Here is a 66,721-nt window from a genome sequence, read left to right as displayed (position 1 = left end):
TGGGACTTGGAAGGTTCATTTCTAGCAGTGCATGAGTTCCTCTAAAATATTTCCTAAGCAGTCCAGTGACTTGTGAAGCCCAGCTCTCTTTGGCTCAGGACCTAAACACTCAGAGCTCTACTCCCTCCAGCCCAAACATGTGATATGTGTGGGAAGGGGGATGACAGGCAGCCTTCAGCCAGGGATGTGTAGGTGCTTTGCTGATGTCTGACTTGTAATGCAGATAATAGCACTTTATTTAGCAGACAGCAAATCTTTCCTAAGAGTAGTAGGAGGATATGTATCATTCTACTGGACTTGAGAGATGAGGCATCCTCAGTGTGCTCCCACAGTCTGCTCTAATTTCTGCTTTGGGGCTGGCTCTGCCACCTATACTTGAAGGATAAAATCAGAGCTGAAAATAGGGAAGCTGAGAAATTCTTCTATTATGTCACTTTAAAAAATTCACTGTGCTGCTATATGTAGTTATGAGAGGACTTAGTTATCACCTGAAATAGCAGAGTGTTCCTAACAGACTGTCCATATCATGCTGCCTGTATAACCTATTGTGATATGAATGGAACTGTACCACAAGGGAAGACAACTGATCACACCTTCACTTGAAAAATTATTGCCAAAGGCAGATGGGAAATACCAAACCAGCTTACACCAAAGATGAAATCTTACATACAGGGAAGATAAAGGGAAAATTTACTGTAAAATAGGTGGTTTATGTCCAAAGTGGATATAATGCCAAATTCTTTGCAAATTAAAGGTTTCTTGGAGCTTACAGCTGAGTGCCATTTTTGAAGCCAGGAGCTTAAATCAGATAAATGTTGCCCAACTGGACTCTTGAGACTGAGGGTAAGAAAAGTCCATCCCTCACAGTGGGATAAAAGCTGAATCCAAAGCCCATGCCATGAATCCATTACAGTGTGCACAGATGCCCCAGAATATGTTTATCCCAAAGCCCATCTTCACCCCTCACTGTCAGTGCTGGGAACTGAGGTTCTCGCACTGCAGGGCTGTTTTCTCTCTGGCTCCCAAGCACCAAGCACTGTAAGTCAAACAGTTTCAGATGGTGCTTGTTTTTTGTGCTTAACTGAAATCATTAGGTAAATTATGTACCAGGGTGCACAGGGATTTAGCAGTAGGATTCCCATTAATATGGTCAGACATACATGGCTAAATTCTTGGCACTAAAACTTCCCTAATAATCTTTTTAATTTCAACAGATTGTTCTGTCTATGCAGAGATGCTACAGACAAACTGAAAGTAAACTTTCCCAGATTTTAATCATTCAAATGTCAATATTCTCTTTCTTCAGACTCCTCAAGCAAGAAGAAAACCTGTGATGACAAAAGGACAATGTGTCAAATTAAAAGCACTATAATTATTGAAACCAATTTCTATCATTTAGTTCTCTGGAGGCTGATAGTTCAGCTGCTCTCTAGAAATAAATTTCTACAAATTCCTTAGGAGTCAACACTGATGCAATCACTTATTCATAGTAAAAAGGCTGTGCTGACTCAGTATTCTTCTGCATCTAGTTATGTCAGAAGGTATCAAAATACCAAACTTTAATAAAGGGGGAGATGGAGATTAGAGACATCAGCATTAGCTCATGTGGTGTTAATGATGACAGAATGTTTGTCACCATACCCTAGCTCAAATAAGTACAGGGATGTATAGAAACACAGGCATAAACGCACCACCAGTGAGGGTAGTCAGCTTTAATGGTGAAATTCTTATCTATCATTTTTGTTGTTTAACCATTGAACCCCTTGTAAAACTTATCATTGGTACAGAACAAACCTTGGCTGAATATCAAACAAGTACCTGAGGGTAGAAAGAAGGTTTACAACAGCAACACTCAGCTCCAGAGCCAGTGCAGGAGCCAAGGGGGAATGCTCTGGGGGAAGAACCACAGCAGTTGTTGTGAGGCATGCACAACATGAATCAGAGAATTCTAGAGTGTTACATTTCTGCAAAACCATTAAAAGGAATAAAATTATAAAACTGTGAGGGTTCACCTAGCTAGCAGAGCCTGTCTTAGCTCATTTATGAGCTACACAGAGAAAGGAATAACTGAAATTCTCTGTGTTATCAAAGAGGCAGGCTGGATGCTCCTGTTCCAGCAGGTGTACATTTTTCAGAAGGAAGGAACCTATTCTGACCTTTTCCACATCCAGCTTCAACCTCCCTGTTGCAAATACAAAGCAGAGGCAAAGCATCACCAATTCATGACTACAACACCTACCTGGGGAAACAACTATGTGGGCTGTAGGGCAACCAACCTAGAGCTTAGGGCCTTTATATGTCTGGAAGCTAAGGAAGAAATATTGTACCTTTGCTTGTAAACTGCTTACATTTGGTCTGGACTCAGTGAGAGCAGCTTCCAGCATCCTGGAAGTAACATTTTTACCAAGTCACTTTCCACATCAGAACACAATTTTTAGTGTGTTATTGGGGTTGTAAATGTTTGTCTCAGCATTCTTATCCTGCTAATATCACCAGGAATTAGACAGTACGTTTGCTGAAACTGATCCCTGTTCAGGAGTGTGAGCTTTCAGGCCAGACTTTGTTTCCCAGCCCTGCTCAGAAGTGTTCAGAGCCCTTTAGACCCGAGACAGGCGCTGCTCAGGCTGGATCCTGCATTCTGCCTCCCTCCCTGCAGGAGGACACAGGGGCAGGTGAGGCTGCAGGACAGGGCTGCAAATCCACAGAAAGGAAGAAAGGGGACAGGATAATGTGGATGTTTGAGGATGAAAACAATGTCTCAAAGAGAAACAATAGCTGAAGATCCCAAATGAACCTAAAACGCCTCCTGGTTTCACATGAGGCCATGGCTAATGGAGACAGCATTGTCTGGCAAGGAATTGCTGCAATAAACCCCCAGACATTTTCTTTGTTGGTATCCAGCTGGACACCATGAACAGAAAACCTGACTACATCATGCAAGTGTGTTGTGTTTTTACCTTCCAGGGGAGATTAGTTTCCATTCGATTACAAGTTAATTAACAATAAATGTAGTTTATTGTTATTGCAGTTGTTTCCAATTTGCCAAACATTACTAGCAGAACCATTTCTTTATTTTAAAATGAGATTTTTACCCTTTTATGAAATCTATAATTCTAAACTATTTTGGAGAGCTACACAACAAATTAATTTAGTACACTAAACACTAAAGAATCTGACCATGACTGAATAGAAATCCACTCACAAAGTGACTATCCAGAAAAAATGATTAGTGAACAACAAAGGACAGAATACAAAAGAAATGCTGTTCTATAACAATTTCCAATTTCTATGAAATTAACTTCTATCTAAGTGGTTAAAAAGGAAGAATGTTTTCAGGAGCAAGTACGTTGGATCAAAGATCAATGCACAAGAAAACAAATTGCCTCAGAGTGTGGTAACATTGTTTAATGGAATAATTTTACAGCTAGCAAGCCATATTGTGAAAGAAATGTGATTTGAAAAGATGAACTTGATAAAACTGCCTTTCAGGTTGCCTCACTAGCACTCAATCTTAGGTGACTGAACCAAAACACATGTCCAAAGAATTACAAGCTCTGCATCTTTGGCATCTCTAAGGCAGACCTAGCTGCTATCTACAATGTCATGTGGGAGAAAAATGGGATTCAACACATACACACACATAGATATAAAAGCTAAAGCCAGCCTCTCACTCATAACATGCTACATTAGGCTGGGTACTAAACCAGCACTGAGGCCTGGCCGAGATTAAGGCCCCAGTGTGTCAACTGCTGCATAAATAAACAGCTCCACTGACTTCCAACAAAGGATGGAAAACAAATACTAGGGCTCTGACTCACACACAGATGGCAAATGACTGGAGTGATGCACATTTGAGTCAGCCCTTACCTGCCCCAGCCCCACTGAGCTCGTGGCTGCAGAATGATCACCATCAATAGCCTGAGCAGGGACCAGCCCAGCTGAGGCACCACATACAGAACCCCCCCAACACACCTCTCTGGGGAGGCTGTAAACACAGGAAACAGGCATAGATCTGAATGCCAGTCTCAAATTTCCTCTCTTTTAGAAGTGGGGAGCTGGGTCATAGAGACACCCATGGTTTTCTTGGGAAGGCTGTACATCCAGGCAACAGGCACAGACCTGAATGCAAATCTCAAATTTCCTCTTATTAAGAAGTGGAAAGCTGGGTCATAGGGACACCCATGGTTTTCTTGGGAAGGCTGTACATACAGGCAACAGGCACAGACCTGAATGCAAATCTCAAATTTCCTCTCTTTTAGAAGTGGGGAGCTGGGTCATAGAGACATCCATGGTTTTCTCAAGGACATGTAGGCATAACTAGAAAGTTCCATCCTATTGCCAGAGTCAGCAAATCTTTTGAAGAAGCCCACCCAATAGATGGGGAAACCAAAACTCAGCAGGTTAGAGGGGTCTGCCATGCCACAGGAACACCAAGTTTTACACTGGATATAATGATTTTGTGGTTTCCCACCTTTTGTTGCTAACACAGGGCCCTGCTGAGTGACCCAGCAAGCAACTGAGCTGTGCTCAAGTGAGACAACAGCTCTCAATCCCCTGTGGGCAGCCAGAAAAATTAACTCCCTCTGGAACTGCAGTGGCCATTTATTAGCTCAGGAATATAAAGGAGAGACAAGAAAAGTAAACTAATTAGGTTTCATGGGGGCTTTTTGGATCTGGGTTCGGAGTTACGAAATAGATTGGGAATGGCTGTTTATTGTCAAGCCTCCAAAAGGAGATTGAGGGCAAAGGAGAAAGGAGGATGTTGCTGTTATTTACGTTGCTTGGGCACTGGCCATTGGAAATGCATTTCTCATTGAGTGATTAACAGTTATCCAGCACAAAGAGCAAATAAAAACCTTGTCTAATTCAGTCCCATTCTCTCTGCTCTTACTGCATTAAATCACATGCAACTGGCTGATTTATTTACTGTTGCTTCTTAGTATCATTATTCTGCTGTGATGCCATGTTTCAAAATCAAGAATAATTAAGAAAACATAAGAGATTTTTAACTAAAGTTCTTTGCTCTTGAAAATCGATAACTTTAGGTTTCATTTAGCTCCCTGTGGACAGATTCACATCCCTGCACAGATGAAGTTACCAGAATCAATACAGCTTTGCAGAGGCACAGGGGGTCAGTCTGTGCAGAGCTCCTCTGACTTCATGAGCAAAGCACTCGCTGCTGGGTCCAAGCTCCCATCTGCATTGGGGTTTAAAGAGGTTTCTCAGCTCCAGAATACACTGTGAAAGCCCTTGATTAAGTCATTATGGTGCATAATTCCCTGGCATGCCAAGAATCTAGTCCCAAATTGATACAAAGGCGAGTCTGCTGAGGATGAGTGGGTATTCTGGGGTTTTATTGTGAAAACTCAGGGTTACACGCACTGAACTGCTGGTATGGAGTTTGGTTGCCCTTGCTACCGATAGCCATTAAAATGCCTCACAGATTAAATGCAATCACCCTCACCACTGCCTAATAAAGACTATCACAGCCCCACTCCTGCTGTTATGTGAGGCCAGTGGGGTTTGTGTTGGCTCAGTGCTGAGAGAGTGCTGAGACTCAGAGAGCTGGGGCAGGACACTCCTCCAGGCTTGGACAGGTGAATTCCCACCACAGAACAACCCCTGCTCCCAGCTGAGGTAGTTGGTGTTGCTTACTACCCATAACAGCTGTCAAAAAGTTATTTGGAAGGATCTAAAATACTTCAGCTTTCTTAAAGACAGAGCATTAGGACACTCCTCCAAGCTTGGATGAGTGAATCCCCACCACAGAACAACCCCTGCACCCAGCTGGGGCATTTTGGTGCTGCTTTATTGCCCATAACAGCTGGCAAAAAGTTATTTGGAAGGGTCTAAAAGACTTCAGCTTCCTTAAAGACAGAGCATTTTAGGGCCTGAGCAGGCCCTGGGATCAGTATCACTGCTAAGATGCTTACAGGCTTAATTCCCTCGATGACCCCAGGCTCTGTACACAGCCATGGCAATGGAGATGGACAAATGTCATTCAAAGCACAGAGCACTGTAAAGATCCATCAGTAAATAAAAAATGAGCTCAAAAGCAAATCTCTTTTTATTCTGCTTTGGTTAGAGAATGGCAGCAGGTTTGGATAACTAGTCAGGGTAGCATCAGCTTCCTTCACACTCACTTAACAGGACATCATTTTGCTCAAAAAGATCGAGGGGACGGCGTTACATGCTCAGACAGCCCAGCCATGAATGCGGTATAAATACCTGGGGAGACAGATTAGTTTGCTATTTCTGCTCACAGCCTTCTCCTAGGAGCACAGAAATGCCATCTCAGCATGCTTTTTGGAGGATTAGAAAACGTAATAAACACAAGGATAAAAATATGCCATGGGAGTTACAGCTAATTTCTTGCTCTAATTTGCAGCAATTTACACATAATCATTTGAAAATACTGCAGAGTGCCAGCAGCCGAGTGTCTGCTGCAATGGTGCAAATCAGAAAAATGAGAAATGCAGTTAGGGCTGAAGAACCCTCCAGAAGGGTCATTTGGGACATTAAGTTCACAATCTCTTCCTTGCAGCTGAGTAATGAAGGAGATTTTATTCTGCCACATGGAGCCCAGTTTCTTAGGCTGTAGGTGGATGGAATGACCTTCATAACAAAAGACTTTAGACTTCAGAAAAGTCCTGCCAAGCAGCAATGTAGTCTGTGTCTTTTTCTTGTACATGAAGGGTTTTAAAAAATTTTTATTAAAAAAGGAGGCTGCAAGCAGTAGGCACCAGCACCACATTTTCATGCAAATACATATTTGAAAAGGCAATAAAACTGTAGTAAAATTACTGAATTAGGGTTCAGAAATGTGTTTTAATATCAATATTTATTGTGAACTTATGAAAATTACTTGAAATCCCATTCATTTCCTAATCATAATTTCCATCCAAAGACCTGGATTGATTATAAATGATGAAAATATCTATACGCAATTTGTATTTTTGTCTATTTTATAACTTCAAATATTTCAAAACAATTTGAAAGGGGAATAAAAACAAATGTGCCCCCAGACCAGAACCCTGCATGTAAAACAAACTAAAGATGAGTTATGAACCGCCATGAAGAGGAATTTATAGTAGAAATACCAGTGTTGCTGCAGCCTTCTTTTATAGGATCATCAACAGAGGGATATGGAAAAAGGGGGGTAAAGTGATTTATTAAGAGAATACATTCTCTTCTGAAGGAAAGGTATTTAATCTGTGGATCACAAACACTTGACCCAGGGCAAAGGTTACCAGCAGTACCTTGAGAAGATGCAGCCTTGATTTAAATAATGGAGAAGTGCAGGAGCAGATGCAGGGCTGCTTTAAAAGATGGAGAAGCACAGAGGCAAGCATGCTCCTGGGAGGGCTGATGTAGAGGACTGCAAAGCTCCAAGGCACCCAGGTAACTTGTAATTGGTAAAGTCAGCTTGAATTTTAAAGTGATTTATTTTAAAAACATGAGATACAAGATACTCTTGGAAAATCAAACAGCAAAGAATTTAAAAGCATGCCTATCTTTATACTATTAATAGCTTTAATGAATAGCTGCTTTTTCTTTTTTCCCACAGACACCTGAAGGAACTGGGCACATATATCTTATCCATGCTCAGTGGAAACTCTTTACTTAAATCTCATTCATATTTTGGAGTTGTCATCAAGTGGGACTCTCTGTGTGCTAAGCAAGGCTCAGCTATGTCACTGAAATGCTGCCTCACCCCATTTTGAGTATCACCAGTGTCTGAAATAGGTTTAGGTGTTGAATGCCTGTCTCTCCTGGCAGCATTATGTTGCTGCAAAACACAGATCTGAACTAAAGGTGCTGATCAGTCACAAATGACTCTGCACATGTTCATCTGCCCCAGGAGAATGAACCAACACTCAAGACCGCCCTTGACTTGTGACACTCTTGCCTCTGGGTGCCAGGGACATGCAAAGTTTTGGTTATCATTTTGAGGCATGAGGCTTCTTATTTCATGAATACTCAAAAGCAGATTTTAATTTTTTCCCCTTCAGGGAGCAAATGTTTTCAGCCATGAAGCTGACTCCAGTGTTTCTGCTGGCATCTGCAAGAAGTTGCTAAGGCTCTACCAAGACTTGTTTATGCTCCATTGTCTGGGAAGCTTAGGGACCTTTATGTTTCTGTGGCTCACTGCTGACAAGGATGACTCTGTGTTCAAACTCTCCTAATCCGAGATAAACATTTGGAAGGGCTTGGGAGAATGTAGAGCATGTGTTTGCACACATGCACATGATGACACATGACACATGCACAGTGGAGAAGTATGTTTGGCTGCTCCTTGACTTATGGTGATGACAGAAGCAGGGATTCAGAAGAAAACAGCGTCTGAGTGGAGATGAGTTATCAGGGGAAGTGACGAGGCAGCAGCTGAGTCCCGAGTAACACAGCCAAAGCTGGCCCTTCCTACAGTCCCCTTGGAATGCTACAGAGGTGTCATAAGGGGAGTAGAATGACCACCTTCTCATGTCTGAGCAATGGAGAACCATGGTGCACCCCCATTTGACCCATCCCCTCAGCCTTTCCTGTGTGGTATTTTGGGAGCAGGAGAGAGCCTGTGCCAAATTGTGCAGCCCTCAGTCATTCTAGATGGCACCACAGCTCAGCAGTGAGCTGGAGAAGTTCCTTGCTTTAGTTTATACTGGGGACCATGCTGGCTTTCCAATTAGCCCAGAATACCTCAGCTGGGCCAAGAGGATGCAAAACCAGCTGCATCTTCCCATCCTTTCTGGAGCTTGCCTTCAGAGCATGTCTGACACACAGAATGCAAGCTGGGTCAAAGTCTCTCTTTCAGTTGCCACAGTATTTAGGATCCAGGATCCTGATATTTTGTCTCCATCCTAGAAACATTAGGAGATGGTCTTAAATGTTTTAAAGTTAACTGCTCCCAAAATTAATGGAGTTGACCTTTCCATGCTTTGGACAGGAGGCTTTGGTGCTTCCCACCTGGCAGAATTCATGGAATCAGAGAATCTGAATGGTCTGGGTTGGAAAGAGCCCTAAAGATCACCAAGTCCCAACCTCCCTGATGTTAGCAAGAACACCTTCTACTAGACCAGGCTGCTCAGAGCCCCATCCAACCTGGCCTTGAACACTTCCAGGGATGGGGCACCCACAGCTTCTCTGGACAACTTGTTCCAGCACCTCACCACCATCACAGTAAAGATTTTTTTCCTAACATCTAATCTACACCTAATCTAACCTTTCCATTCAAAGCCACTCCCCTTGTCGTGTCATCCCCTGTAAATAGTGTCCCTCCACTTTTCCTGTAGGCACCCTTCAGGCTCTGCAAGGCTGGAATTAGGTCAGCCTGAAACCTTCCCTTTTCCAGGCTGGACAATCCCGATTATCCCAGCCTTTCCTCACAGGAAAAACAATCCATCCATTTAATCAACTTAGAGGTCTCCTCTGGACCTGATCCAAGATGTCCATGTCCTTCCTGGGCTGGGGACCCCAGAGATGGACACAGCACTGCAGTGATGTCCTGGAGCCGAGAGAGAGAATCCCTGCAGGGATGCAGGAACCCCCAGGGCTTCGGGAAACACAACATCACTTATTAACACGGCTCATGGGCCGACTGCATCCTGGTCTCGCGGGATTCGGATGTTTGCTGCAGAGGGAAACCAAACCCGGGATGTGCTGCAGAGAGAACCCAAACCAGGGATGTGCAGCACAGGGAACCCAAACCCGGGATGTGCAGCACAGGGAACCCAAACCAGGGATGTGCAGCACAGGGAACCCAAACCAGGGATGTGCTGCAGAGGGAACCCAAACCAGGGATGTGCTGCAGAGGGAACCAAACCAGGGATGTGCTGCAGAGGGAACCCAAACCCGGGATGTGCTGCAGAGAGAACCCAAACCCGGGATGTGCTGCAGAGAGAACCCAAACCAGGGATGTGCAGCACAGGGAACCCAAACCAGGGATGTGCAGCACAGGGAACCCAAACCAGGGATGTGCAGCACAGGGAACCCAAACCCGGGATGTGCTGCAGAGGGAACCAAACCAGGGATGTGCTGCAGAGGGAACCAAACCAGGGATGTGCGGCAGAGGGAACCCAAACCAGGGATGTGCGGCAGAGGGAACCCAAACCCGGGCTGTGCAGCGGCGCTGCAGCGCGGCCGGCTGCGGCACTAGGTGTCAGCACTCCACTGGGCAAGGGCCCCGCAGCAGCCCGAGAGCAGCAGCATCCCTGCATCCCTGGCGAGTAAAGGTTATAGAACCGGCCCGGGGCTCCCAGCAGGGATGTGCAGGGCAGCTGCAAAGCTACAAGTGAACCGAGGTGTTCTTTTGCAATGAAATGCAATACCACGCAAAAAAACAAAAAAAACAAAAAAACAAAAAAAAAAAAAAAACAAAACAAAACAAAAAAAAAACCCAAACAAAAAACCAAACAAAAAAACCCCAAAAAACCCCCCAAAAACCCCAAAACAAAGCAACAAAACAAACAAACAAACAAACCACAAAAAACCCCCTAAAACAAACAAAAAAACCCCAAAACACCCAACCCCCCCAAAAAACAACAACAAAAAAACCCCCAACAAAAACAAAACAAAAAAAACCCCAAAACAAAAAAAAACCAAACAAACCAAAACAACAAAAAAACCCCAAACCAAACCAAAAATTAAAAAAAAACCCAAAAAAACCCAAAAAACCCAAACCAAACCTAAACAAAACAAAAAACCCCCAAACAAACAAACAAAAAACCCCAAAACAAAAAAAAGCCAAAAAACCCACAAAACAAAACAAAACAAAAAAACCCCAACCCAAACCAAACAAAAAAACCCAAATAAAAACTAAAAAAAGAAACCCAAAGAAAAACAAAAACCAAAAAACCTCCCAAAACAAACAAAAAATCCCCCAAACAAAAAAAACCAAAAAACCCAAAACAAAACAAAAAAACCCCAACCCAAACCAAACAAAAAAAAAAAAACCAAAAAAACTAAAAAAAATAAACCCCAAACCAAACAAAAAACTGAAAACAAACAAACAAACAAACAAAAAACCTGAAAACAAACAAACAAACAAACAAACCCCCCAAAAACCCCACCCCAGTGCGGACTTCAAAAAGAGAAGAAAAGGAGGGGGAATAAAGATCTTCAATCATTTTCTTAAGGCTTTGGACTGTTCTTCCAGACAAAAAAAAATCACAGTTCCCACAATCACCTGGAACTCTGGCACGGCAGATGCAGCATGGATAGCTCAGCAAAGCTTTTGTTATTTGGCTTGGTTTTGTCTCGAATGTGATGAGATAACATCGTCTATCACAAGTCAGTTTTATGAGGATCTGTCAGCTCAGTCCCCATCTGTTCTGGGAAAATAAACCTTTTCAGGTTAGAGTGGGATGTGCATTCAAATCCACAGGGCACAGGTTTAAATCCAAGTATCTGAAGCCTCTTCCAGTTGCCAAGTAGTGAGGGGAGAGTTTGCATTTGAGCTTCCCTGTCAAGCTGGTTTCTGTTTCAAGCCTTTTATTAAAAATTAACACTTAAAGTATATCCAGCAAAGAGGAAAACAAAGGGAAAGTGCTGTACTGTATGAGAATGCAGTCTATGCAGCACTGGGGAGACAGAGCAGGTAGGAAACAAAGTAGAGTTTCATTAATACAGAGGTATTCACTTACAACTACAAAATGAGAATAAAAGTCTGCTAGAAGCAAGCAAGACATTGTAGAAAATGAGAATCAAAGCATTAGAGTGGCATGATGCAAGAGATCCCAAATCTGATTTCTTAGAGTGTTCAGAGTTGACCATTATCAACTTGTGCGTGCAGATCCACAAACTGGCACTGCTACTGAACATCCAACACTTGGAACTGCACCCTGCACTGCCCACTATTGAAAACTTGGAAGGAGAGAGACCTGGGGCATTTTCAACAGCTCCATCCTGAGCTCTGGTCACCAGTGTCACAGCTGGCTGTTGGAGATCTCTGCTCAGAGCTGCCACCCATTCTGGGAGCTGAGCCCTCAGCTTCACCTCAGAGCCCTTTAAGAAATCAAGAGACTGTAAGTAGCAGCATTTGCACTGAAATTGTCAAGGTATGACATTGATTTCTTTTGTACTCTGCTACTGTCAGAAGAAAACAAAACTGGTCTCCATAGGTATTGTTCACTGTCCTCATATTCAACTATTATATTCTCAGAGAATACCAAAAACTTTTCATTAATCAGTTACTAAGAAATTCAGGAGTGATCTATAATTTCACAGACTGTGCTATATAGGCAGAGTATTCTTGTGATGTCTGCTCTAGTACCTCTCTCAGCCCTGTTTGCAGCAAGCATCTGACAGGAGGGGAGCTGGCTGGTGAGCAATGACTTCCCTCTGCACCAGAAATTCCTGTCCAGTTGGAAAGAGTTAGCGACTGTTACATCCTTTCTTTTTCCCATTTGCATTCCTCATAAAATGATAGCATTTTGCTGAAATCACTGAACATAACAAAGGCAAAGTCAGCCTGACAGCTCTGCCAAAGCAACAGCTGCAGGTACTGGATAGGAAATACGTCTGAACTTTCAAAATGAGCTTTGCTAAGAACATGAGTGTATGAAAGAGGGGAGATCCAGTTTCCCACACCCAGCTCATTCCCAGTCCTGACATCACATCCTTCCCTGGGGGTAACATCTAACACTGGAGTTTTCCAGCTTGCACTGCCCTCTGAAACACATTCTCTCCCAAAAGTGAACACAACACCAACCCCTCTCTCTTTGCTTCCAAGAGAAAATGAGGGAAATAATCCTGAATTGCTGAATGCTGTGCTGGCTCCAGCTCGAGGTTTCAAGCCCTGCTCTGATGGAAGATGACTGTGTCACTCTTGGCCAGACTCACCACGGACAGAAATAACCTCAGCAGGAAGTGGAAACTACCCTGGTCTAGTCAATGGGTTTCTGCAAAAACTGTGATGTCAGAGCAGCTGCACACGCAATTTGGGGGGCTGGCTAGGGTTAGCAGTGTGTGACACCAGAGCTGTTTCACACTCCAGACAGGCTTTCCCCAGTGCAGTTAGGTGCCAGTGCTATCCTGACATCTGAGACTGAAGCTCTGCTCCTCTTCCGTAAGTCTGAGCATCAGGGAGTGCCCAGGACTGGAAACAGGCTCACAGCCACGCCTGGGACAAAGGAAAGGGGTTGGTGTGGGGTGCTGGGAGTGCCTTTTGCTTCCAAAGGAAGAAGAGCAGTGAAAGAAAGGTGGGTAAGAAGTAGAGGGATAAAGAAAGATGGAGAAAGAGAGGGGTCTCCAGACATCAAACTGCTTGCTGCTCTTTGAAGCCTTTGCAATGGGGTGAAATTCTCCATGGACACATCCTGGCCCTTTAGCAAGATCAGATTGCCTCAGGACAAGATGTTTGTAAGGAAAAAGCTGGCTAGATACCCCTCCCTCTTCTCCCAAAAATAACAGCTTGACAGAAAATTTGAATCTAAGAGCAGTTGTAGGTATCATGATACTTCTTTTTTACCTGTCCTGAAAGATTCAGGTGCTATCACACATCACTGGCCCCCTATTCTCCATCCCATGTTCTGACATGCTGCCTGCATTAGCATTGTCTTTCATACTTATAACATCTTATACAGCACAGCTCCCCATGGGGGAAAGAAATCTTTGAAGCTTTCCATTCAAATCTTCAAAGAAGGACCTTGAAGAGCACTCAGAGAGAGTGTGGGAAAGTCTGGAACAGAGATAATGCTATAAAGCTGACTTTCCCCTTGTACCACACCATAATTGTACCACTGTTGTGCTCCCACTTTTTGCACTTCTGTAAAACTCCCTGAGTGCTGAAGAAAGTTTATGCATTCTTCCATCCTGTTGGGAATACATATCAGTTTCTTCACAATGTTGTGACCAGAAATAATCCATAAACCTGCAATACAGATTGCAGCCTTAACCCTGGCAGAAAGGAGATTGGACTGGGGGTGTTGTATGTCTGCATCTCCAGCAGCATGCATGGTGCTGGAGATGCAGACATACATGGCATGTATGTCATGGGCATGTTTTTTCATGCCAAATGCCAAACCTTTGCTAGCACACACCATTCTTGGAATTTTGCAAGCCAAATGCCAAACCTTTGCTAGTGGTATGTAGCAAAAGTCCCTAGAAAATGCCAAGTTATGCTGCTAAGAATGTGGTAAAATCTGGTCGATTTTAGTAGCGGAATCACACCATTTGGAGAAATAAATCACTCAAGACATAAAAGGAGATACTTTTTCTTTCATTTCCCCTATGACATATTCCCCGACGCAGCCATTAAGTCACTACCTTTCACAGGAAATTCTGTGGTAAAACCAGAGAGATTCCATCAAAACCGACGGAACAAAAGCGTGTGCATGTCCTGTGGCTGCTCAGTGCCGAGCCTGACTGCCAGCAGTGAGCTGCTCTCTGCACTCTGGATTGAATGGAAACTGCTGAGTTCTACTATGTTTATTACTTGGCTCAGGACTACCTGCAGTATGTGCTCCAGGAATCACACCTGGGACCAGCCCAGACCAGGGTTGCTCATGTCCTGAGAACCATGGCGTCCTCGCTGCAAGAACAAACCGAGGAGGCTCTCAGGCCACTCCTGGACAGGATTGACATCACCTCTGTAGCTGCTGCCAAGAGAATTTTCAATGGAGTCATGGATGAAAAGTTTGCTGATGGAAATACTAACTGGGGGCGAATTATGACCATATTTACATTTGGAGGTGTCCTCACCAAGAAGCTTCAAGAGCATGGGGTTCAGCTGACTGCGGAGGAGAAGGAGCAGATCTCTTATTTCATCACAGAGTACATCATAAACAACAAAGCCGAATGGATTGATGCGAATGGTGGCTGGGTGAGTTTCTCATTTTTCACCAAAGTCTACATTGGGAGATTTCATTAATTATTGCTGTAGACACTCTCAGAGCCATTTTATTCAGGGTTTCATTTATTGATTTAATATTTGGTGTCTGGAGTGTCTCATTGAGACTTACAGTGAGAGCTTTGCTTCTGCTTTAAACAGAATAGTCATAAAAGACAACTTTATTTTTAAAAGGCACTTGCCAGTTTTGAATGACAGGATCATGCCATAATTCAGGTTGAGAATGACCTTAGAAAATCATTTGGTCCAGCCTCCCACTCAAAGCAGGTTAAACCACACATACCCTGAAATTTCCATTATTAAATCTAAAATTAAGTGACATCCTAAGGTCAGCGCAGCAATTTTGCTTTCATAGAGAAGCTGGTACAAAAATACTTAAGTTCAAGGTAAGGGAAGAATACACAGGTGTGATCCTCACAAATGAAGTCAGCACTTTTGCTGTGGATTTCAACAAAGCCATTATTTAATCCCCCAAATCAGTTTTACTTACAACAAATGTACTGGTAAGTACAACTGGCATTAAATCTTTTCTGTTTGGACTGAGATTATCCTAGAACTTCCATCTGTGAATGGTCAATGCTGAGAAAAATACTTGTTACTAAGTGAACTGTTTTGCCAAGCTGCTGAAATTCCCATGCCAGTGAAGGGAAGGGAAATATCCTTTTGCTCTGCAAAATTTCTTCACACCCATACTTTTTTTTTTGCAGTAGGGGGAAATCTGAGAATCAATGACACCAGTGTCAGTAATTTCCTTGGTACTTTTTCCTTTACTTATATGTAAATGTTACTTTTTCCTTCCACCCCCTCACCCCCTCTCATCCCACTTCTCTCATATTTCCTACTACTTTTTCCCCCTGATTTATTTTCTAGTGTCTTGCTTTTCCTTTTTTTTTTTTTTTCTTTCTGCTTGTTTTAATCCTTCTCTGTCTGTAGCAGCAAAAAAGAAAAAGGTGATAGTGACTCTTGGCCCCTTGATGCACTGGATTTATTATAAAGGCTTATCTTTCCATCTCTTTCAAATACAGTCAATTTCATTTCAGAGAAGTATCAACTCCTGGCAACATTCTGTCATAATAGGAGGCTCATCATAGTGGAATAAGGAAGCTTAAAGGAAGATATTTCTGGGTGTATTACTACAACAGAAACATAGCACTTGTACCTTCCTGGAAGATGTGGGCCCAGCTGATAGAGTTCATGTTTATTTTCTATTTACACAGGGAGGGCATAGCCTTGACTTGGAGATGAAACAAACATTCAGCAAAGTGCAGCTATTTTAAGTGACTACTTTTAAAAAGCTATTCATCTTTAGGAGGCAGAGCTCTGAAAAGCTGTCCCTCACTGCACAGTGCTGACACAGGGAGTGGTGTGGTTTCCCTACATGCTGTTTTTAAGCTGTCCCTAATTGTGTGTGGTTTTTTTCCACAGGAAAATGGCTTCCTAATGAAGTTTGAAAGAAGATCGCTACTGTCCTTCTCCAAAATCACAGCCCTGTTCATAGCTGTCATTTCCTTGTTCAGAGAATACTACTGAAGTAAAAGGATCTGCCGTTCATTGTAATCTAGATATTGCCACAAACTTCACTTCTCAGCCTTCCTCCAAGCAATATCAACAAGAGAATAATTTCCTTCCATAATTTGTTTTTAATTTATTTGTATTTATTTTGACTAACTACAATGTTTAACATGCTGTCCCAATTACCAAATCTGAAGATGAGATCCTTCCAAAGGGGAATCTGCACAACATCTTGCAGCAATTCAAGTCCATCTTTCCAGGCAGGATTGCTTTGAGATCACTTTCCACATCCAGAAAGCTCTTGGAATCTCTCTTGCATCTCCATGAAAGGACTTTGTTTTAGTGAAATACAATCCAATGGGTTAAGAAACAAGTTTTTATGTCATTTGTTTTGTAAATGAAATACTACTGTAATGCATTTTATTGCAACCTCTGAATGAGAAAAGGGGGGGAGGGGGGATTTTTGTGAAGAAGAAAGAAATGGGAACTCCAATATAGAAGTGGGTAGAAGAGTTACTGACACAGACTAAGCAATTTCTATGGGAAGAACTGTTTGTGGAAGCTAGCAACTTAAATATGTGCACTCACTTACTGTTATAGCAATGGTATGTGTTTCTGTGCTGTATTTTTTTAATAGCTCACATCTACAGTGAATGTTCTTTCATATTTGTGTGATGTAGTCATCTGGCTGAACATTTTTTAAACTAGATGTTTAAAAATAGGCAAGTAAAAATATTTCTTACATGAGGAATTTGTGTAAATACACTAATATTTTAAGAAAATACATTAAAATATGTATTTTAAAGCCTTGAGATTGGTCTCATTTTTTTCCAGAAAAATTGGAGCATGGGAAAAGATCTGTCTGATTAAGATAATCTTAGAAGAGTTATCAAAATGCTGCTGGAGAATCCAAGTGGTTTATGGATTTGACCTGAGGTCCATGGACGTCAAGACTTTCATTTTCTGTAGTACTTTTTAGGTACTATCTGGTAGCTTGCATAAGAAACAGATATCTTGTGGCAAAATAAACGAACTGGATCAGCTCTGATGACAGTAATCAGTGTTTTGGAATACATCATAAAACTCAGCAAATTCATAGAACTTCCAGGCTTTTACAGTCTGGGGCAATTCATGTTTTTACTCAAATTCCATGTGCTTTCCAAGGCTAAACAGTAGTTGTTCAAGAATTCATTCTAGAAGGGTTTTCTTCAGCTGTAGTGATTTTCCGTTAGGGAACTTAGGCTGGGTCTAAAAACCCTTCTTCTTTTTTTTATACATGTTGGGAGGTGAACCAAACTGAGCCAGCAGCCGCCTGTGGCACACACCACTGTTCTGAGACAGATCCTCTAGAAAACCCAGCTTTGTGACACTGAGAGAACGAACCAGCCTCTTCTGTAATGGGCTCTCCATCTTTCAGCTCAACATAAGACTCTTTTTTGCAGTAAGAACAATTGTTTTCTGGAAGAACCTGCCCAGGGATGTGGTAGAGCCCCTCTCCCTGGCAGTTTTCAGGGTACAACTAATCAGGCACTAAATAATTTCATCTAGGCTTCCTTTCCCAGGAAAGGTTGGACCACACAAACTTTCAATGTCCCTTCCAGCCTGGGTTGTTCTGTGATTCCATGGTCTAACTTGGTGGGTTTAACCATAGAACACAAACAAATGTTAATGTTTGTTAGAACGTGCATTTCTCTCTCTCCTTCCCCAGTGAAAACAAGAAATATTGTTTAGCATGCAGGCAGGATTTGTAAGGTAAACTTTGTTGCTGTTGAAGAAAAGGTGGCAGTGTTCAAAGGGCAAGGGGCAGCAAGAGGAAAATGCTCACCTCCAGAACACCTATGGCAGCACACCTCCGGAACACCTATGTCAGAAATGACATTTTGGAACATGTAATGACACATGTCTTTATAGGCAGTCTAAGTCTTCATGGTAAGAACAGTAATTCTTACTCAGTTCCTTTTTGAGCGCTGCTGCAAGCCACATACAATAGTGGCTAACACCAATCTATTAATACCACATCCACTTCCTTTACACTGATCTAGTAACCTATTTCATACTCAGAGAAACAATTTTTAAGTTAAATATAAAGGGTAACTGTGTCTTTTCAAAATGTTGGTGATACAATAATTTTAGAACTTGTCCTCGTGGTAAGGGTAGAGTTTAAACAAAAGAAGACTGGATGGATCATTAATGGTCCAGTGGGTTCCAGGTTAACTTCACTGGGAGAAAACCTCTTTTTTTCAGTGCAGAGCAAGAAAAGCAGTGATGAGATGTACCACCCCAATTCTAAGCATAGTAAAGTGTCTGAAAACAGCAGGGCTATTAGCTAAGTTTTATAAAATAGTGTCCATGTAAGTGTCATGAAATTATCCATCCATGACACTGAGCAGTGCCCAGGTCTTAAGCACTGCTGTTTAAGGGATCCTTGGATCTGCCAGGGGAGAACAGTGTGGTGCTTCTAGAGCACAAGGTGAGGCCAAAGAGCTGCCCAGTGGGACAGCTGATGACTTCATCCCTGCACACAGCAGCTGAACTGAGATGTCATCAAAAGCCACACGGAGGAGATTTATGAAAACAGCTGTTCTCCTATAGAAACATCTCTTTCTGTGCTTAAAAACACAGAATCAGTTACGTTGGAAAAAACCTCTGACATCGAGTCTGATCTTTCACTGCTCACCACCTTGTCAACTGGACCACGGCACTAAGTGCCACATCCAGCCATTTCTTGAACACTTCCAGGGATGGTGACTCCACCACCTGCCCGGGCAGTTAAAGGTGTGTCGGACTCAGAGGCGTCCCTTGGGCCGGCACATCTTCCCTGTGGGCACAGCTATGGGCTGGACACCGCTGACCACCACGGGGCCATCCGTCACAGCATGCCCCAGCAGAGCGCACAGCCACAGCCGGCCGCCACAGGGATCTGAAACTGGCACACACGAGGGATACAGCATCCCGCCGAAACGGACTTTCCGTTCCTGCAGCGAAATTACAGAAGGGGGAATTCATTGCGATCTGCGCCAGGGGAGGAAAAAAAACCCCAAAACGAAAACTAAACACCCCCACCACGCTGGTGTTGGCAAGGGCCCTGCCGCACTATGGGGCCGGTGCCACCCGGGCTCGGAGCGGGCGGTCCCGGGCCGCCCCCGCGGCCCTGCCCGGCCCCGCCGGGGCCCGCCCGGCGCACTGGCGCATGGAGCCGGCCGGGGACGGCGGCGCGATGGCGGCGGCGCTGAGGGCGGCCAAGCAGCAGCTGCGGGCGGAGCTGCGGCAGCGCCTGCGGGCGCTCAGCGCGGCCGAGAAGCAGCGCCAGTCTCGGCTGCTCGGGCGCAAGGTGGGTGCGGACACCGGGTACGGCCAGGGCCGGGCCCCGCTCGCCGGGGAGCGCGGCCGGGACTTTCCGGGCCCTGCCGGTGATCGAAACCGTGACTCAGGCGCCCTTCCGCCGGGCGGGGGTGAGCTCCGCCTCGGAGCCTGCCCTCGGCTCTGCCCCGGCAGCGCCGGGCAGCGGGGCTGTGGCGCCGGAGCGACAGCAACTGCTGGCGGCCGAAGCGGGGGTGCTGGGGACACTTCAGCATGGAGCGGTGGTCACACTTCTCAGTGGGTTCTGGGGACACTTCAGCATGGAGCGGTGGTCACACTTCTCAGTGGGTGCTGGGGACACAGCATGGAGCGGTGGTCACACTTCTCAATGGGTGCTGGGGACACTTCACCCTGGAGCGGTGGTCACACTTCACCCTGGGTGCTGGGGACACTTCCGTGGGTGGTCACACATCCCCTGGATGCTGGGGACGCATCACCCTGGAGCGGTGGTCACACATCACCCAGGGTGCTGGGGACACTTCGCTCTGAGTGGTGGTCACACTTCACCCTGGGTGCTGGGGACATTTCTCCCGTGGGTGGCCACATATCAGCCCTGGGTGCTGGGGACGCTTCATTCTGGAGCAGTGGTCATGCATTACCCTGGGTGCTGGGGACACTTCTCCCATGAGTGGTCACACATCAGCTCTGGATGCTGGGGATACCCTGGAGCGGTGGTCACACTTCACCCAGGGGTGCTGGTCCCACTTTTCCCATGCGTGGGTCACACATCACCCCTGGATTTTGGGGACAGTGGGGGCAGACTGCCACACGCCCCAAGCAAGGTTCCTCAGGTGTTTATCTCAGATATTTCACGCCAGCCTGGCTCTGGCCATACACACAAAAACCCAGCCACTGCCTGATTTGGCCTCTTGTTTTATGTTCTGTCATCTCCCTTCTGTATCTTCCAGCAGTGTTTCTTCCACACAATTTTATTTCTAATATAATTTTCACACTCTAAAAGATATCAAGCAGGGTTTGCCTAACTGGTATCCTAGCACAAAGTGATATGGGTATGTACTTTTGAAATGTCCTGTTTGTGTTTGGATTACACAGTTTTTATATAGATGTATTTTATCATTTTAATAAACATAATAAAATTTTATTTTGCAGTCACTGCATGTAATAGAGCACAGTCCTCATTTTTTTTGCAGCACCAGCGGGTACTTCTAGATGATCTACATTTATATGGTTATTTTCCTGCCAGAGACTCTCAAATCATTTTATAGACTTCATTTACTACTAATGTGTAGCCACTTCATGAGTGGGATGTGGCAGCACAGAAACTTTGAAGTTGTAGGAAGTTTTAACTGGAATTTATATAACCCTTTTTTTCCTTGGGAAGGCTTTTTAAAAACATATCTATTTGTAGTGTCCTGGCCTCATGATAATGCTTTTTAGTAATCATACTAATCATCCTAGACTTAAATCTCTTGAATTTTAGCAAATACTGGTATGCATCCCCTTCAAAAATTCAGAGTCCTCAGCCAACTTTTAGGCACCTAGCCCATGGAGTACTGAATTTTTAGGAGCCCTCAGCCTTTGTGTAATTGCTGCTGATAAACACAGCAACACAGCACTCATTTCTTCTAGTGAGAGCACTAAAAGATACAGCCTTTGTTTTGCTTAAAAGAAGGCATCAGGAAACATGACATAAATTGAAATTATCTTGCCCTTTTCTTAATCTGACACAAATTGAAAATCTTGAGCTTGTTTGGGACAGAGTGGCTCTGTGTAAGGGGCAGAAAGTAGAGTTGGCTTCCTCATGGGAAGTAGCTAATACTGCAGGCATGGAGAAATTTTGGAACAGGCTGAGAAAATACTTGTAATTATATAAAGCCAAAAATGTAGCTTTGTAGCATACATCAGTGCTTGTAGCTAATTAAAGCGAGCAGGTTATTTTATAATACCTGAGTAATATTTTTAGTGGAAAAATCTCATTTCAAAATAATCTTTAAATTCAAAATGAAATAGCTTCACAGGCTGACCTAGCCACCAGTATTTAATTAGCTTCTGGGTGATTATTCTTTTTTAATGCTTATGTTCATGATTAAAGTCATGCTATTTGCATGCTCTGATTCTGAAAAAATTGCCATCAGCTGGTGAACAAAGGACAGATAATATTTGTTAAGCGTGGAAATTTTTTCAGTCTTCTCAGAAACTGCTCCGAGTCATAGCAGGAGCATCTACACAATTCTGAGAATATCTGAAATTGTGTCTTCCTGCTCACATGTGGGTTTACATCTTCAACCTCACTTTTGTTCCTTTACAGCCTGATTAATGTGTTACTGGATACATCAGAGCAGATGGGACCTGTGTGGTGCCCAGAGCACACAGCCCTTGTCTGGAAGTCTCAGTGTCTCAGTTTCTCTCCTCACCAAACCCATGAGAGGTTTTGGCTCTGGAGGCCCTCAACATGAGCCACAGCTCTTTTCTGGAGTCTGCAGTTGGATTAAACAGTCTGCTTTTTGCAGCAAAATCTACCATGGAAATTCTGGTCTTTTGAGAGCTTAATCCTGTGGAAAACTCCATGTGTAGGGTTAGGCAGATAGAAAAGGAAATAAAATATGGTTTGGAATGAAGATGTTTTTGTGGCCAAGCAACACATACACCATCATTTAGTCTGGAGTGTTTATTTTTTTTTTCCCTTACAAAACTACGTCTGTCTTCTGAATATTTCACTTGGGTTTTTAACTGCTGTGATGGAAAGAAAATAAAAAAATGCAGTGAGAACCATATATTGACTCAGATGGGGCATTTGTATCTCAAAACAAGGCCAGGGCAAAGGCTAAAGCTCATAAGAGTGAGTTACCCTGCAGTTATACAAACACTGGGCAGGGCATCTGGTGATCTCTGCTCTGTAGACAGTAGAGAGTTTCTCAATTGTCTGATATTTTTAACAGATTTTTGTCTAAGTGTGTAGAGTAAGAGTAAATCTCATTTAAATGAGTAGGGCACATTTATACTTGTTTGTCCAGATGTAAATGGCAAAAGATATATAAGGTGCTAGAGAATGAGAAGACAAGCTTTTAAAAGCCTCCTTTCAAATTTTAATGTGGAATTCAGTCTGGAATGGGCAGAGACAAGTGAGGTATGTCTGCTAACACTTTTTCACCATATAAGCATTTTTTATTTTCCCTCCTATAGTCAGCCTTTTATAAGCCCAGCACAGAGTCTCATGAAAAGCAAAAAATGGCAAGGCCATCCTTCCTTGGAGCTTTGAAAAATGTGCAGTAATAAGATCACCTGTTAGAAGCAGGTGATGTTTGAAGTCGTGTATCTCATCCTGCTGGAGGGACGACATTCAGGTTAAAAAAGAAAGAGGGGCCTGTTCTTGGAAGACTTTGTGCTCCTCACTCATCTGCTCTGGTGCTGATTTTCCCTTGAGTTATTATCACTGAGGCACTTCCCACTCTGCCTGGGCACAGATGAGAGGTGCAGCCTGTGGAAAGGATGGAAGGAATTCTAAACCCTCTTGGCTTGTATAAGCTGGCAGTTCTGGCCTGCTGTATTCTTCTGCAGTGGTGTTTGTTGGGCATTTGAGGATGTCTGCACTGTTATGGCACAAATCTTTAGAGGATTGGAAGATTGTCTGCAAAATTGTTCTTGGCTGGCCCAAACCTGTGTGGCAGTGTTTAGTTCACTAGATGCAAAAATTCGCCTATTTTGATCTTGCTAATGGTAGAAATGTTGGAGTAGGCAACAAAGTCAATTTATTCTCTTTATGATGCATCAAACTTTGTACCTCTACCCTTTTCAATGAATATTTTGTGTTAAATGAAAGTAAGTTGATCTTTCAAAAAACTTTTCATAAACCAATTGTGTCAATTTCCCATGTAGGTGATTGACCATCCCAAGTACCAAGAATCCAAAAGAATTGCAATCTTCCTGAGCATGCCAGATGAAGTCCAGACAGAAGAAATCATTAAGGACATTTTTAAGCAAGGCAAGGAGTGTTTCATCCCCCGTTACAAACCTCAGAGTAATCACATGGACATGCTGAAGTTATCATCAGCTGAAGACATGTCTTCACTTGCTTTGACATCCTGGAATATTCTTCAGCCCAGTGATGATGACACTGCAAGAGAGGAAGCTCTTGCTGGTGGTGAGTATTTTATTGCTGCATCATGGGATTGCTGAGCAGGAGAAGCCTGGAGGCTGGTAGGAAATACTTTGACAGCAAGAATGATATGAAATATTACACCTTGTTTTTATACATTGTAGAGAGATGCTCTTTTCTCTTGCCTGTTTTTCTCTACCCTGTGCCACCCCAATGACATGCCAGCAGAGCAGGAACACAACTGCACTGATCCAGCTGAAAGAAAACTCAGCCCTCCACATAAATCAGCTTCTTGGTGTGATCCATGGACATCCTCAGCACAGTCTCAGCCAGCATCATGTAGAGGCTTGTAAAGGAAAGAGGAGCTTGCTGGGGGTAGCTTAAGCTGCCACTGAAAGTCACAGGTTTAAGATGTTCTCTGAGAACTTTGGTTTGTGCTGCCTGAAAGGTTGGGAACTTCTCAGGTGATGCCCATAGACTGAGAATTTTCTGAAATCTTTGATCCTGCAAATGGTGTTGCATGGATGAATCACAGTGCTGATATGGAGCCTGCCCTTGTAGAACAGCTCTCTGGACTGAGACCTTAGACTGAAAATAAAAGGACTTTCTTGGCCTGCAGTCTTTTCTAGCATCATTCTCTCACATTTTTATTTTGACCTTATAATGCTCTCTCAGACACTGAATTCTTCCTAGGGTTGAGAAGGTACAAGTTAAGATCAAACTTGTGTGTGTGTTTTGATCCCCATATAACCTATCCCTTACCCTAAAATTCCCCAACTCCTACTTGTAAACAAGCTTACTTTTTGTGTATTTGCATTCATTATTTGCATTCTTTTTGTAAACACTTTAATGTCTTCTGAAAACATCTGCAGAAATGTTTAATCCTATTAATGGAAAACTCATACTGAACTCACGCTTTAAACCTCAGCCTGGGAAGATTTTCTCCAGGTGGAAATTCACCATGCAGACAGCTTCCACACCTCTCACACTTGCCAGCTTTTTAGTGCTTGGTAAAGGAACATAACATTTCTATGACTCTGTTTGATTGAACTTGGGCTTGTATTTGCTTTGGGATGCCAATGTACTTTTCCAGAACACTTCACCATGTTTGTTTCTCTTTTATTTTCAGTCATTACCTCTTTCCTAATTCCGAATCCTTTCTGTGTCTACATTTTAGCTAGCAAGGGATTTCACTGCCTTATACAATCATCTTTTTTAAATTTAATATTTAGCACTGTTTGATGTTTTGCCAATGTTTGTCAAAAAATTGTGTTTATTGGTGGGATTTAGGGACTTTTGAAGGTAATAAAAAATATCCAGAGTTCTGTTGACTGAGCTTAGTTCAGGCACTCTGGACAAGCTTTTGTACTACTGGCGAGCTGCTGTTAATTGAATTTAGCCAGTCTGTTGTAGACATCACAGAGTAAAGACACAATTTGAGGTATGATGGGAGCAAGGACTTCCAGGTATAGAGTGCACTGAGATGTACCTGGGTGCCAAACAGTGAAGATGGGGAAGGCAGGAACACACTTTGGTACCTGGCTAGTTCTGGAGCTGCTGCTTCCTTCTCTGCACCAGGCTGTGGGCAGAGAGCAATGCCAGGAGGGCTCCTGTGCTCTACAGAGAGGTGCCAAGAGACCAGCTGTAAGAACTGATGTATGTCCATGTCAGACTTGTTCTGCCTGAAACTCAATATTAGTCTGTTTGTACAGTAATTTTGGAATAAGGCCATTTGGATTGGAAGTCAAACCTTGGTCCTTTATCCTGGAACAGTTTTTGTAAATTAGAGAATTAGTTTAGTTTTCTTCCACTGTTACAGCATCATATACACACTACCAATTTGTCCCCACAGAAACACACACTTCAACCCAATATGTCTTTTTATTCCTTTTGCTATATTTTTGTCACCTATTACATTTTTTGAACTTTGGTACATTTGCAAGAATGCAAATTGCCTTGCTGCTACATCCATCCTCCATTGTTGGAATGACGCATGGATGGCACGTTTATCTCAGAGATGTTATCAAATACTTTGGTGATCTGAGGCATTTACATTGTTGTAAGGAGATAACATGGTGTTACATTAGTAATGTTCCCATGGCTGGCATAAATTACTATGTAATTTCCAAGAAATAGCCTGCAGGTACATAAATAAGCCATGTCATTTCTGAGTGTATTCATTTTGCATGACAAAAAACTTAAATTCACACAGTCCATAAAACATCAGGCATATTTACTGTTAAGAATAGCTCAAATATAAGACTAGGTATAATTTTTGCATAGAGTTTCCCAGTCTTTGGTAGCACTCATGGGCAATGTTGAATAGATATAAGCTCTCCTTTTGGAGATGATCCTTTTTTCTGTTGGACCAGGGTTTGCCTCTTTTCATCTTGGCAGTACTCACGTCGCACGGCGTTGGCATAAACAAAGATCACTGCTTTGTGGTAGGAGAAAGTCTGTCATCTTCTCTACCATGTGTGGGTGTCCCATTGGCATGTGAGAAGTTACTTTTGTCAGGCTATATGGACAATAACAGAAAAAACAAAGGTGGAAGAAGTTCAGATATTTTGGAGTAGGGGTGTGTGTAGGTGCATGACTTGGTTCGTTTCCAGCTGTATCTGTTGAAAAGATTTAGACAACTTCTGGGCCAAGCCAGTGGTACATTTTCCTAATAGGTACCAATTCCCATTTTTATCCTTGCCCATCAGAGGTATAAATGGGTTTTGCCCAAGGTAATACTGCTGATGAAAGTCCAGGCAGGTTGCAGTATTTGTTTACAGAAGTGTAGAAACATTGCACAACTTTGGAAGGAGTAAATCAGATAAAACTGTACTCTGTGTTTGCTTTTTATCAGTACTCCCACAGAAGTTTAAAGAGCATTTTGCCAGCAGCTTCATTTTCAGTGTGGTTTAGGGAGGTGTTGTGATTCACTGAGCTGGACATAGGTTTCCTCATTTGTAATGTTATTTATTATTACCTAGACCCGCTCTGAGAACTATGAGAGAAAAGCTAATTTATTCTTTTGAAAAAGAGATTATTCTTATTGGGGAAAAAAAAAAAAGATAAAGAGACTAGGTTGAGTGTTTCCATATGGTAAAATTCTTGGAGGCTTCTTTGAAGGGAGGCATGTGGCCAGGCATCTCAGGTGGAAGGCTTGAACCTGAGCAAATATGCTTAATTGTTCATAACTGAACTACTGACTGGTAGCTGAAGGTATGCAATAAATTATAAACAGCTTTTCTAACATTCATCTGCATGATGGGAGAAGGAGGTTTGGCCTAAATAGTTTTCCTGGCCAAAAAATGAAGTGTTATTAGAAAATGATGGCTCTGAATCTGCTTACTGTAATGGATTGGGATGTGCTTTTCTAAGAAATGCAAGAAATGGGATTATGTGTACAGACTTAATTCAGCCTCTTAATCTCTGTCAGTTCTGCCCTGGTGTCACAGTACATTATTACATGGTCCTTGTTCCTCAGGTGTGAGCTCCCTCAGAGATGAACCCAGGTGAAATGGTCTGGGCTCTTTCACAGAGGCAGAAGATGAACTCTGCTTGCTGTTAATGACTGTTCTAAGGAGTGTCTGCTCAGTGGTTTGCTTTCTCCCTGCCCAGGTTAGAGCTGCAGGCCTCTTTACTGTGCATTATTCAAACCTCAGGATGGAGATCTGCATTTCTGTATGGGCTCTTCATCACCGCACCATTCAGTGACATAAAGGTATTAAGTGGTATTTGCTGATGGAGAAGCAGCAGCAGAGGCTCAGGTTCCTGTTGCAGCCTGTTTTGCAGAGGAGCTGCCCCCAGTGAATACAGACTTATTTTTCCAACATTAAGTTTTCTTCTTTCTTTCCTCCAAAAACAATAATTTTCCAGATTTGTCTCAGCCTTGAACTAAACCTCCTCTTTCAAGCTTTAGTTTCTCTACCACTCTAACGTCACTTTCTGCTCTTTGCCTGGCTTCTCTGAAGCTCCCTCCTCAAGTGTCCTTCTCTGGCCTTTCTCACTGTATTCCCCACTTCCCCCTGCTCTCAGTCCCAGCCTGTCATTTCAGGGGCAGCTGGGCCAGCATAAATTGCTTGTCCCTGCCAAAAGGGAGGAGATCATGTGCTTTGCCTTCTTTCACTTGTCTGCTTCCAGACATACAAGATTCTCCATCCCAGTTTACTCATTTCCTTCCCCACTGTGCTGGCTTCTTTCTCTTTTGCCTTGGCTTAGAATAACTTGACTTTCCCCACTAAATAGTACAAAAGATATATTTTATGATTGTTTCTTTTGGGCAGTGCCTGTTTAAATAAGCTGCTGCTCTTTCTCCTCCTCTTGGTCCCCACCCATCCTCTCCTGTGCCTGCACAGATGGCCCTGCAGCCACGTTGGGACCTCTGCTGTGAAAGCAATCTTGGTTAGGAGCAACCCAGCACCAGCAGAAGTTTCTTCTCAGAACCACCACACAGGTTTAGACTGATGCAATTGAAGGAAGCTGATGGTGAGGGGTTGTGAAAATGGGTGCAATGCCAAAAAAGTCTCAGTGAAACTTCAGTCATCATTTCCTTCCATGTTTCAGTTCCCAGTCTTGCCCCAGACAGCAGGAATAGCAGCAGCCAGTGAAATGAAAGTTCTTGGGAGTCCTCACAGCTGAGATGGGTCTGGCAGGAGGAGCTGAGCCTGCAGTTCCACGTGCTCCATCTGTGCACCAATACCAGCTTGAGGAGTTTTCCCTCTTGTGTTTTCAGCCTACTCCTGCCTCTCTCTGGTGAGCTGCATCAACCTGCTGCTCTGGGTGAAGATTATTTCCCTCCTTTCCCCCCTCCTGTTTTCTTTGGGATTTTTTGAACCCAGATGAGTGGATCCAGTTTACCCTGTGCCAGATCAGTGCTGTGTGTGGGGAAGGAGGAATGAGGAGCCAGGATGGAGGGAACATCCCCTGTGGCACAGGTTCCTGGAGAGAGTCGTGGGGCCCCCATGCAGATGTGACTCCAGTAGTGGCACAGGGAGGGGGGCACCTTCAGAGAGCCCCAGAACTCACCCTAACAGTGTCTCCTAAGCCTGTGCCAATTGCAGCTTTTCACACATTTGCAGCATTGCATAAGCCTGGCTCAAATGGGTTTGAACTGTGCTGAAGCCACATCACCACCAGTGAGGGTGCTACCAGTGAGATTTCCAGTTCCTGCTACAAGGCATGGAGCAACAGAGCTTCTCTCCTTTTTCTTTTCTTTTCTTTCTTTCTTTATTTATGTATTTATTTTCCTAGCTGTGGTCTTGGAAACCAGTGAGCCATTCTGCAGGAATAAAACAAACATAACCCCCTCCTCCCATCTCAGTTTGGCATAAATACCCAAGCTGAAAAGTGTCAGCATTTGACAAAATAGCATCTTATATGTGTGAATGCTGAATAATCTGCTGCTGCTCAACTACAGCATAGTGCATTTTTGCTTTGAGAAATGAATGTATTAAGAATTTGAGTTGTATTTTGTAATTTAGTTTGGAGACTTCTGGCATTTTCAGCACTGAAAACTTTGGTGGCCTACTGGTCACAGCATTTGTGTTGTAACTTCAAGATAATAAGTGCAATATTAACTGGATAATCAATGCTTTCAATGACAGTAAAAAATTTATTGTTAATAAAAAGAACAGATCCAAATTTGAAATAAAATAAGGAAGTACTAGAATATGTCTAGCAGCAACTTCTTGCAGCTTTGTTTTCATATAACCTTTTGAATGTTGGCTTTTAAGGTTAAGGTAGTTTTATCTTTCTGCCCTTTTAACTTCCAGAACATTGTGAGGCTTGCTGCAGCATAAATTACAACAACCTGCTGGCAGCAGAAACAGACAGGGACAGCTTACCTGTGTGATGGCATTTAGTTTATAAGGGTTTATATCAGGGAACATGATTCTCTTGCAAGGAAACTGCTGGCTACCTCTAGGCTACACTTCCAAACCTGGAGTAGTTTGAAATGTTTCCTGAGTGACCATTAACCCTGTTAGAAACTTTGCCATCAGGATTTGCCCTGCAGAAGCATTTTTGTCTGCAGAAACTCTTTTTCACCTGTCTTTAAATTCCTGCTATTTATTCATCCATTCAAAGATTCTGCATCTGCTGCCAGGACTGATGGCCTTGTGATGCCATCAGTATTCTTAGTTATTCCAAATTTTAGCACAGTTCTTGAGAAGTGTGACTGAATTGATGGCAGCACAGTCTTAAGAGGAATAGGTTTGACTTAGAACTGCAAAATAAAATGGGATTTAAAAAAAATATAATGGGTTCTTCCCCCCCCCCCCCCCCCAAAAACATGCACCAGAAGTGAGAGGATTTTGAAAGATGAGGCACATTAGAGTTTAGAAATAAAAAACACTTGTGAGTAAAAAATGCTGTGGCTTGAAGGAATAGGGAAGGTCTATTATCCTACTTCAGCTGTCCATGAAGGCATAATGGGACCATACAAAATGATGCTAATCATTCTGAAAAAAAGATATGTAGTAAACAATGCTCAGAGGTAGCTGGGAATATTTAAACAAGCTATATGCAGATAGGAATGTATCAAGAATAAATGAAATATGGTATGTGAAAAGCAGAGATGTTAAATGTTTCTGCTTAGGAAAAAAAAAATCCAAAAAAACATACCCCAAACAAGATTGTAAAGTGATTGAAGGTACTATTAGATTTTCTTTTCCTCTGGGAGACTTGATTAAAACTTGCAGTACAAAATATGTCAAGGGATAGATTATAATTTAAAATCTTTTTACACTGGCCATAAAAAGAAAACCTGAGAGCATGGCACAATGCAAAATTGAAAATTGAGGCTTAGCTGCTAATGTAATTTATTTTTTAATGAAATGATTTAAAGTTTGGAATGAACTTCTGTTTGGAGACAATGATCCATAGTATTTTTGATATGCAAAAGAAGAACAAAATTCAGTGCAAATGAGGCATTAAAATTCTGGTCATGAATTTTGCTGTGGAGAGAGGATCCTTCCCCTCACAGTGCAGGATCTGGACATGCAGTGCAGCATCACATGTTTTACAAGAATCAGGAAATCTCTCAACTTGGAGCTGTGTAGCAATAAGTGAAGGATGTTCCTACCTCTGCAGCTGCAGTGCCCAGATTATTGCCTTACAAACAGGTTCTGGTTTCTCTTTCCAGCAGGCATTTGGAGCATTCCTCTAAGCATCTAATTTTATTTGTATTAAGCCCTTGGCTCTGCTGCCTTCCAACAGCTGTGAGTTGTACTGGTTAGTTAGTTGTAATGTGAAATATTATGTTCCTTATTATGTTAATATTACATTATGCTCCTGTGACTTGTGAAATATTATGTTCCTTGTATTCATTTTAAATTTGCTGCTTTCAGTTCAAGGGATACTTCATTTTTCTATGATGAGAAGTAAATAAGGATATTTGAGTTACATTCTTTTTATTATTCATTGTTTAGTTGCATCTGTACTGTGAATACTACTATATTCTTTTCTATCACACTTTGACTGTTTTATTTTTCTTGTAGTGAAGCTTTTCTGTAGGAGTTCCAGCCATTGCTCTTTCAACATTTACAATCTCTCTGATGTTATTCTGGAAAAAAAGATGCCTGGGAGAAAATTTTATGCCCAGGTAAAGAAATACTGTGAAATGCATGTAGTGGCACTGGAGATGTTAATTCTTTCTGTACAAACCATGACACTGCTTTTCAGATCAGCTCACTGGGCACATCTCTCAGAGGTTTCCACACCAGCATTCCACAATGACACATCATTACAAAAGGGCCTGTTCCACTAGTAAAGATCTATAAAGTAATTTTATATTATTCCATCCTGCTTGTTCCTTAGCAGGTAGAGCTAGGAAAATGCTTTCTTGGAGAATAAAACATTTCAGGTGATGGCAAGTTTTCCTCAGGGTTTTTCTGCATCCCAGCCTTCAGCTGAAAGATGTGTGACTCCATCCCAGCGTTGGGGTTACTCTCCCCTGGACCTGGTCTCAGCCCTTCCCTTGAGGTCTGCACCAGCTTCCAGAACTCTCTGGAACAGCTCAATAATCAACACTTCATTTGCTAAGTGAAGGCAGACACTTCTACCTGAGTTTCTCCCAGTTCTTCTTTTCAGAAACAGGTATGACACAATACAAAGACTTTTTTTTCAGGTTTTTAAAAAAATGTTCTGAAATGCAAAAGTTCATATGTTTTTATGGTGTTGCTTTGTAATGCCCTTTGGTGTCCTTGTGTCCTGAATCTCCCCTGTGCAGACTAAACCACGAGCACCGTGTGGTTTAATGTAATATCACCCATGCCAGGGTGTCCTGCAGTGAACCTGAAAGGCTGAGAGCTCTGGAACACTACAGCTTTTTGTTTCCATAAAGATCATTAAGGCTTTAAAAGACTGTTTTTCCTTGTAATCATCTTAAGTGTCACATCCACATTTGCCTTCTTGCAGAAAACTCATCAAAAAAACTGAAAAGATTACTTCTGCTGTAATCAATTTAAGTTTGAAGAGATGTGAAAGCAACATGGGCAAGGGCCTTGAAGTCATTGCAAGTGACTCTCAAGGGTTTTGTTTCAAAGGGCTAATTTTGCTCCAGTGAGTGTGAACAGTAGCATTGTCATTTTTTTTCATACAGTTTCCTAGAGACAGGAGTCTTTGAAAGGTAGATAAGAGGTGAATTCATTTCTGGAGTGTGGCAGGAGCCTGTACAACTCATGCAGGAGAAATGCCAATGTGCAAGTATCTCTGGCTGCAGTAATTATCCAAACAGACATCTTTGTGTCCCTTTCTTTTCATGTTTTGGAAGGGAAGACCCAGCACCAAGCTCATCTCTGTGCACACACTCTGGGGAGAGGAGAGGAAGCTTTTCCCTGCTGCCCTTTCCTTGTGCCCAGCTCTGTGCTCCCCTCATCCCCTCATCCCAGGTACCATCTCTGGTACTTGCTGCTGAGCAGATTCTGCTCATGAATCTGGCAGAAATTTGTGACATTTTTTTTTCCCCTTTCTTTTTCCTAGCATTGGTGTACTGCCAGCTTAGTGGGCTATTAAATCAGGTCAGCACTTTTCCAGCTACAAAAGATTTGTTTTTCTGGCACAGTTAATCCCTGCTGGTTTTGCTGAGATTCAAAATACACATTTATTCCTGTGGATGTGGGAAACTCCTTGGACTGGCCCAGAGCCCACTGGCCTTCAGGGAGCAGGACACTCATGGTGTAAGGATAGCTCTGGATCTTCATGTTTGGTGTCATGCTGCACTCAGTCCCTGCTTGGGCTGGCTGTTGTGTATATGAGATGGGAATTTTTGGGATGTAGTTGAGGGCAGATTCCTGTCCAGGAGTGACATGAAGGCTTTTGCCGGCAGGTGTCAGCATTCCATACATTTACTACGGAGCATTGGTGTCATTTCGGCTGCTCTCCTATAATTAAAATCTCACCCAGCCATTGCTCTCTCACACACAGGAGAGCAAATGCTCCAGCCTAATTTCCCATAAAAATTGAGGATTGAAGTGAGGGAGGGATAGGATTCCGGGGAGAACTGGATTTTTAAACTGTGCAAGCTTAAAAAGATAAAATAAAATCTTGTGATGGAAGAAGCAGGATTTCTCAGCTGTTGTGGTGTTAACACATTTGACAGCAACTGTGAAGGTGCCATCACCTCCCAGCCAGCTGACTCTGCATGTACAATAAACCCTGCCTGTAAGCAGCCTGATATTCCCATCAGTGGTGTCACTCCTTACAGGAGCCAGGTTTTCCAGGTTTTCCACTGACTTGGAAGTTGTTGTCCCACCTGTTTATGTTTCATGAGTAATTCTGCGTATTTTATGATAGGCTATCTGCTGAGTGAGTCAAAGGGTATTGGAAATATTGGTAGTGATGCATAAAGTATTGAAAAAACCCCGGATGATTCACCTCTGTCTCATTTTGACTTAAAAATACCCAGACAGAAGTATGCAAAAGAGGAGCAAGAGTGAAGACATGCACGTGTATCCAGTGGGAGTATTCAAATGCATGCTCAGGCAAACACCATGGAAGTGTAGCTGATAAAGAAATAACGAAATGCCCATAAAAACACAAAGATCCTTGTATTTTAGGATGCAGCAGTATTCCCACATAAACAGTTCAAGCATCAATGCTTTGTGAGTTTCTCTAAAGGAGCAGATTTGTAGTCAGCATTTGCTGATTTAACAAGATATGTTGATGTGCTGTAAAGTGGCTCTGATGCCATTTCTCCTCTCTTTGGAATTGCTCCTTGGTACATCTGGTTTCAGAGTATTTTGGTGGTTTGAAATCACAGGAGAATCCAGGTGCAAGCCTTGGAACCAAACATTTTTGATTGCCCATGTTTTCCCAATCAGACTGTGCTCACATATATGAATATCAGAAACAGATTAAGTCATTTTTCACAGACTGATGACTGGGAAGTTCTAAGCTATTTTTTCCTTTACTCTGAATTTGCAAAACCAGACATTTTGTGGGTGGCATTGAGTGATCATGTTTTATTTACAGGGCTTATGCAGGCTCAATGAATAATAGTGAAAAAGAAAAATACTTTTCAAATTTTCTTTCAGGTGGGGCTCTGAAAATGAGACTCTAGTCCCCATCTTACTGTAAGTTAAACCTCAGGGGAAATGAGTGTGATGGTTATAGCCTCACACAGCATTTCCACATTGTGAAACCAGCCAGAAACACAAGTCTTAGCCTTGTACAGCAGCTTCTCTGGTGAAACATGAAAGGACATTTATCTGTGGAGCAGGATAGGTTTGTTTGAGCAGGGCTGACAAACTTTAGCTGATGTTGTTCACTGCACTTAGCTTGTCAGATGTACAGGCAATAAACCTGCAAGATTTTGGTTTAATTCAAAATCAGAGATATTTACTTGAGCACAGCTCAGCAGCAGAGGAGCTGATCAAGCAGCTTTATTATGTGTTTTTGAGATTTAATAACGGGCAAGTGGCTGCCACTCAGTTGTTTTAAACCTTTATGAGTGATGGCTATCATGTAGCTTCTCAGGGAGGCAGATAAATATTTTATTATGCTGTAGTTCAGCAGGGCAAGTGTGAGCTGTGAAGACCAATGTTTCATGCTGACACAAAGCACTGACATGGATGAACAGACAGATAAACGCTGAGTTGCTCAGTGCTTGTTTGTAGATTCTGCTGATGGTTCTATTTTCTGCAAAATATTTTATTGAAGTAATAACAGAAGCTGTCTGTGTCATGCCAGCAGCATGGGCACCAGGATTGCAGAGGAGATAGTCTGGTTGGCACCTGTGTGGCTGTGAAAGGTGGGGTATGGGTGTGCAAAATGTTCTTTGGAACACAAAAGGAGACAGCACCTTCCTGCTGCCTGCAATTCCCACACACAGGAATGAAAATAAAGCAATTACCCTTGATGTTAAGAGCATTTCTCCCTGGAGGAGTTGAAGTTTTGAGGACTTAATGGTGTGTCCCATAGCAGGAAGCTGTGGATGGAGCCTGTGAGATTTGGATACTTTGACTTTTGATTCCTGTGCTGGGTACCTCCTCTGGCTCCTTCTGAAGCAGCACCTTGAGATGAGCTCAGTTGGTCAGAGCATGGTGGCTGTGATGCCAATGCTGTGCATTCAGTCCCTTTGTGGGATTCTCACTTAAGAGCTGGGCTCAATAATCCTTGTGGGTCCCTTCAACTCAGACTGTTCTGTGGTTCTGTGACAACAGGTGTCTGAGAATAGCTAGAAAACAATGTGTCCTGCTGAAGTGTGGTAGTGTACAATTAAAGGTGTTCTCACAGGGGAAACACCTGAAGGAAAAATTGCTGACTGCAGATTAAAATGAGCTGGTTTTTTTTTACTCTAATATGAAACACAACTTTTAGTCCTGTTAGGTATCTGTTTGGGACCTTAAGGAGGCTACAAAATGAGAACTCAAGGAGAGCTTTTTATGAACAACCAACACCACATATCTACAAGAGAAAATAATTCATTCCTCTCAAACTCATGTCAGTAATACAGGATATTTTCATGTAATTCCCAAGGTGGGTGCCCAGAGAAGTCAATGGGGCAATGTCAATTTGGAGCAACTGAGGATGTGGTCCTTCATGTTGGAACTTGGGTTTCCAAGGAGATGAGAATTCACACTGAGCTTCTGACAGTGTATCATGTAAGCAAATAAGAATTATCAGTTAAAAGTTTCCTTTCTTTTTAAGGGATTGTATTTGCATTTTAGCAGACTTGCTTGGGTCAAGGCAAGCAATGTTGCTGTTTATGTCTGCAATCCTCTGAGTTACTGGATGTGCACCTCAATGGGTTTGGATGAATGCCTTTTTTTCAAATGTTTATGAGTTGCAGCAAAGGATAATGTTTTTGTCTCCTTGGGCATATAACTGTTTTTCTTCTCCAGGGGTTTGTGGGGGAAAGAGCTTGTTTCCTCTGGAAGCAATCCCAGCCCTTTGCAACCATGCACCTCAGCAGGGTCTGGATCAGGTCTGTAGTGAGCAGATCTGGCATTTCCCTTTCTGATCTTATACCATGAGACAAGTGAGAGCAGAGATGGTGTGCTCAAAACCCAGGGCAGGTTTTTTCCAAAGGGCAGAAACCTTTTTATCTGGAAGGAAACAGTAAGTGTTGGTAACCTCAGGAGCGGTGCTGGGGCACCCAGGATGTTCTAGGAGAAACCATGAAAGGGAAGGGATTGGTTTTGCTGCAGCATAAGTGAAATACTTTTGTGGAGTTGTTTTCCCCGAGATCTGGTGATTATCTCAGACCACAGTGTTAGGTGCTGTGTAAATACAGACAGGATGGTGATCTGTGCCCTATAGAGTATGTGTTGAAAGCACACACCTACCCAAAAGGCCTAACTATGCTAATGTTGACAGTAATTAAAGTTGCAGTGATGACTCTGTCATTAATTAGAAATTTCTGAGTTATTCCAGTCCATTGGCTCATACTCTGCATGTCACCAAGACTAATGCTTAGTTATTAGGTAACTTAGATAGGTAATACTTAGATAACTCAAGTGATTGAGTTGTTTTTTTCCTCTCTGCCAGGGTAGCAGATACGGAGGCAACATATGGTTACTGCACTCTTCGTTCTGGAAAGTAAGGTTTTCCTGAAACAGGGTTTGCCTTTTAATCCATTGTGGTCTTTGCTAGTCAGAAAAGGACCAAAGTAAATTTTCATTCCTTGTAATCAACAGCTTTCAGTTACTCATGAGCTCAGCAGAGGTTTTGCACAGATCTGACATTGTTTATGGTGGCACAGCAACATGAACACTCCTTTCCTTTAAACAGAAAGCTATTCTTGGCCTAGTTCTTCTGCTCCTGCACCTTATGAAATCATTTACATCTGAGCAAAGCACGAGAGAGGTGGTGTGTGTGAAACAAAACCAACCACTGGAAAACTCATTTTTGCCTGAGGTACCAGATTGTGAGGATCCAGCCATCCTTGTGGTGATGGAGTAAACAATGCACACACTTCTGTGCTTCAGGGGAAGCTTAAACTGCACAGCTGCTGCTGTGAGAAGCAGCAGCAGTGACATGGAGCTGATCACTGTTGACCTCTTGTAGGCTCAGACAGCATGAGCACGGTCCGTGTGAGCACGTTGCTGCTCTTCACAGGCACACAGGAGCTGCTGCAGCTCAGCCTCTGCCCCATCCTCTGTCTCCGCTTTTGAGGAGAGGATCAGAAGAGTCCTAGCTCCCACTTTGATGGGTCCCAGGTGCTTTGCTGTGCCCACAAAGCAAGTGGCAGCAAGGGATGAGAAGTGGGGATGACAGAGTGTTTCAGTTTCAGCTTCCATTAGGAATGTCAAGCTGTGCAGGGGGAGATGAATGACCCCTCACAGCAGGTGACAACAGGCTGGTGGAGCCCCTTCGAGCCTGGGAGGAGAGAGGCCGTGCTGGCTGCTCCTTCTGAGGGCAGAACAAGTCCCCAGCAGTCTTTACATGACCTGTATCTGTGCAGTTTGATGGACCCTTCTATAATTAACCATTGTCAAGAACACTTCTGAAAATGCCGGCTGGCATTTCAAATAGGAACATCAGATTAAGGAGAAGAGAGGTAATGAGGTGCAAGGAGAAAATCCTTCCCTGGGGAACAAATCAAACCTGATACCATCATGGAAGGTAATGAGAAATGCACTGCCAAACTGAGGTTCACTGTGGAGGAAACGAAACTGTGTATTCTTATTTAAAACACTCAGAGGGGATGCTGATGCTTTGGTCTGCTGGCTGTGTCAGGGCATGTGCAGCTTGCACACCTGCTTCTTGAATGTAGTTTTGACACACATTTAATTTCTTGAGTCCTTGGGCCAGTCATTTCACTCCTCTGTGACATAAGGTATGTCTACATCATTGTAAGGGTGTCAGTGCAAACAGAGTGTGCCCATACACCCACAGGACACATTCAGAAGCTGTGACTGCATCTACACTGCCAGACAACACAGGGATAAGTGGCACAGATACATCTTGTCCACACTACACAGACCTTGGCCTCTCTTGTTTTGTCTGGAGGAGTCAGACCTGTCCCCTTCTGCCTTTACTGCACATGGCAGTCTTGTCCCCTGGAGCAGTCATGGGTGTCACCTGGTCCGTCAGTGCCAGGCACTGTGCTGACAATTAAGGTATTGACCACCTGTGATCCTGTAAATCAATTTGTTTTCTGGCTGTGCTGCATTTAGCAGTATAAATGAAGCCTGTGTGGCCGTGTCAGCATGGCTGTGTGCCCACACTGATAGATAAGTCAGGGTTATTATTTCACGCATGGTGCTACACACTTGGAGCAGCTGTAGCCACAAGAGCTTATGCCATAGATACACTGAGTATTAGGTGACTGTCATCATAATTACTAACCTTACTGGAATACCCAGTAGCTTAAAGTGTGCAAGAACCATGGATATTCTCTACATAGAAGTTGGAGCAAAATGCTGTTGCTTGAGACAGTGTTTTCAGCAATTTGCAGATCACATGCAAGTTTTCCAGGAGAAGCAGGGCTCATCTGTAACAAAACTCTCTTGACTGTGGATGTGGTCACAGGACCCTTGGGGATCCAAGAACCAGCAGTTAATGTTTACAGACACATGGGAGATAGTGGACATGGCAAGGAGATGGGCAGATGTCAAATGTGAGACTTTCCTTAACATGTTTGATGAGGCACTAAAACACCTGCTGTGGTGTTGGATTTTCAAGGATGCCATTTCGCACAGTGGGCTGTAAGAGCAAGGGCTGTGGGATGTGAGGACAGAGCAAGCCCAGAACTGAGTGGCAGACAGTAATCCTGCAGGGCTGGTAGAGCTGGGGAGCATGAGGACCCCACGCCACAAGGGGCACGTTCTTATCCTCAGCTGCCATCCTGTTGATGTACCCTCAGTGCTGATAACAATCTTAAGTGTCTGCAATCTTGGTCTCATCTGTGTGTCACCTCTCTTCCTGTGACAGCTCTTCCCCCACACCGCCACAGAACCACAAGAGGTTTTTTTCCTCCCCAAGTTACATGTCAGGGAAACATTTAGTCCTTGCAGCTCTCTGCCATCCATTCTAGATCCTGATACAAGATTTGGGACTAGTGCTGCTCGAGCTGCCCTTGGGCTTCTTGCAGGGTTAGTTGTGTCATTTTTTCTACCAAAAGTCTTGAAAGACATTTTACTTAAACCTTGTGCAGTGTGAGTTGTATGAATATCAGAGAACATGTTGTGAATCAGAGCAAGGTAGTCAGTATTGCTGTGCTCCACAGAAGAAAAATATAAGGGTAACTATTATTTACAGCATAATTCTTCATATTGAGATTTTCATAAGCTTGTTTGAGTTCTTCAACATAAAACCCCCATGATTATAGAGGAGCCAGCTTGTTAAAAGAGTCCCTGTTTCTTCAGAGAACCCAGAGGAAAACAGTGCTTTAATACATCTAAATTCACTTGAGGTGCCTGATGATATTAGTTAAACTCCACTGAAAATGTATTTCTTCCCTTCACTGTTCTTGCCATTTCCCTCTTTCCCTAGTGTTTCCCCTGACTTGTCTTCTTCGTGTCTCTAACACAAATGTAAGGAGAAATGGCACCTTTTTTGCTCTGCAGATTTGCCCCCTGTGTGCATTCTTCCTGCCAGCAGCAGACTGCAAATGTTTCCTGCTTTTTGTCTTGAGAGGCACCTGGAGTGAAAACAACTGAAGCAGACTGTGAGGCAGAGTGTGTTTAGTTCTGTGCATCATGACTGATTGGAACTTACTGCTTTCTGGGCCACCTGAATACCTCCACAGGGCTGATGTGAGGCAGGTTGTGGAGAAGATAAGTAGGAGTAACTTGGGGAGGATTTGAGCTGCAGAATCTATTCCTGACCTTGCTAGCAGGGAGCTGGTCGCTAGGTCCTACTCCATAGGCCTGACAATTGGCAAGAGCAAACTGAGGGGATGTGATGTGGTATGTCCAAAATTATGTACATGGTGGTACCATTAAAATGGCATCTCTTTTCAGGGAGACCGTAATTCTGCCATTGGGCCTTTTTTTCTCTTTGTTTGCCATTTGCTATTTCACTCATTTCACTGTCCTCTGAATCAAAAGTTGACTGCAGTGTGTAAAATACCCTGACTCCTTTTTAATCCCACCAGTATTATTCTGTGGTCTGTCCTTTGGCTAATTCTCTCCCCTTGCTCCTCTGACCTCCTTAGAAAAATTGTGCTTCTTGCTGGATTTGCAAGATTGATGTTCTCTAAGCATTTTGCACTGTGTTGCCTTGCATATTTTATATCAATGTTCTAATTAAGACATCAGGTCATGATGGATGAGTGTTCATGTCAGTGACTCTTCTCTGAACAATGAAGAGTTGAAGGAAATCTCCAGGAGCCTGGAAAGTGTGTGCAGATGAGTTGGTCTTATGTGAACTGTTAACATGCTCTTCCAGGCAGAGTTTGGAGTTGATGTGTGATCTCAAATGGGATTCCCTCTAAACTGAAAAAACCCTGCTTTGCTCTGTCTTTTCCAGTACATGCTCCCACACATGTCCTTCAGTGCTGGGCATCATCCCTCAGATGTACTAAAAGCAGCTCAGGCCAAAATGGCAGGAAGGATTAGGTATGGACATGGAAAAAGCAGAAAAATACCTGACCAGGTCCAAGCTCTGGTGCAGGAGCAGAGTCTGGTCACAGAAAAGCTGCTCAAGGCTAAGCACTGTTCCTGTAAGAAGGCTGAAGCAGTGGACTGAGACTCTGCATTTTCTATCTTTCCAGACTCATGTCAGCTGTCTTTTAGTCTGTGCTGCCTTTCCACTCCCTGCCCTTCTCTCACTAAGTGTCTGTCTGCTACAGCAGCAAGAAATAAAAGACTTTCTTTGCTTTGTGAAGGGACTAAATGGGATGTTCCTGGGTTCAGGAGTCAGCACCAGGCCAGTCCAGCTCATTTGTTTGGAGAATGTCTGTGCAAGACTTGTCACACTGAACATGCCAGCCTTGCAGAAGGGACAGGGATGTGCAGCAGCCTCCGTGCCTGGTGGCCACTGCTCGTGGCAGTGTCAGTGATGGGAATCAGCTCCTGAAACAAGTGTGCAGCCAAGTGTAAACTGGAGCTGGCTCCCTGGCATGGTGCTGATCACATCCCCTGATAGAGCAGGAGCAAACCAAGAGCTCTTGCCTTTTTATCTGGGGCTGGTTGGTGGGGTCTTCTCTTGGAGTTTCCAGCCAGTCCAGGTCATTAGCAGCTTATGCATCTTCTTTCAGCTTTTTAACTGACTTGAGTTCCAATCAAGTGCAATCTCACAAGATTCCTGTGGAAGGAGGGATATTTAGGGCAGGCGAGCAGAACGCCTGTGTGTGCTGCGGGAACAACAGAGAAAATTGCTGGAGGCTGAGAAAGAAAATCCTTTGGGACAAAAGGAGCCTGACATCATGAAGGGACAAGCCTTCAAGTCTTCATCTTGGTACAGGAGGGCAAGTTGCCACTTTCAGAATATATTGTATTCAAGGATTTTTGGGTTTGGAAGGTCAAGAGAAGGTTCATGTCATCTTACAGTGGTGTCAAGAAGATGTCTCCCCTCTCTCCACACATCTTTTCATCCTTTTTTTCCTTTTCTATTTTGTGTCTGATGTTGAAGTTCATTTGATTTTCTGATTCCTCCTGTGTTTAATTTCCCTGAGTTCAATCTCTGTCTGATTTAGAGTCATAATAATTTGTATTTGGAAGTGTGGGGTTAAAATGATGAAATAAATTTGTCAAAATGCAAGGTTTTTTTCCCATCCAGCTTTTCAAGATCTAATTATTTTTCAGCTGAACTAGTATGCAATTGATAGATGAAAATGTAAATTTACAGATTTAGTATTCAAAGTATTTTTCATCTGATCAAAGAAGGGGAAGCATTTTACAAAACACAAAGCTTGTGTTCTTGCAAATGTCTGAGTTATGTGGTTGTAGTCAAGCCATCAGGAAATCCACAGGGCATCCACTAATGCTTATTTCATTTTTCTGCAGGAGGTCTTGACCTTATCTTCATGCCAGGCCTTGGGTTTGACAAAAAAGGCAACAGATTGGGAAGAGGGAAAGGATATTATGATACCTATCTTGAAAGATGTATGAAACATCCCCGTGGAAAGCCTTACACAATTGCTTTGGCTTTTAGAGAACAGATTTGTGAATCAGTGCCTGTGACAGAAAATGATGTTCCAATAGATGAAATCCTATATGAAGACTGCTGAAACTGTTTTGATACCAACTTACCTCCAGAGCAAGCAGCCAAAAAAGGGGTCATATCCATCAATCATGTTTTTTTTCTAATTGTCATGTATGGCTTTGGGACCAATAAAATACACTATTTGTGTTTGGGGGGGGGGAAAAAACCTCCAAAACCAGTGTAACTGTGGTAATAGTAGTGAGGATTGTGTTGATTTGCTTCTAATTAGCAAACGTCTGGAGTGAATTCTTATTCTAGAATCAATACAAACAAAAATGAGTGACTGTTTATTACAGTAAGGACCATTTCTCCTCATAATATTTTTGAGGTACAAGCTTCTTGATACTAAGCAGTTTTATTATTCTGGTTTAAAAGTGAACTGCCTAGTAATGACAGTTCTTGATCCATTCTTGAACTAGATACTTGTAATGGTAAAAGTTCTTAGTACTTAGATATTGTGTGCATCCATGAGCAAAACAAGGAATTGATGGAGATGTCTTAGAGTAAGCTGGGAAAAAATGGTGATGGGGGAAAAAAGCCTTAATTAATTTTAGTCTATGCAGTAATTTTGACTGTTTTCTGGGCTCCTTGCAGTTGTCTTAAAATAAAGGGAGTACCTGTTAATAAAGAAAGATTGATGTCCATAACTTTGGTATGTTCTTTCCTTTATCTGAATGCAAGATTGTAATGTGTTCTAAAACGTGGTCAAGCAGTTCTCTATCCAGAAACAGCACTGGTTTTGGTAAAATAATATTCAAAATTACTTTAAGTTCTCTAATTTTGTACATAAGCCATTCATAATGTCCCAAAATACTGTGTGGTGCTATGGTAAAAAATGAGAGATGCTGAGAATTGCTGAGAGCAAGCTTTATGGATGGAGTAAATTTTTGGGTGGAAGTTTGGTTGTTCTCTGCTTCTCGAGACAATCATGAAAATCCAGAAGAAGAAAGTGAGTTTCCTGTGCACACTGTCCTTGTGGTATAAGAGCACAATATTTCCAATCAGGATCAATCAAACTGTCAGAATTTTGTGTTCATTCTTCAATGCAGCCTCACCTTTTCTGTGCATGTTTAACTCTTCCGTCAGCCAATAAATCAGTGTGTTTATTTTCACCAAACTACTCTGTGTCATCATTTAAAAAATCCAATAAATTCTCAAGGACCAGCTCCAGAGTGGAAAAACCTTAAGGCTTCCTCAACAACAGCTGGTTCTGTGAACAAAACCATGCCTGCAGCACTTATGAACATTTTCTTCTCTGAGTGCTTGTATTCAGTGCTGTTTCCATTCTGCTGCTACAGGAGCTGTTTAAACATCTGGCTCTGGGGTGAGCATACATTTAGCATCTGAGGTTTCTCTGGCCTGTCCTCACTGGTGCTTCTCCATCCTGTGTAAACCAAGGTCCTTCTGGCTGGGCTGAAGATCCCTCTGCTGCTGGCCTGCTGGGCACCCCACCCTTGTGTGCAGGAGAGCTGCACTTGGGAGCACTTGGCAATATGGGCCGCTCAGTGAAACAGTGGTGATCAGAGCTGCCTTCCATCCTTCCTTATCACACTGAGTCACCCTGCAGATGAAAAGGGTGTCTGTGGGTGCATGAAGGGTGGTGCAAGCAGAAATTGAGGTGACAGCATCAGTGCTGGTGTTGGAGTGTCCCCCAGGTCCTCTCAGCTCTGAGCACTCCCTCACACGAGGGAGAGGAGGTCCTGCCATTTCAGACCTCTGGGGAATAAAAGTGATGAGAAAATCTGACCTTTTTCTTTTGCAATCTGACCTTTTTCTTTTACAATCTCCGTCATGTCAGTATTTTAATCCCTTCTTCATTTCTGAACTTCCATTAGCGCATGGAGAGCAATGAAACGAAGCAATGGGGCAGGTTTTGTGTGTGGCAGGTTTTGTGTGTGGCAGGCCTGTTTCTGGGTCTGTCTGCAAAGCTGCTTGAGTTCACCTAGCACATTAGGCTCAGCACTGTGCCATATGGCACAGCCTGCCACCAACATCAACAAAGCCACGCTGAAGCCAGTGCTGGTCACAGCAGAAACCTGGAACCTGCATCTGATACATGCTTTAAATGCATATATTAGGTTAGCTTAGCTCAACCTATTGGCTTAGCTTTTGATCTTGATGTCTGAACTTTGATTTATTCACTAGAATTAGGGCTGCTTGGCTTGTAGGTATTTCACTAGGGATGGTAGCAGGTGAACCACTGTGTGCAGAAAGGGCAGCATATGGGGAAATGGCTTCAGAGCCAGCACTAGCAGCTGTACAGAAACAAAGGGCTGAGAGACAAGGACTTGGTTTTGTTGTGTGAGAGTTCAAAATAGGAGGGGGCAAAGTGAAAGACAAGATTTTGGATGCAAAATCCAGGCCCTCATCCAGCACAGCCGCAGACAGGCACCAAGCTTTGTCCTTGTGGGCTCACTGGAGTTGCTGGAACTAACTGGTGTAGAAAAAGCAAGCAAGCTTTGAAGGTTTTCAGGACTTGAGGCGATGACTGTCCCCAAACTTCTTATGTCTCAGATCACTTTTCAGTCCCTCGTGCAGCCATTCTCTCCCACTTTCAGTCCAAACTGCCTTTTTGGCTACAGCTGCAGTGGGAAAGGATGAGGAGACTATTTAATGTACTGTATCATTGGGAACAAGAGGAGCTGGTGCTTTGTTCCCTGCCAGCCTCTCCTGAGTCAGGAGTTGATCATTACAGGCTCATCAGCCAGGCTGGGGGAGCTGCAGGACCCTGGTTGATGCAGATAGCTCTTAACATTTAGCTGGTAGGGATAGTAAAACGATATTTATGTATATTGTCTTGAGAATCACGGAGCTAAATAAATGTGGCAGTTTTCATTTGACATTCCCAGCCTTGCTGCTGTCGCTCAGGGTTTTTCTTTTTGCCACAGAACATGAAATCACTGTCAGTTTGATGGTATATAGCTGTGTTCCTGAAGCACAAAGGTTAGGGGGGCGGGGGGCGCGTCAGGATTATTTACGTTTGCTATGCATGAAGTGGCACTCGGGGAGCGAGGCAGGCTGCCAAGACTGAGAGGAATCGGGGCTGTCTGCTTGCTCTTCTTCTATCTCTCCATGCTGGATTGTCAGGGCAGGATTTATAAAAATTGCTTCAAAACAGAATCATCTTCCCTCAAACGGACGTGCCCCCGTCTGGCGCGGCGATTGCCATTATTGCCGCTCTCGTGACAAAGCGTCCATCAATCTCCACTTTGTTTATAAACAAATCTGCCTGCCCTGCATAAGGAGTAGGTAGACTAAGGAAAAACACCATTACCAAAGGAATAAGTTAATTATATTTCAGGATCTCAGCGGGGAATGCTATCTCAGACTATTCAGTACAATCTGACCAGTGGAGTTATAATTAAAAAATGTCCCCAGGGAGGAACTTGTAAATTATTTACTGTAAGGGGCTTTTCCAGGCTCTTTTAGTTTAATTACACACTCTGGAAGAGAAAGGCCTCAGAACTAAATTAACTAAGATGTTGGAATGGCTTTGTTAAAATCATGTTTACAGCTAAGCAAGTGGGTGACTGTGAGCAAGGTTCAAATATAGGACAAATCTTTGTAAGCTGACATTACTCATGGTTTAAAAATCGTATGGAAAGCACCAAAAAGTCTGAGCATAGAAAATGCAATGGTTTTGTCCAGTATTTCCACTGGCCTCAGAAGGCTCAGATCTGACAGTGCTTCATGGCCATTTCCTTTGTGGGAAGGGAACTGGCTTGTATGGGCTTTTCTGTAGGGTACAGAGGGAACTGGTTGGACCTGGTGATCTTACAGGTCTTTTCCAGCCTGAACAATTCTGTGAGTTCATGATTCTAAACCCTAGCAGAGGGAGATGAAAGATTAGAGGTGATGAAGAGGCAGAATAAGAGGATGCTGGGACGGTCTGGATTTTCCATCACTCTCTCACCATCTTGGACATTTTAACTCAAAACAGCCTGGTTAACCCTTAGTGGAAGGTGGGCTGAGTGTGTCCCTTGGTGCTGAGGGACAGGCAGATGTTGTGACCTTTTCAAATATGTGGGTGTAGAGAGCTGGCATGATCTCTGGTCAGATGTGGAGAATGGAAGTCAAGAAAGCTCCCCCTTCATCTCAACCACTGACTCATTGCTTGGCGAAGGAGGAGGCATTATCTAATATCTGTTTGCTAAAGACAGCCAGGAATGCTCTATCTGCCTGCCTGTTGATGCCAAACTCTGTGTATGTAATGGCCTTTCAGCTGCAGTTGCCCTTGAGGTTGTTTATTTCTGAAAAGCCCCACATCTGCTGCAGCACCTTCTCCACAGAGCCAGGCAGGGCTGCTGGGGCCCACATACATTCATGGACACTTCTCTTCACACTGGGGGTCCTTTTTCTTTCAGATTTATTGCACTTCCATGTCTTGCTTAGATGGAAGCTGCCCCAGAGTTAGGAATCTCTCCACCCCCTGCATGTGTACAGTCTCCAGCAGATGCAGTGTGATTGTAGCTTGGGGGTACCATTATCACATCCTAAGCAATAAGTTCTCCACCTTCAGGCAAACTATCTGCAAATCTGGAGATGAAAGCTGCTCTAGTCGTTCATCAGGCAGATGAGATCTCTGCTTTTATTTTGTTATACTGTAAATCTGCTACTTAGTTTTCTACTCTCTCTGCAAACCACTGAATCATAAAAATGCTTGTAGCAAATGCCAGCTTGTCTGTCACCAGTATAATGCATTTTAAATGGCTTATCAGCTCCAAGAGAAGACTACAATACTTTGGAGATGATTTGGATATATAGTTAGGGAACAAAATATGTTGTCAGCTTTCAAATTGTCTTGATCAGTAGATTTTATTTTGTATTTTACTGTAGTGTATCCAGTAGTACTTTAGGAGGAAAGAGAAGATGTCCCTAAATTTCTGCAAATGTAGATTTTTGATGGGGAAAGCCACAGAAGAAAAGTGGAGTAGGACAGAATGTAAACCAAAGGATTCTTCTTGAAAGGGCAGGACTATAAGGTTTGAATATTCTGAGCAGAAGTACTGCCATTTAATTATTAGGAGTGGAGAGTCCATATTAACCTTTATGGAAAAGTACTGTGGGCTATAATAAAGCTGAATTCCTTTCTATAGCCTTTTGTTATCAACTTGTCAAATTTAATAAAATATTACTAACAAAGAAGTTATATTAAAAAAAGTACTGGAAAGGATCATTTCCTGTTAAATAGTTTTGATTCACCACTTCCCCCACAGTGTATGAGTGTCCAAGTGGTGGAGCAGGTCACTGACCATTTCCTCTTGAATTATGGGGACTTCATCCTGCTCCCCTTATCCCTGATTTGCAGCTCAGGGGGCTGGGTACCTGCTGGACAACTGCTCTCACTATTAGAGACAGAAGGTCTAATTAAGTACCTCAGCTTTTTCCTTATTTTCTGTCACTAAGTTTCTCCTCCCATCCAATAAAGAATGGACCCTTAGCCCTCCTTTTTTTTGTAATGTATTTATAGAAACATTGTATAGCACCTTCCACGGCAATATCCAGGTTAGGCTCTACTTGGGCTTTGGTCCCTCTAATTTTGTCCCTCTATAAACTCACAACACCCCTGCAGTTCAGCCAGGCCAGTCTTCCCCACTGGCTCATCTCCTGGCACATGGAGATGGCCTGTTCTGCACCTTTAGGGTTTCTCTCTTGAGGGATATCCAGCCTTCCTGAACTCCTCTGCCCTTCAGGAGTTGCCTCCCAAGTCCTAAAAACAGACCCAAATCCAAGGCAGCCATTCTGCTGACCTTCCTTCCCCAAGAATTAGGAAAATAATCATAATTTTCTGATTGCTGTGCCCAAGGAAGCTTTGAACCATCACATCACCACTTCTGTAATTCCTGTTGTGGGAAAGGCCCCTGGTCCCCTGGGGACACCACTTTTGGAACCTTTCACCAAAAGTGAAAAACATAGCAAGATAAAACAGCAGGTTAATGTAACAGAAGGATGGAGCTGAGGTGGGAATCTGTGGAGGTTTAGATACCATCAAGTCATGCTGAAAAAAGGGAAAAAGAGATTACCCTCTGAGAACTGGGTTGCAGTGACTTGGTGGGAGATGAAAGGGCTCAGCTTGGACTTCAGCATCCTTGCAAGAGTCAGTGACCAAACTGCCCCTGTACAGCCCTCATAACATGCTCTGCAAAGACTAAAAAAGCAACCTCCACTTTAGAAAGGCCGAAAAAGCAACTCTGCAGCTTGTTATCTGGGAGACACTTCCCTGGGACATCTCCTGCCTGCACTGGTGGGACTTTGGCAGCCCTCCTGTGCTGTGCCCTGCTGGCCACCCTGCCCTGCCCCTGGCACAGGACACTCCTGCATGAGCTCTGCTTTATCATCAGTGAAGAGCTCTGGGAAGGCCTGGAAGTTGGCCATAAATCTGGAGGTAAGCTCTGGTGAGCAGCAGGGGCTGGCTGTACATCATTAATAAAGATGTTGAGGAGGCACAGGCTGTGCTGCTGTGGGGGTTGTTGCTCAGGGCTCCACCACAGCACAGCTGAGATTTGATACACACAGGGCTATCAGTCAAAGGCTCTTTGCTGCCTTAAAAACCATCCAGGTTACTGTTGGTAGAAGCTGTTCTTGGTGATGAGGTTCTTGTTTTGCTTTTATTTAAAGGAAGGAAAAAGTCTGTGTCCATTTTTCACCATAACACAAATTCCTGATGGAATTCCTCAGCTTATTGAGCAGCGCTGTGAACACTTTGTTTTGAATAATTTGCACCAGAATTAAAGTGAGGTTTAAAGCTCTGTGTGACACTGGTCCTGGCTTTGTAAGCACAATCTCCAGCACAACAGGCCTCTGGCTGGGATTAGTCCCAGCACAATGCAGATTATTCAAGAGCAAGAATAAAGAGGTAAGAGGAGGGGATTATAGTGCAATAGGCTTAAATCTGGTTTTGGGTAAGGGCTGGGGAGCAGCAGCAGGACCAGCCAGGCTATTTTCTCACCACTTGAACACTTCAAACCCAGTCTGGATGTATAATTTTCTGGCTTTGCCTCCATTTTCCCTGACAGATATACAAATTTTTGGAATAAGTGTCCTCCTTCAACGTTCATAGGACACTCTATGGTGCATGGACAGGAGCCATAAGGGGCACAGCAGCTGTCTTGCTGATTGTGGCACCCAGAAATGAAATGTTTCTCCCTGAGGACAGCAGGGAGAGGGCTGCAGCTGTCTGGGCATCATGTAGGAGGGGAAGGAGGAGCAGAAAGGGTGAATGGCCAAGGAGGAGGGAAGGGAGCAGCTCTGCACTGGGGGCTGTCACAGACTTACCTCCTGTCATTTGGGAAAGTTTTTATACAGAGATGTGGGAACACAAGCATTTGTGGATTTTTTTAAAACAAAATGTAAATTGGATTTTAAAGCAAGCATTTGTCTAAAATTAGAAGCCATGGGCCATGAGATGCTGTAGAGTGTGACAGGAGAAGGGGCTAATTGCAAGCAAGCTTCCACCTCTCTTGATTATTGTTGTAACACACAGATCATTAACATGATGTTCTGAACATTAAATAAGTTGTTTAAATATTAAACTATCAAGTCCTTTTTCTGATCTCTAAGTCATTACCTTAAAAAAGCGTAAAAAAAGAGGTTTGGGTTCTGCCCCTGTCTGATGCTGTTGCTCCATGTGAACATGGTGACTCCTGCCAGGAGGCTGCAAAATGGCATTTTCAATCTTTTGCTTTGTTTGTGTGTGTATTTAGTAGTTGATCCCACATGTTCTTCTGCAAGCTCTCATGTGAGCATGAAGGCTGCTGCCTCCTATGGTCCTTCCTCACCTTCTGTTTCCAGCACAAAAGGCCCTGCCTGGAGATTCAGGGCATTTGAATCAAGGGAGGGGGGGAAGGAGAGAGGCAATTTGCCAAATGAGCATTTCTGTGGGTTTGGGAAGGTGCCCTAGTGCTGGTTATGTGCTTTCAAACCACTGTCTTCAGGCACAGGAGGAGGAGGAGGAGGTAGCCACCATGAACAGCCTCCTGATGCAGGAGGGGAGTTGGAAAGATGACCAAGTCCCACACTATTTTCCCATTTTCTTAGCCCATGGAACAGCACAGACATCCCTTTGATGTTTAGAATACAGTAAAGCACTTCCCAGAGAGGAAGAATTTGCCTGCAGCTGAGCACCCTGCTTCTTGTCAAGGTATCCACAGTGCTGGTGCTCCATGAGGAAACCTCTGTTTGGCGTCACCCAAAAGATGGGAACAGAGCAGTGCGTGCACACTAAAATCCCATCATTTACCCTTCTGCCCTGTTGAATTTTATTTCTCCAATAGCTGGTGTGCCATGCAAGAGGAGGTGTACAAATAAGATCCAGTGTAAGAACTGTTTGCAAGAGAATAATGCTGTTGGGAGGCAAGTGCAAGCATATTATGATATGCAGACAAAAAAAAAATAGCAACAAACTAATATTCAAAAACTTCTAACTCATTTTAAATCTAGTTTTGGGACGTGTGTGTGAGACAGAGATCTACTTATTCTCACTCCATTATTCTACATATTACTGTGACAGCAGGTAGTGTTTGAGGCAGCACTGAAAAACACTATTAAAGGCAATGAGCCCAGAGCACTTATAAAAGCAACTCTTTGTTCAAGGAGGAGCCTCTTAACAGCTTTGGCTCCGTGGCTTCCTTCCTGTGTAACACTTTGGATCCCAGGCAGGCAGATCTTGACTTCATGGGTTATGGCTCTGTCTGCTGAGGAGCTTGAGAAGGATCAATGCAAAATGAATCCTAGCACAACCAATCCCCAGGAGCACAGCAAAATTAATCCACCACTAGTTTCTCTTTGTCTGGAGCTGGAAAATACAAACAGAAAGTGAAATTTGTGCTGATAATTACTTTGGCAGCTGTCACATGCGCATGGTGTAAAGGATCAGCACAGACACAGCTTCCAATATGATGATAGCCTGTGGTAATGGCTATGATTAAGAGGAAGCTAATTAGAATATTTTACACATTCAGTCCCCACAGTACACTGCTCTTTAAGTAAATTTGCATTTGGGAAGAGAGCCTTATTTTTGATGTACATGGATAGTGTTCCCTGCAGACTTCCATGATTTACACCACAGCCATTTGTACCAGAGCATTTTCTTTGGTGGCTCACCAAACATTACAGCTTTCTTCCACACAGCAACACAGCTCAGAAAAGATTTGTCCTAGTTCTTCTTGCAAACAAGCAGCTACAAATACATGAAGAAATACATACAACAGAGATTTTTAAGGTTACCTAAGGAATTTAGTTTAATTTAGCTTCTTCTTCAGTGTTGCTTCAAACACTACCTACTGTCAGAATAATATGTGAGGAATGATGGAGTGAAGATAACTTCATCTGTTTCTCACACATGTGTCCCAAAACCAGATCCAGAATCAGTGAGAAACTTTTGAGTAGTACTTTGATTTCTAAGTCGTGCAAGTATTTGCAGTTTTATCCAGGATGGAGGTGCACATGCAAACAGACTGGTTTCAAACAGCATGAGCATACTCAAATGCTTTTGTGTTGGAGGTATTAATCCACATATGGGTATTCAACTGCCATCAGAACAAACTGTGCCACTGCACTAGAATCAGATAAAAATAGGCAAAGCAGGTAGCTTGAGGCTCATTTGTACTAAAATTCCTCTAGCTGTTTGAAGAGACTTTGTAATGTCAGCATACTCCCACCTGAGCATATTCTTTATTGTGAGCATTGTAAAGTGTCCTTCCTGGATGCAAAAATGGGACCTGAATACATTTACTTCAAGAATGCAAACTTTTTTTTTTTTCCTTCTTAAGTAAAAAAATGACCAGAGTCAAACTAACCTAGTTTCTTTCTTTTTCTCTTCCTCTCTTTCTCTCTTTGTCTCTCATTCTTGAAATTACGGAATTATAGAGTGAGAATTGGGAAAAATATATCAAAATCTGGATTATTCTTCTCTTATTTCTCCTGCTCATCTTTTATCCTTTCCTGTCCTTGTCATTGCTCCTCTCTCTCCCCCTCATAGTTATCATCCCTGCTGTCCTTATCAGCATTATTAGTTTAGTTGGCATCCAATTGAAAAGCCCTCCATCCCATCACAGGTTTGTATTTTCAGATACAGGAGACAGGCTTTGGATAGAATCCCACGTCTTGGGGGCCCTTGGAGATGCATGGGGGAGAAAAGGCAGATAAGAACAGCAAGTCTATAAATCTGCACATCTATAAATCTCAAAATGGGTTACTGATGACAGTGACTCTTTAATGGAAAGAGTGACAGTCCATGTAGACGAAAGGCAATGTAATTCATGGAGGCTATTAAATTTGAGAGGCCTTTTCATTCCCATTTGTCTTTCAGTGTTATGTGTTGATCACAGGGAGATTATTCTCTGGGGAGAGATGTGCCCTCCTCACCAGGGCCTGAGCAGTGCCTGTGTTTGTCTGGCTGGCATTTGCTGTGGTGAGTAATATATTTGCTCCTCCTGCACCAGAGAAGCAAACCCACAGGGCTGGTAGGGGATGGAGAAAACACAACTGGCTGCCCTGCTTGTGGTATTTGGAGAAAACACAACTGGCTGCCCTGCTTGTGATATTTGGAGAAAACACAACTGGCTGCCATGCTTGTGGTATTTGAGAGCCTCCTGGTTGCAGGCACTGTGTTTTTAGGGTTAAAGGCATCCAGAAACCAAGCACAGAGCAGTACAGGGCTCATGGTAGAGTTCTCCCCATCTTTTGATCAGCTGGGATGTGGCTGTATCCAGGCAACCCCTTCACATCACAGCAACAGTGTCACAGGACAGAGGCCACCTACACTGGATGGGATGTGATAGTGGGGATGTTTTCTGGCAGCAAGAATGAGGCCTGAGAGGTCAAGCCACCATGGAAAATCAAACGCACCCAGCAAAAGCAGCTTGTGGTTTATAAATACTGATGCATCAGAGTAAGAGCTCAGAACAGTGGGCAGGCACCAGGGGAATTCACATCTAAAAGCAGCCACTTTGCCAAGGTAGCATTCCTTCATTTTGCTCAGGAACTCCAGAGTTACCGTGCAGAATAAAGCCCAGCTGAGTTTAGTCAAGAAACGAGTCACGTCTTTGACTTGGGAGAGGCTGGGAGCAGGATGGTTTCACTCCAGGCTGCAGATGGATTGGCTGTAGCACAGTCATTTCCTGCAGGTGATGGGCTGTTCCTGTGCCCCTGGCAGCCTGGGATGTGCTGTCCTGGCTGTTGTTCATTCCAGGACTGTGGCACTCCAGCACATTCCGTTCCTCCCTGGACAGGCAGGTGCCATCCCAGCAAAACCAACTGGCTGCAGTCACACCCTGCACCCTCAGTTGCTAAGGAAAGAAAAATCAGGGTTGCTCATGAGAGGACCACTGGTGCAGAAAGTCACTTAGCAGCAGCAGCTGCTTTATGGCGGCAGAGGTTCAGAGATGCCAGCAAGGCTGGAGCTGGATTTGTGTTAACTCTGGAGTCCTGGGGACAGGCACGGGAAGAAACCTTGAGCAGAGGGCTGCTCCTTGTCTGTGTGTGGAAAATTCCCATTTGCTTCTGAAGGAAAGCACGTGTGTGTGGTTTATTTATGCACTTATTTGCACAGCTAAAAAGATCAAGGACATTGCTGTCAAGCTACAGAGATCTGGATCCACACTCTCTCACCACAGCTGGGGCGCTGACAGCAGCCTCAGTATTCTAAATTACTTATTGGCTAATTAGCCATTTTCTATTAATTATTACCTTATTACTATTAGATAATTGGCCACTGCAGCAGCCCATCTCACCCGTGCCCCTGCAGGGATGGCAATGCTCTCACTGCCAGCTCTGGGTGCAGCCTTTGGTTTTGGCCTCCCAAAGCTGCTGCCCTTTCCTGCAGGCACTGGGTGGGTCGGTCCCAGCCCCAGCACTGGAGTGTGGCACCTTTGTCACAAGGGCCCGCTGGCACTTTGGCAGCCCTGCCATTGTGTTGGGATGAGTCAGAGGAGCTGAGCTCTGCTCGGGGCTGGGAGAGGCTCAGTTTCAGTGCTGAGTCACTGTGGGCAGCCTGGGGCTGTGGTTCCTATCCTCCTGCTTCATGAAGGACTTCTGCTTATTTTTGCTCATTTAAAAGGTCACTCATCCCTAAGCATCCCTCTGTGGACGTTCCTCCAGTACATCCAGCCAAGGATGGGTTTGCTTGTTCATGGTCCTCACTGTTTAGAGAGTTTCACCATAATAACCCTCATCCACATTGTGTCTGCCTCCACCACGGCTCTGACACAAAGGCAGATCCCACTTCTTCCAAATATTGTCGTTGTGATGTATTATTTATACCATGGGAAAATATTGAGGAGACAAAGTGGGGAAAATTAGCTCATTCTTTCTAAAATCTGCAAGCAGATGAAAGACAAAGAATATAGAATTAAAAAAAAAAAAAACAACAAACCAAAACCCTCAGCTAATTTTGGAGCATGTTTCATCTTCACAAGAGCCACTCATTTTCTAGATAACTCTTTGTAAACCTTTATTCCTTTTGTTGCAAGTTTGGTATAATTTTACATTATACCAAGTTCAATGGAAGAAAAAAAACAAGGCATGATGGTTTGAATTATTCCCCATCCCCCCATCCCACAAGAAAAACCCAGGTTTGAACTTCACTTTTTAATATGCAAGGACCCAGCCAAGGACACCCTTGCTAATCTTTCAAAATGCAGCATTTTGCTCCTTCAAAGTCTTAAAAGCTGCTTGGATTTTAACTGAACATGTAACCCTGTATTAAACTTCTAATGGCTAATGAGACAGAACTTGGTTATGAGGACTAAAATAGAGAAAATAGAAATCAGTAGCCTAGAATGAGTACTCATCCTCTTTTAGTTTCATTAAATCCATTTTAAACAAACTTTACCATGAATCTTTTGTGAGATTTTCATTACTTTCCCATCAGTTGAGGACAAGATGGAACAATCAGTTTTATTGTTCATTTGTCTAATTTTTGTTTCACTGTGGGTTATTGAGGCATTTGAGTGTGATATTTCACTGCCAGCCCAAGCTGGTGTTTTAATCTGTGCTGTCCCTTCTCCTCCTCCTGTTCTCTGCCTTTCTTCCAGTTGGAAGGACAAAATGTGCAACTTCAAAAAAAAAAAAAATTAAAAAATCACTTGCAGTGGCATTCTAAGCTGGAACAAATTGAGGAAATGCTAAAAGTGGCTTTTATCAGCTCTGTTTTCCTCTAGACATTTGCATCCCTAGCCTATATATATTTTTCCTAGCATGGGGTGATATCCTGGGTCACTTTTCCAGCAGATCTGCTGCTCTGGATGTCCCTTGGGTTATGATATTGCACTGTCTATAAGAAGGTTGAAGCTGTGTCTGTCCAGTGGTGTTTCACTGCCTAAATCCTTCTCACTGTGGGCAGAAAATGTGGCAGGAGTCACCTGGGCTTTGTCTCACATGAATAAAATAGCAAGGTCTGATTTGGTAACGTCAATGACTTTGGCCTAAGTCTGAATCTTTAATTTTGTTAATGCATTCATGTGGAATCCCTCACAGCAATGGCTCCTGTTACCTGGAAAACATTTGAAGAACAGCAGGGTCAATTGTAGAGTTATTTGTGGGGACTCTGCTGGAAATCATGGCAATTCTGCAGTTGCTCATGTCAGCAGAGTTATCATAGTCCCTGATTGTCTCCAATTAACCTGTGCCACTGCAGCAGCCCAGCAAGGGAGCAGGCAGGACGCATTGTTAAGGGATGCAGGCATTTTAAAGGGGTTCCCTTATGGCCACCAGCCCTCAAAGAGCTGTTCTGTTTGAGCTGGGCTGGATCAGCACTGGCAGGGAGGATCCTGGGCTGGTTTTTGGAGCCAAGCTCTCGTTATTGATGGGGTCGTGTGTGAGGGAGGCTTCCACAGAGGGAAGAGTAATGGCATCAGGAGAGGGAAAGGCAAATTGGCTGGCTGAGAAATGGCCTGTGCTCAGCCCTGCTGGGTGCAGCACTGGCAGCTCATAGCTGGCTGGAAGGGCAAAGGAGCACAGATGTTAGGGGAAAATAGGGGAAAAGCCTTTGCTAGTGAAAATAGAAACACTGATAGGATTTAAAAGAACGGGGATGTAGGCTGTTCCCTCTGAGGTGGGGTTGGATGGAGGGTAATGATTTGTTATTTCATCTTTAAGGAGATTTATTAATTATTGGGGGTTAATAAAACTCTTTAAAGATGCAGATTGAAGCTCTAAGAGGCAAAACCAACCAGGCACAAGGGCCCTGGGAGCCACTCCTCATCTGAGCACTGGGGGAATTTACAAGTGATTGATCCCTTCACAGGGCACAGGTTTGGTTTAGACAAAGCATGGCAGGAAGGCCAGGTTTTCTGGGGATGTTATCACCAGCAGTAATTCCACTCCTGTCACCTCCCTTGGCAATAACCAACTGCTGGAGCAGAGCAGAGTGACATGTGGCAGGGACAGCAGGTTGAGTCCTGGGCCTGGGGGACAGAAATCAGGACAGACAGCTCCCAGCAGGAGCCTTGGTGGCTTTCTAAAGCCATTTCTGGGCTCTTGGATAGACAGAAATCAGGTCAGATGGGTGCAAGGAAAGCAGATGATGCTGTTTCTTAGAAAACAGATGTGTGTTCCCAATGTGTGCTCTTGTCTCTGTCTCAACAGCTGGATCTCATCCTCATTCCTATCACTCACTATTACTGCTCTGAGCTATTGCACACTTAATATCAGGATTTTGATTCATTTTATGGCAAGTCTCACCCATCTGCATATGCTGGTGCTGAGCTGGCTTCTGTACAGAGCTTCAGTGCTGAATGTGGATGGAGAAATCCAGGATGAAAGGTTTGGCCCCTCGGGAACACCTCATGGATAACAAGGTGTGGGCTCCTCAGTCCAATGAACAAGGAATAATTCAGTGCATTTTCAAGCTTGGCAGCTTGTTTCTTACAATTCCTTGAGAGGTGGTAATTAAATGTCATTGCATTAGAACCAATATGTCCCAAGCAGAGAACAAACTCATACTCATAATTATGTAGCCATCACATTAAACAAACAAGATGCTCATTAAAAATAGATGCAAAAGATTCAATTAGATCTAATGCTGTATTAAGGATTTGATGACATGCTGGCTTTATCTCCATTGGTTCTAGGCAATAATGAAGCAGCTTTTCAGAGTGACCCAAGAGGAATATGTTTCTTTTTTAAACACCCATTTTCTTTCTTAATCTTGAAACTACTATTAAGCACCTTTTCCTCTAAGTAAAGAGGGAAGGGGAAAAAAAAGGGAAAGGAGGTTTATTGTTTTCTAGCATTCCATCTGGGTTTAGAGGCATGAAAGAATGAGGGAGCCCAATCTTTATTCTGTGTGCGACCTCTGATACTACTCAGAATAATGTAATAGGAAATCAAATCTCTGTAAGGGAGATTATTGAGTGTACAGTAAAGGATGATTATTGAATGTACAGAATTTCTTCCAAGCATTATCTGCCTCCCCTGCATGAGCACCTCTCCTGTGTGCCTTAGCACCAGAAGAGCTGTGTGATGGTCACTGTGATCTGCTCCTCCTGGTGAATCCCCTGCCTTTGGTCCCTCCTCACCACCCATCTGGGCACTGCCTGCAGCTCCCACTGAGCTGTAGCTCTTTCTCTCACAAGCTGGTTTTATTTAAACCCCTGTCTGTAGCCCTGCCCCTGGTGTTTTGGAAGCATGTTACACTTTGCCAAGCGATCAGGACTGCGCTGTTCCATCGCTGCTTTCTTTTCTCTGAAAAGTCTGCCCAGGGGACAGAGCTGTAAATTGTGTCCCTGCTCCATCTTAATCCATCACTTGGACCAAGCAGCAGAATATTTGCAAAGACTGAAACAAAATCAACTTTGCTTTTTCCTTGACTCTCTCGCCTAGCTTGCAATACAGACACTGTCGACTTTTAATTATGTGTGGGCAGATTATCCAGTTGCAAATGAGCACTGTTACACCAAAAATAAAACACTTTTATTCCCCTCGTTGACCTTTCCTACATCATCTCTCCAGTTTTTGCTAAGATTAATATAGAAAATAAAACCTTTATTTCCACAGTCTGATTTACATCAGTTTTGTTCAAATGTGTTTCGCTTTATTTGGGTTAGTTCAGCTCCCTCCCTGAGTCTGGGTAATCACAAGTTGACTGACTATAGTGAGGAAAGACATATTAAAATTTATAGTTATCAAATAGCCTGATGCAGTGTCTGCTGTAGATGGCAAAATAGATTGGAATGATTGGGCATTTGTCTCTGAAACAGAGGGTGGTTTTGATGTATGTGCATAATTTGTGAGAGAATTTGCTTCTCCATAGCAGTGCTGTGGTTGATGCAGCATAATTAAGAATTTCATCACCCATCTGAAAAGTGCCCTTTGGTTTTGAATGTGGTTTGATTTCACAGAGAAATCACTTTCTGGGCATGATGTATTTGGAACCCCAAGAATCCCACTACCTCCAGGGTAATTGCTATGATGGAAACTTAAGAGATGTGTGCTTGTGAATGATATTGTTATAACAACCAATTTCTTTACTCCACCTCGTAAATCAGTGTATTCCAGCAAAGGGCACAAGCCTGAAAAGTTGTAGATTGACGTGTCCATGTTAATCTATAAGAAATAGGAATAAAGGAATATATTGGGCAGGTTTTCAATTTAACTTCATCTCCTGCTGCTGTGTCCAGTCTAAAGATAGCTGTGAAACCTCTCTTGCATTCCAAGGGGAGGTACAATGAGGAAATAACCCTGCAGTGCTGCCAGTGCAGAGCAGGAGATGGTGGTGGGGAGGTGGGATGGCTTTGCCAGCCTGGTGCTTGCTGTGTTTTCACGTTCTCAGGGAGATACAGGCTCCTTCAGAGTGTAACAGCTGCTGATTTGGTCTGTAGAACATATAAACTTGTGTTTTCTGGTAGAAAACTGCAAACTGGAAAAAACCAGACTGTCTGTCTCTGCTGAAACATGAAGAACATATTTTTTTCCGCTTTTGCTGACATACTTTTCCTTAGTCAGCTCATTTTCCTTTTAAAGTATTTTCTCCCCTTTTTTCTTTTTTTTTTCTTCCTTTTTTTTCCCCAAATGAGGAAACAATAACAACACCAGGCCATTTCACTGTCATCTGCAAGTGCCATTTCAACTCCTCCAAGGAAAGAGTTGCCATGAAAGGTGTAGAAGAAGTCTATGGGAGCCTTTCTCCTGATAAGGGCAAAATTGTGACCATCCTGTTGGCATTTCCCTTCACACCACTCTCCAAAAGCTCTTGACCAGAAGGAAAGGATATGCAAAAGGTGAGGTTTTCTTTACACTTGTAGGGCCTTTCATCCCCCAGCAACTGAATTAACTTCATCCATAAAACAAGAGCCTCGAAGGATCCCACCCTCTTGTGCATGGGATTGTTAATTTGTATTCTGCTGCAGGTTCTGTAAGATAACAAATACAGGAAGAGAACATCAATCCTGATTTCTTTTCTTTCTTTATCTCCCCTCCTGTTCTCTGTTGTGCCACGACTGCTAATAACATCCTGGTTTAGTGGTGGATGTAATAAGATATGGATGCTGGATATTGTTTTTTTATACCTGTTGCACCTATAAGAATGTGGATGGCAGATTTCCCTCCTCTTGTCTGAATTGAATTAATTTACCTCAAAATTACAGAGCAGTAGTCACAAATCCATCAGGTCAGAGAGATACTTAGAAGAAAGATGTAGTCCACTCACCCCTCCCTTGTGCCCTTACATTGTTATCAATCCCTCAACACTCTTCTCCTTTCTTTTCTGAAAAAGAGGGACAAATACTCCATTTTTTCACTTAAATTTAAGATCATTTTCTAAAGTCATTTTGTGTAACCAACTTTAATTATTGATAAAGGTGAGACTTTCTGTACTAGTAATAAATTTCTATATTCATAAAAAGCCTGGCATTCATAACAGCCAGCTCTAAATTATTTATCAGTCAGAAGGACAGCTGGATCCACAGTACAGGACGTTTCTGAGGACCTCAGCTGAGCAGAGGGGTCACCTGCTTCAGGTATGACCTTGCTCTTTCTACTCCCTAGAGATTTCCTCACAGAGGAAAGTGGTGGGCATTATTCAAGCATGGATAAGACCCTGAAATTTATACATTTACTGGGAAAAATGCATGGAGACGTGATGAGAAAGTTGGGAACTGGATGTCTGTCCCTCATCCATGAAATGCAAGGAGTGAAGGTGATCACCAGAGCCCCTCAGGGCTGGTGGTGCAGGGCAGCACCTTCTGCTGCTGCTCACACTTTGCCAAACCCCAGCCTGAGCTGGCTCTGAGCACCTGAGCTCAGGTGATGTCACCTGTCCATCATCACCTGTCCACGCTTCACCTGTCCATGCTCCACCATGGCGTGGTGGGTGTCAAAAGGCACCAAGAGTGCTGAATTTGGACTTCAAAATGTGGGTTTGGAGAGGCAGTGGGTGCAGATTCAGCCCTACAGTCACCAAAGTGGTGTCCCCAGTGGGCCAGTGTCCACCCCTAGTCTCACACAGACTGATAACATTTCACACCTCACATGTTTTCCACCCACTGTGTGCACTACTCCAGAGTTCATCTGCCTTCACAGCAGTGACATAACCTCAAGCTCCAGCCCAGACCCTTTGCCCATGTAGAACCTGTTTTTTGTCATTCTATTGATGAAATTGAATAAAAAAAAAAAATAAAAAAAAAAAAATAAAAAAAAGAAGAAGAAAAGATTTCCACCTGTGCCCAGGAAAGCAGAACTGAGAAAAAAAAAATACAGGACAAAATGCAGACAGAAGAAGAAAAAATTTCCACTTACCAAAGCTGTTAGGTGAACCTCATCACACATTCATAACTCTGCCTTCCACCAGCAGCAGGGCTGCAGGAAAAACATCCCCACAGCAGACAGCAGCACAGGTGATCTAGTGCAGAGAATCAAGGGCGGGAAGTTTCACTAAGATTTGTATTTTTATAAGCAACTGAGACTTTTCAGTTTGTTTGCACAATGAAGGAGGTGAGCAGGAAAAAAAGAATCCCAGCTCCTTCCATTATGAAATACATATTGTGGCAGAATGCTGCATGCCTTGTGTCAAAGGATCCATAGTATAGATTTCTTGAAATGAAAAATAAGTTTAAGGTGGAGTGCTTGGGAAAAAAAAATAATAAAATTTCAAGTGACTGAATAGAACTATCAATTGTAATGACAGCAATCAAAAAGCCTTATCCAGTTCCATAACATTTTGGTGTCTGGACCTTTATTTTCATTAAATTTGTCATTGACAGAATGCTGACCTTACCTTACCAACCTGCCTGAAATTAGATTAAAATTAGTGTGGCTGAAAATGCTTGATTTCATTGCACACAATGCACGTAAGCAGAAACTGGAAACTTTGGAGCAGAAGTGTAAATGTCTGCAATGCAAATTGGGATGCAACAACCCAGTCGACTCAGAAGAATATTTGAAAATATCTCCTGAGGTTTAAGAAGGAGCCTCAGCCCCCAGCAGCTCTCACTGAAACCATCTCCCAGGGTGTCAGGGAGGGCCAGAACAGGAGAACCTGTGTCTCTTCCAAAACCCCTCCTTTTTTGGGTTATTTTTCCCTTTCATTCCCACAACACTCAATGAATAATCAGCCCATGTGGGACCAAGGGCTTTAACTCCCTGGGGAGGTTCCTCCCTGTTTTCAGACTCAGGGTGAGGGACTTGCATCTCTGCTGTGTCCATCACCATCATCATCACCATCATCACCATCATCGGCACCATCCCCACCATAACCACTGCCATCACCATCACCACCATCACCACCATCACCACCATCACCATCATCACCATCATCACCATCATCACCATCATCACCACCATCACCATCATCACCACCATCACCACCATCACCATCATCCCCACCACCTCAGGGCTCCACAGCAGCCATCCAGGACTCCAGGCTGTGCCATCCCTGGGCACTCCGCTCCAAGGGCTGTCATGTTTGTGCCCCAGCTAACATGTGTAGGAATTCATTATCCATTGCTATAAATCCCCTTATCTTGCTATAAATCATGTAAACAGCATCATCCTTTTCCAGAGGGGATTTCCCCACATGAAGCATCTCTTTAACCCTTGTGTGACTGAGGCTTTGCTGGTGCCTGGGGAAGAGCCCAGGCCATCAGCGATGGGTGGATCTCCTCCCTGCTCGCTGGTTCAGAGCCCTGCTCTCTCCTTCATGATTCTCCCTGCTCATTTCAGGGCTGCCTTCCCTGGTTCTCCCCTCTGTTTGAGGCTGTGGCTCAGCAGCTGCCAGGGGACACACGTGGCAGGTCCCCAGAGCCACAGGAGTGAGCACAGCTCACTCTTCAGCTCCCTTGGCTGCCATGTGGTTATCCCTGGTCTTGTTACTTCAGAGAGAGCAGGGACAGAGGCAGCCTGTGCTGCTTTATTCTCATAATCTTCACCCTCTCTATTTTCTGTCTTCTTTCTTCAGATTTCCTATTCTCTTTTTTTCTCCCTGTGATTTTGGAGGTTGTGCTGTTCAAGCTTTCCAAAGCATTCCTGGAGCTTCTTGACCCCCTGTAGCCCCAGAGCACCAGGCTCAGAGATGCTGCTGACCTTCCCTGCTGGGAATGCCTCTCCCAGTGGACATAAGAAGCTGAGACCCCCAGGATGTGTTCCTCTTCTATTTAGGGCTAGAAAAAACCTCCTCAGGATGAGACAAGAGAACCTGTCCTTGCATTTCCTGGCCAAGAGCTGTTCTTTGTGTCTCTCTGAAGTCCAGGGTGTGCATCTTGCAGCTGCTGGGCAACAGAAGGTGCATCTATAGAAACCTTTCAGGATAAATCATCCTGAGTCACAGCACCCATGTCTATGGCTGAGCGCCATGCCAGGGACAGAAAAGGGGTAAGAAGCCTACATTTTCCAAACCTCTTTTTTTATTTGTGACTCTAGGCTGGATTCTGGTTTGACTGCACAAATGGTTTCAATGCAAAGTACTTGTTTTTAATTTCTGTTATTTAAAGATCTTTCTTAAAAGGCACAAGCACAAGGAGCTGGCCCTCAATGTCTGTGGCAGTGCCTCTGATTTGGAACACACCACTCTTCTCTTGGTTGTCATCAAAGGTATCACGTTCTCCAGCATCTAGAGGTTAAATTGTTCTTTCTGATAGGGAATTTTTGCCTTCTTTTCTTCCAAATGATGACACTAAATTTGTACCATTTTCCTGGAAATATTTCTTTGCACTTAAAGAAAAATAAAGCCAAGACTAAATAAGAAGCTGGTTGGCAAGTGGTTCTATCTTTCCTAAAGCCTTTTGAACTTTTCAGACCTCAAAGTGTTTGATTTACTTTGTGTTCAGGTGCCATCTCAGGCTGATTATTTCCAATACTCATTCTCTTGTCCCAGGTCATTGAGTTTTGCACTTCATCTTCAAGAGCACCTTGGCTCCAGCTATTTCCTTGGGAGTACACAAGCTTGCATTCACCTGCAGGGAGAGCAACCTGCACTGAAACTACTGGAGTCGATTTGCAGGAAAAGGGCCAATTTTTTCCTTTATCGCTTCTACTGTTGCAGAGAGATGAATTCTCCATGGCATAATAGCAGAACAAAAATAGATTGCTTCTGTAATACTCTACACAACAGCCTGGAATACATCAGCCTTTTTTCCTCAACAGTTCTTTGACAAATGAAACTTTATCTAACCATGTTCACCGTGTTATTCTCCCTCTCCTTTCTGCTCCATTTTTCCAGATTCCTGCAAGTGCCAAAATGGTGATTGTGCAGTGACACTGCTGTGGTGCTGCTGCCAGAGATAGTGACATTGTGTGCACTGAATTTCATGCTGGAGGGACAGAGGTTTCCAATTATGATATTACCAGTGAAGACCACCAGTACCTGGGCTCTGGGTTGGGTACTGGTCAGGTTTCCCTTTATTTTGGGCTTATTTGTTGTCTTGCATAGCCCTCAGCAATTTTTGCAGCAAGTTTCCCATTCTGTTCAGTCTTGAGGCAGGAAAAGTATCAGGGAAATGTCCTTGTCTATAGAAAACCTTTTAATTAAAACAACTGCTTGGCTCTGTGCTATTGAAAGCAAACAACTCTGAGGGGAGCATTTGTTTTATCTGTACGTGGAGAAAAGGCTATAAATGCTCACAATCTGGCTAAAAATAGATGCCAAAGTGAACTCCCTATTTTCAGGTCTAAAAAGACCTAAAATATTTTAAATAAAATTATGCTATTTGTCAAACACATTCAGACTCTGGGGAAAAGCCATTCCTTTTAATTTGAGAGAAATGTTCCATTCAAATTGAGGACTTTATGGTTTCATCCTCCCCCAGCACCTCAGCCCAGTGTCTCTGCAGAAAAGGGTATTAAATGAGATTAGCAGGAAACCAGTTCCTCCATAAATTAGGATTTTGTATCAAGTATGTGTGCTTTGGCCACTTTTTCTTTAATTTGACTTATTCCAATCCCCATTACTTTTGCAAGTCCTTATGGATGCTTTCAGGGCTGCATGCTGAAGGCTGAAAACCCAGCCAGCCCCAGGAGAAAATGGATCTCCTCCTGCCCCACCTCCTTTGTGCTACTGCCCAAGGACTTTTGCTGTCCAATTCAAAGGAATCACCCATAATTGCAGCATTATATAAATGTATTTGGAGAGCCTGGGTTCAGGGACTGCTGTGCAGAGTGACAGGCTCTGCACTCCCAGCACTCCTGGTGCTGCCTGGGGCCAGCACAGACCCAAGCAATGCAAACAAAATGTTCCAGCAGGAAAACGGGTATTTTCTGATGGGTGAGGCTGGCAGTTGGGTGGTGCAGTGAATCTCAGCAGATTTCTAGAGATTTCACAAAGGAAGAACAGGCAAAACTTCTTCAGAGCCATTTTATGCAAGCCACCTTCTTGGGGTAACAGCTAAGAGGTATTGCAGGGCTGTGTGCCCTGAGCAGTGTTAGGTATTCCCTTTATCCCTTCTTTGTCATCCCTGGGAGTGCTGAAAACACATCCTCAGATGTTTCATGAACAAACCGCAACATCCAAGCTGCATTCCCAGAAATCAGTGACAGCCCAACTCTGGGTTTCCATCCTCATTGTGGCATGTGGGGTTTGTCCCAGCTGGGGACAGGTGTGCCAAGGTGATGTGGCAAACTGCTGCTTACATCAGAGACTGGCAAGCTCCAAGCAAAGCAAATGGTGAGGTTTGGTCTCATTGTAGGGCGCTCCTGCTCCGCCTGGTCCTGCCATCACCCTGGGGCAGGGGCCTCGCTGGGCACTTTGGGTGAGCTCTGCCAGGGCTTGGGTGAGGGCTGCAGATGGCAGGCACAGTTTGTGAGCTCACTTTGCTGCCCCAGGGCCTGCTGGGCAGGATTGATTGCACGGCTCAGGAAGAGGCATTAGCAGATGTTATTGATGTGGGACTGGCATTATCCACAGCACATGCTGTCCGTGGAGGGGAAAAACCACAGATGGCATAATTTTTTTAAACCCCTCTGCCAAAATCTTTTAAAACAAAACTTGCCATTTCTGCTCGGATTGATCCTCCTTTCCTGCTATTGATTTTTGCTCTTTGCCATCACTGATGAGAGGAGCAGGGATGGACAGGGAGCGGCCGCTGTCGCGCCAGCACGTGGATGGAGGAAATCATCTTCAGCAAACCCTGTGTTTGCTGGGGGCTTCTTGTTTTCATTGGGGCTGGGCTTTTGTTTTCGCTCCACTCTCACTGCTCTATTTAACATTGAAATAACAGGGCTGTTAGACTGGCTAGCAAGTCCCCAGATGCCCATAAGGAGAACTTGGTGCTGTATTTATGTGACGGCTGTACCATAAAAATGGATCAGGAAATGCTTCAAGCTGGGAGCTTGGCTTGAGCAGAGTGACCTGACACGAGCTGGAGCTGAGGAAGGATTTCTGAAGCTGCTGGAATAATTACAGCTGTACCTGTACTAGAAGTACACAGTTTTGATGAGAGCTTCCATATTTCAGTCCTCAGCTACCTGGACAATGATATCTGGAACAGGGACTGAAAGGCCAAATCTCTCCCCCTTTTTTTTCTTAATGAGCAAACCTTCAGAATTGAAAAATAGGACAATCCAAGAAATGCAGATGCCTGGGAGCACCAGCATTAAATGCAGACCATAAAGATTATGTATGTTTTCAGCACTATTACATTTGCAAGAACAGGGTTCTGCTTGCATCACATTCCCACGAAGGTTTGTGTCAAACAGCAGATAATGGAAATCATCCAGGTTCCCATTGCTTGGGTGGCAGCCTGCCTTGAATACAGCATTCAGTTCTGGGCCACCTCATTACTAAGAAAATACCAAATTGCAGTCAATTCAAAGAGCAGCTAAAATGATTTTGGGGTTGAAAAGATTGATTTATGAGAAAAGATGATGAACTAAATATATATACCTTCACTGAGTAATGACTTGTGTTACGGTTACTGTGTTCAGGCAGACAGAAAAGA

At 43.5% G+C, this 66,721-nt stretch overlaps 2 protein-coding genes across 2 annotated transcripts; both read left to right on the top strand.

Moving 5' to 3' along the window:
* The first annotated feature begins 14,395 nt into the window (after positions 1-14,395).
* Positions 14,396-16,531, top strand: BCL2A1 (BCL2 related protein A1). Its single transcript, XM_054273070.1, has 2 exons — positions 14,396-14,815; positions 16,268-16,531. Exons 1-2 carry the CDS (start codon positions 14,396-14,398, stop codon positions 16,370-16,372), a joined length of 525 nt encoding a protein of 174 aa, XP_054129045.1. The 3' UTR covers positions 16,373-16,531.
* Positions 16,532-19,544: 3,013 nt separating this feature from the next.
* MTHFS (methenyltetrahydrofolate synthetase) lies at positions 19,545-43,450 on the top strand. The gene is made up of 3 exons (XM_054272752.1): positions 19,545-19,685; positions 23,552-23,816; positions 42,158-43,450. Exons 1-3 carry the CDS (start codon positions 19,545-19,547, stop codon positions 42,379-42,381), a joined length of 630 nt encoding a protein of 209 aa, XP_054128727.1. The 3' UTR covers positions 42,382-43,450.
* Positions 43,451-66,721: the final 23,271 nt, after the last annotated feature.

Source organism: Melozone crissalis, unplaced genomic scaffold, assembly GCF_028551555.1.
Source record: "Melozone crissalis strain CALT ecotype California unplaced genomic scaffold, PUWL_Pcris_2 ptg000014l_1, whole genome shotgun sequence".
In the NCBI taxonomy this organism is placed as follows: domain Eukaryota; kingdom Metazoa; phylum Chordata; class Aves; order Passeriformes; family Passerellidae; genus Melozone; species Melozone crissalis.
This window is presented reverse-complemented; position numbering and strand designations above follow the sequence as displayed.

Excerpts from the sequence above, each read along its gene's own strand:
- BCL2A1 (XM_054273070.1), top strand. The coding sequence starts at position 14,396 with ATGGAAACTGCTGAGTTCTACTATGTTTATTACTTGGCTCAGGACTAC. Across the intron at positions 14,816-16,267 it reads TTGATGCGAATGGTGGCTGG|GAAAATGGCTTCCTAATGAA; the intron begins GTGAGTTTCTCA and ends TTTTTTCCACAG.
- MTHFS (XM_054272752.1), top strand. The coding sequence starts at position 19,545 with ATGGAGCCGGCCGGGGACGGCGGCGCGATGGCGGCGGCGCTGAGGGCG. Across the intron at positions 19,686-23,551 it reads CTCGGCTGCTCGGGCGCAAG|GTGATTGACCATCCCAAGTA; the intron begins GTGGGTGCGGAC and ends TTTCCCATGTAG. Across the intron at positions 23,817-42,157 it reads AGAGGAAGCTCTTGCTGGTG|GAGGTCTTGACCTTATCTTC; the intron begins GTGAGTATTTTA and ends ATTTTTCTGCAG.